Source organism: Etheostoma spectabile, chromosome 10, assembly GCF_008692095.1.
Source record: "Etheostoma spectabile isolate EspeVRDwgs_2016 chromosome 10, UIUC_Espe_1.0, whole genome shotgun sequence".
Lineage (NCBI taxonomy): Eukaryota > Metazoa > Chordata > Actinopteri > Perciformes > Percidae > Etheostoma > Etheostoma spectabile.
The window spans coordinates 27,202,833-27,274,921 of record NC_045742.1 but is presented as its reverse complement, the minus strand read 5'-3'; the positions used below and the strand labels follow the sequence as shown (position 1 = coordinate 27,274,921).

The following is a 72,089-nucleotide window of genomic DNA, read 5'->3' as shown; positions in this document are numbered from 1 at the left end:
ATTACCAGTACAAACTGTCAAAAAATTGGACACGTTATGTAAAAAGTCACGTTAAGCTTTTTCCTTACAATATCCCTTAATGAAGCAGACACGCTTAATGTCAGCTACCGTCCATAATAATAGAACTTTGGGGTCCGATTTTTTGACAGTTTGTACTGGTTATGAGGAGTAATATGTGAGAGAAATACGGTGATGATTGATCGTTGTTTAGGTACATTAAACCACGTTAAGCCTTTTCCTCGCCATAGACACCAATGAAGAAGAAAACGTTACCGTGAGATAACTTCTATAATCGTTGGATTTCAGTTTAGGTTTTTTGACAGGTTTAAGTGTTTATGACAAGATAAGGCCATGGTAAATATGGTGATGATTGATCGTTGTTTAGGTTCATTAAACCATGTTAAGCTTTTTCACGTTAGGCGTTTTAGAACGTCCCTTCATCTGTCTTCAGTTTCACTGCCTACTGTAAGTTATAACCTGCATCAATACATATTTCAATCCAAACGGCAAGATTCATGAAACACCTGCAAAGGAATTGTTGAGTAAGGTCTGGAAACTGACAGTTGGCCAACTTGCCCTGGTAGGCTAACGCTAACGGTACACCATCCTAAAGTAGCCTAACGTTACATTAACGTTACATCCGTTTACTTACTTGAAGGTTGCGCGTGAGCGTCGCCACCGTCTTCCTGCAGCCTTTTCCCACATTCACTGCAGAAGTTAGGCTTCTCTTTGAACTCTTTTCCACAATGTTTGCAATACATGATAGCGGATACCTCTGTGCTCCCGCTTGTCTAGAGCACAGCAGAGTTCTCCGCGCGTAAGTCTGGCGGTGATGTATTTCCGGTTCAAAGGATGGACCAGTTCTTTTGTCCAATCAGCGACGATTCCTGTCGCCCGAGGGTACCTACCTTTTCCGTTTTGGTTAATGTCGTTGTGTTTTCTCTTTTTGTGTTGTGTTTTCTCTTTTTGTGTTGTGTTTTCTCTTTTTGTGTTGTGTTTTCTGATTTGCCGTTGTGTTTTCTCTTTTTGTGTTGTGTTTTCTCTTTTTGTGTTGTGTTTTCTGATTTGCTGTTGTGTTTTCTCTTTTTGTGTTGTGTTTTCTCTTTTTGTGTTGTGTTTTCTGATTTGCCGTTGTGTTTTGCACCTCAGGGCCACCGTACTAACCAGTTTGTGTCAGTGTCTGAAACTTTCTTGCTGTGTTTCATAAACAAAATAAAAGGCAATTGCAGTATAAATGAATAATATTACAAATTAGGATACACACACAAACACATCCCCCCCCCCCCCCCCCCCCCCTCTCTCTCTCTCTCTCTATATATATATATATATCTTACTCACTCACAGGCACAGACACTCACACATACCGGGTGGGAAAATAAAAAAGAACCAATAAAAAAAAAAATTGATCACACTGATAATAGAAAAATTAAAAGTTAAAAAAATAAAGTTATATTATTGAGTATGAAAACTCTTGTTCATTACATTTTACTTAATAATTGCAACCACATTGCTGTATTTATTGTTGCAAAACTTGTTATATACTGTAGGCCTATATGGTTTGTTACCATGACAACACCATTGATCTGAAGCTTGATGCTGTCATGTAAATAGTTTTCTAATCAGCAATAAATATAACAATTTCTGATCAATTCATATCAATTGCATGCTTAAAATAACATACCGGTTAAAGCCCCGCACATTTCAAGAGAACCCGACACACTTCCGGGTTAAATATGACCACTTCCGGTTTAGGCCCCGCCCACTCCGAGTATGGATCCGGATACAGATAATACAAGTGGTAAACAGATACAGATAATGCTGTACTCGCTCATCCCTACTTTCCAATGTTATTTATTTTTTTGCAGAACCACACTCAAACACAGCCGTAGCAGAGCTGCCCGTGTTTGTACTGTTGCTTGATTGTAATAAAGCACCAAAAGAGAGAAGTTGTCTCCGTCCGAGTTCTAACAGACACACCTGGGGCGAAGTTGGAAACCAGAATCAGCTTTTAATACAGTCCTAATCTAGTCTTCATAACATCAAGTAATTTAAAATTACCTTTATTATTGTTCGTGTCATTAAATACTGAATTCAATCTAATTGGATGGAAATATACAGTACTGTACATGGTGCCCACATTGAATTATATAGCTAGTACCTGAGTTGTTTACATACTTGCAAAAACAATTGAGACACAACCACTAAAGTGATTCCGACTGGTCCTTGCGTACGCCGCCATGCTAACCTTGCTAACTGCTAACGTTACCGCAGGACCACACAAGTAGGCCACGACTGTCGCAGACAGCAGTGAGTCATTTTAATCCAAGAGAGGAGGCTGTAAATTGGGAAGAGAGGACCGTGAGTTAGCAGTGTGTTGAGCGATTGTTGTCTTAATTCTAAATCTAAGTGTGTATTTCAGAATAGGAAAAGGATGAAGAGGTTAGGGTTAGATGTTTTTATGGTTCTATTCTACATGTATTTGCGAAATCTTGTGCGTCCTCGAGACTTGTGGTGTCAGTCCTGGCCGCAGCTGTTCCACAACAAATCTGGACCTGGTGGGTATTGATGGATAGCGGAGCAGGGAGCCATCACGCAGCGGAGCCAATCTGCAGCCGTTACGCATCCTGTGGAAATTGGGGGTTAGCCTCCTTGAGCTTATCACTTTTATGCATGATAAGGATCTATCACCTGTTTATACCTATATCTTTCATTTACCTATCTATCTACCCCTACTTTTGGACTGCTCTCAGGATTGCACTTACTTACTTGGCTTGAGCAGAGAGGAGCTTTTTAAACCTAGAGTTGATCAAGTCAAACGTGAGGTCAACCATGTCCCAGAATTGGCTCACTGGTCTTACTGTCATCAGTATCAATCACTCAATAGGGGAGCAGATTTCATACAATAACATCATTGACTATTTTGCATCAAGGTTTTAATTTTAGTTTGTTTTCTGTTCTTAGTACAATAGCATAATAATTAGATTCTCTTTAGTGTGTTATCACATTTGTACGATTAAGGATTTGTGCTATTTAGAATTTTTATTCTATATTTTATTTGTATACTATTCTTAATATTTCATTTTATTGTTGTTCTCTGCTGTTGTTATTTTTTAAATATCTGACTGTATATATTTTTGGTACATATATATATTTATTATAACAACATAACTAAAAGAGAAAATTACATTTCTCAATTGCACAAATATTTCATTAAAACATTAAAATTTGAATAACACACAAACACACCTAAGAGAATCCAGTTATTTAACTATTGCAATTACAACAGAAAACAAACTTTAAGGTGCACAGTCTTCACCTCCAACATTTTTTGTGCAGAATTGTGTTCATTGTCTTTGTTGGACAATGAACACAATTCTGCACAAAATATGACAGTATATATATTAGGGGTGATCCGAGTATCCGGCTGAAACGAGTATCCGGTACGGATAAAGCACTTTTGCCGAGTACAAGTATTATATGAGTAATATGAGTCAATATCCGTGCTCGGATTGAATACAACTCCTTAACTGGCCGCGCAGCGTTCTGTGATATTTACAGCACCCCCCCCCGCCTACAAACCCGCTCGGATCAATCACACACACACAGAACATGGAGAAATGCGCTCCCTCGGCCTCTCTCTCTCTCTCTCTTTCTCTCTCTCTCTCTCTTTCTCTCTCTCTCTCTCTCTCTCTCTCTCGCTCCCGCTCCCACTCCGTCAGGCAGGCAGTCGGGTCTGCGGATCTGTTCCATTAACGTTTAGGGTTTCTTCAGCTTCAGGTTTGTTTTTAACTTCAGTTTGTAGTCCTTACATAGTAACCAGTAGATTTCTGGTGAACGTGGGGTTTGTAGTCCTTACATAGTAACCAGTAGATTTCTGGTGAACGTGGGGTTTGTAGTCCTTACATAGTAACCAGTAGATTTCTGGTGAACGTGGGGTTTGTAGTCCTTCCAGTGCTCATTCTTTCTGCATGATATTTCTGAATTTTGTCTGGTTGTTTGGGTCTTTTGACTGCACTCCCAGCAGTCTTCTTTATGCTGTTAGGATTCATTTAGGACACATCATCCAACAAACAGCCCCAAAATAACAATTTGTTGCAACAAACTTCTTAGATGGATTTATGACTGAAATGAGAGACAGACTTGAAAAAACATTCATTCATTCATCCATATTTATTATACAGGAAAGTAAAAGTAACATTACATTACAATATTACAATATAACTCAGTTTAAAAACTGGTGGAGTGTCTCAACATTTACCGAATACACCTCACCATCAGACCATCCATAATTCAAGATGATTTGAGTACACGTTGCAGAGATGCTGTTTTCATGGTCATAAATCCAATATGCAAACTCCAGCTTCCCAAGCTTTTGATGCCTTCAGAATTACTCTTGGGCTTAACTTTTTAGATGTACACTAATGTTAAGGAACCCTATATGACTTAAGTAATTTTAAAACTGTGATTTTAGAAATCAAATTCTGAAAAGACAATCGTCTTGTTTTAAAAAAAAATGTATTTGATCAATGTTTTACTCTGAAACATATGGAATGCCTGTTTGGTATAACCCCAAACTGACCGGGAGGTAATATTGCATATACTTTTGTATATGCAATATACAAAATATACAATATACAATATACAAAATATACATAAATATGTCTTATTTGTCTGTGATAAAACTGTCAGAGGTGACAGTTTTAGCTGCCACAAGTAGTGGCAGTAGTAGTCACTTCTGTCCTGTTCCTCAGTCACAGTAGAGAGAGGTCTCTTCTGGGACTGAGGAGCAGGACAGAAGTGAACAGCTAGTGTTGCCAAAGAGTTGAGAGAGGATGCCAAGGTCATGTTTTACCGGTTGTTGCAGTAATTTTAAGCAGAGATAGGGTGGTTGTCAGTTGGCTACAAAGCTTCATGAAACAAATTTTTATTTAGTACTTCATTTAGACATTACTTGTAATAATAACTGATGTCAAAACCTTCAGTTGTGGCAAATGTATTGTGGTTTGATCCGTGTTTCTTTATCCACATTTTTGTAATCATTGGTGGATGTAAAATGAAGCTATTTGTGATTCTGCCTAAAAAATTATAAATAAATAAATAGTATAAATAGTACTGGCTTTACTCTTGATAAATCCAGTAACAAGATTTGTGTCAGCTGGACAGGCATTACTGGGCTTATTAATGTAATAAACTGTCCACTATGTGTCCAAGCACAAAAACATAATTTTCTACCAAACGGGATTTAAAAAAACACGTGTGGACTGTTTCTGTTGCCTTTATTGAACAATGCGTCTTCTTTCTGATCTGAAACCTGGTTTCATTGCCCATATAGAGGCTCTCATTTCCAGGCTTGTCTTGTGATCATGGCACAGCACATCAACTCTAAGCATCTAAGTAATAAAAAGGGCAAAAAAAGCGTGAGGTTACAATTTTCATGACATAATTCATTTATGTCAGTTCCTAGTCATTTATTTAAGCAGGAGGGCCCTCTTGATAGACTTCACCTCTGCATGATTTGTGTTGACGCCAAGGTTGGGGGTCTTTCAGCCCTTCTTGCAAAGCAGAACATACTGCAATTGTACAATCGTTGATAAACAAAGAAATTGTATTCTGAAGGATATTACAACATAGGACATGTATAAACATTCAGATTGACGCTCAACGCGCCCAAAACGCAATGCCAACAGATTTTCTGCACCTTGCAGCTGAGAGAAGCCAACTTCCATTGAAAATTAATGACTTCCAGTAACTTTAGAAGCTCAAATCGGTGGCAATGTGAACACACGATAAAGGGGAATCCAAACACATCAGAAATCATTAGAGCAGATTGTTGCTGGAGCATGACACTCCGGAGAAGTGTGCGTTTTCTTCTCAAAATTGATGGTGGTGAAAGTGGTGAAAATGATAGTTTCAGTATAGTCTATTACATTTAGACAGTTTGGACTAGTTAGGAGAGGGGAAATTAGAATGTCAGATCAAGTGGTTTATTGGTAAACAAGAATGACATTCAAATAAGAGAGTGAGTTCTGAACTCTGTGTTGTGTGCAGCCCATTAAACTCATAATAAGCAAATAATTGTGCTTCTTTATTGGTGATTGCAGATGATTGTAACACTCAACTAGGGGCCTTTATATAACTAAATTGTATTAGCTGTCCTCTCCAGTCCACAAGAATGAATATAATGGAATTTGCCTTTCAATAAAAGTAAATCTCATAAAGTAAAACTGTCTGGGTTTAAAGGGGCAAAAAGCCACACAACCCATGTTTTTGTCTACACTGCCCCTAACTTAGTAGTAAATGACCTAGTCATTTAACATTTGGTGCAAGGCCTGGTTTTATTTAGCAGTGTAAAGAACCATACACATCATTTAATTCTGCTTCAATACAGCAAGATGGGATGTTCCTCTGAAGAACGCTGTCTGAAGAAAGTTTTCTGATTGAAAGAGTTACGATTAAAGAGGAGGACTCAAATGCTGGACTAGGAAACAGAGATTTATTGGGAAGGAAGCAAGCGGAAGAATGGAAAAAACAGGTACGGACGGGACAGGGGCTGACAGAGAGACGCAGACTGGGCAGGCGAGGAGACCGGGGTTGGAGCCGGGAGGGAGGCACTGGCGCTTGGGAGAGGGTTGTAGGCTGGATGTAGCGGGGCGCCGGAGGAGGAGGACTGGGGGGGAGCCGGCTGACCGGAGGCAGGAGGCAGGAGTGAAGATGACACTGTGAAGGAAGAAGACAAAAGGGTGAGTACATGAAAGAACGCAGGAAGACAAATTATTCAGGGTAGCTTGCTTAGCGACTTTCACCAATGTGAACATGGCAACGATCAAGCGGAGAGTGGATGGTGAGCCGGGGTAGCTATACTGGAGGTGATGACTGATGAGGAGCAGGTGCGGGGAGCGGGAGCGGTTGATTGTAGATGATTGTCTGGTGTGTGTAGTCAGCTGGCTTTGGCAGGGGAGAGAGAGAACCAAACAGCAGAAACAGGGCAAGATGACAGAAAGGGAGGGAAAAGAAGAAAACAGACTAGGCTACTCACGGCCAGCGGGGCCCCGATCGTGACAGAAAGATCAAGAGTCTACAGACATGCAGATAAGAGGTGGAACGCATTTGCCGCAATGCAATCTCATAACCAATTGGCTATTGTTGGATGACAATTTAGCTTTATGTTGGCTTATTCTTAATAGATGTATCTGCATTCATAATTATTCCTAATGGATTACAACATCCGGTTCAGCCGAGGTCTGAGGAGTAATCAAATAAAGGGGATGAGATTCAGCCCAGGAACCCCCAAAATTGTTGCCAGACCGATAGCCGACAAGTTTCAAGAAAACAAGGAGACACAAAGATTTCAGACACGCCAGCTGCTCTGTGGCTGTACTGACGCACAGTTGTGCAACTAAATGCTAATGCTACCATGGCAACAAACTCACAAAGGTAATTCTAACCTGCAGGTGTTTAGCAGGTTTAATGTCTTCCATGTTCACCATCGTAGCTTGACATGCTAACGTTTTCTAACAAACCTTACCACAAAGTACAGCCGAGGGTGATGAGATTGTCATTTGTTCTGGAAGTATGTGGTAAGGAATTATTGGACAGATATAATTTGTTTTTTTTTTTTACCTGATTGCACTCAAGCAAAAAAAGGTAAGGGATCATTAAAAATTTTAATGTTAATTTTAAGTTTCTATCAAGTCTATCTACTACTTGTTGAGACATTTTACAATTTGGTAAGAATGAAGAGGCCCACTTCAGATTTACACAAAATCATCTGACCTTACATTTTCAATTACTCAAAAGGCTACAGAAACAATGATACAAATTTGCTTGGCTTTCAAAGTGAGATTAATTTGGCTGTTGCCGCTGTTTTAATAGCATGTTAGTTAATTGATTTTGCTGCATATACTCATCTGAGTGACATATCTGGCAAACATTACAACGTAGCGTTCATGAGTTGAACACCGGTGCTGCTCATTGTTATCTGTCTCAGGTTTCCAGCTATCACCTTCCACCTATTGATGGATGGGAAGCTGACAGCATACAGGAGGTTCACTGGGTAGTTAATGGCTAAATATAGCTTCAAGGCTACAAATGAAATGGAAATCCAAATACTATTCCAGTGTAACTCTATGCCACCATATATTATCTAACTGACCAGTTTGTTAGGAGGTTTGGGTAGCTTTTTTGCAGCTTCCTGTCATTTGAACATAATGATAAAAACAGAGTATCATTGTGCATAAAGGCTCTTAAGCTTTGCAGCACTTTAACTTGGAGAGTGCAGATTTATCACATATCTGTTCAGCTGCCTTCAGAGGGGTTCAGGGATTTAATTAACTGATTAACTTTAATTAGCCTGCCTAGGAATCATGCCCAGTATTTAAATCCCAAATCTACTCACCATCCTCGCAGGATCGTTGCTTCAGCTTTCTCGCCATTACCTTCACTGTTTCCCTGCCTCCAGTCAGCTGGCTTCACCATCCAGTCCCCTCCTCATGGCTCTCAGCTCCATCCTGCTTCTGCTCACTTTTCCATCCTTCCCCACTTCGACCTCTATGCTTCCCGTGCTTCAGTGCCTCCTCCTCGGACATCTCAGCCCCGGTCTCCCCGTACTCCCGGAGCTCACTCTCCTTTTCCCGGTTCCATTCCCGTGCTCTCGCTTTGATCCCCGGTGTCCACCTCCCCATTAACACAATAATTCTCCTCAACCCTCGTTATCCCAATAAACCATTTTTCACCGAGCTTTTGCGTATGGGTCCTTTCTCTCTTAGCCATAACAGGATAATAAAGCCATCATAGACCCCCACCCCACTCCAGCTCTCACAATTCTCCGACCCATGACTCACTTTTTGCCGTGTCCTCCAAAGGGAGCGTTGCTCGGCCAGAATTCTACAACTATTCTCTCCATGACTGATTCGCTGCGCTCCCTGATTGAGGAGGTCCGGCGCCTCGTGTTCAGCTCTGTCACCGGGAATCCCTTTTTTTCCCCAGTGATCCCTCTTGGGCGCTTCCATGTTTGTGTCAACTCCCTCTGTTTCCACTCCGATAACGGTATAGTGTGCTTCGTTGCCGGTTTACTCTGCAATCGGGCTCTCGTCTTGTTCACCTTAGTGAGCGAGGGGCAGCCCCATCTCCTCTCTTCATACTCCTTGTTTGTGATGATTTCTGATTTAACTCTTGTCTCCTCCGAGTACCATGACCTGACCACGGCCTTTAGTAAGGATCAGGCCCTGTCCTTACCCCCCCGCCCCACCGTCTCTACGACTGCTCCATAGCCCTTCTACCGTATGCTCTGCACCCATCTAGCCACCTGTTTAACCTGTCACGTCCGGAGAGAGAGGCAATGGAGCAGTACATTACAGACTGCCTGGCTGCCGGTATTATTCGTTCCTCCTCATCCCCTTTTGGTGCCAACATCTCTTTTGTCTCGAAGAAAGAGAAATCCCTCTGTTCTTGTATTGATTATTAGGGGCCCAAGGACGAATGGAAAACTGAGCTTAACACTCTGGTTATTACGAGTATTTCAAGCTTTCATCAACGACTTTCTCCTTGACTTTTTGCATCGGTTTGTATTTGTTTATCTGGATGACATCTTGATCTCCTCCAGTGACCTCGTTCAACACAACCAACACATCCGTTTTGTGCTGCAGTGGCTTCTACCCAGCCAAAATCCAAACTGTTGTTGACTGGCCCACTCCCACCTCTTTTAAACAACTCCAGCGTTTTTTGGGCTTTGACAATTTATATCATTGATTTATTCGCAACTACAGTTCGCTTGCTGCTCTCACTCATCTCACCTCCGCCTCTGTTCCCTTTGTCTGGTCTCCAGAGGCCGCTGCAGCCTTCTCCCATCTCAAAACCCTTTCACCTGCGCCCCCGTCCTCACTAACCTTGACCTACCCCTTCAGTTTGTGGTGGAGGTGGATGCCTCAGACGTGGGTGTTGGCGCCACTTTGCCTCTGACCACAAGCTCCATCCCTGCGCCTTTTTCTCCCACCACCTGACCCCCACTGAGCACAATTATAGAGTGGGAGACTAAGAACTGCTGGCGGCTAAATTAACCCTGGAGGAGTGGAGGCATTTGGTAGAATGTTCTGAACACCCCTTATTGGTCTGGACGGACCACAAGAACCTATCCTACATCCAGAACGCCCAGAGACTCAATTTCCGCCAGGCTAAGAGGACCCTGTTCTTTACCCGGTTCAACGTTCTGTCTTACCGCCCTGGATCCCCAACTCTAATGGCAACATGCTCATTCTCACCATCGTTGACCATTTTTCCAAGTCCGTCCACTTCATCCCTCTGCCCAAGCTGCCCACGTCCTTGGAGATGGCCCGCCAGCTAGTCTTCCAAGTCTTCCGCCTCCATGGCATTCCTTTGGACATCGTCTTCGACCGGGGTCTGCAGTTCTCTTCCCAAGTGTGGAAGTCCTTCTGCCAAGCTCTCGGTGCCACCGCCAACTTGTCCTCTGGGTACCATCCCAGACCAATGGGCAGACCGAGCGGGCAAACCAGGACCTGGGGGCGCCCCTCAGGTGTGTGGCAAACAGCAACCCCATCTCGTGGAGTTTCCACCTCCCTTTGGTCGAGTACGCCCACAACTCCTACCACTGTTCTCGTCATTGGAGGAGGAGTTGGCAGTTCCATCGGTCCAAACTCATCTCCAGCTGTGTCAACGTCAAAAATCTCCCTCTCCAGTCCACCTCCAAGAAACTTGATTTTGGAAAGTCCCTATCCCATTGAGACCGTCCTGAACCCTACCGCTGTCAGACTCAAACTCTCGTCCACATGAAGATCCAGCCGGTCTTCCATGTCTCCCAGCTCAAACTGGTCTCCACCAGCCTTCTCTCCGCCCCAGTGGAAGCCCCTCCCCCACCGCATATCATCTACGGCTATCCAGCCTATATGGTGCGACATAGAGGTCAGGGATACCGGTACTTGGTGGACTGGACCGGTTATGGTTCCAAAGAACGTACCTGGATTCCCGCCAGCCAGATCCTTGACAAGACCCTCCTTGATGAATTCTACAGGGCCCACCCGTATAAGCCTGGCGGCCCACCAGGTGGCATCCATTGAGGATGGGGTACTGTGATGGTTGGGTTCAGCTGGCTGTTTCTGTTTTGCTACTTTCCCATTTTTGCTCTCCTATTAGTTTCTCTGTTGGCTCTGCCTGTTTGTGTCTCCTTGTTTATCCCCTACCCCACCTGCCTGCGCCAGCCAGCTACACACACCTGCTCATCATCCCATCATCACCTCCCCCGCCGAGCATTCGTAGCCTGAGCCAGGTCCCTAGTGGCCTTTGCTTTTGACCGATAAATATTTGGATCCCACACAGCATTGAAATCTACACCAAAAATAAATGAACTGTCTGCTAACTCCAGCATTTGATTGGTGAGCGTATTATAGAAATTGCCATAAAAAACATTAGGTGCATAGGCTGACAAAAGTACAATTTTCCTAGCACCAAACTCTGTTGTGGAAATCACATTCCTGCCTGTATCATCTGACCAAAAGGACAACACTTTGAGTGGGAGGTTCTGGCTACTCCTCTTGTTTTGGAAGTTGCAAATGAGGATGCAATTGTGTGATAGAATCTATTAGCTAAATGGCCGGTATGGCCTGCAGCCAATGTGTCTCCTGTATTAATGCAATGTCAACATTTCTCTTTTTTTGTAAGCCCAGACTGCTGGTATGTTTATGAGGAGCATTCAGTCCGCCACAATTCCAAACCAAAAATGAAAGATCACCCATTATCAATTAAGCTGCATTTTAAATAAGAGCATATGTGGAAATTGCTACTGCCTTTCATTTCATTAAATCCTAACAATAGTGCAGCCAAAACTAAGTCCCTCCTTACAGAAAACTTGTTAAACAGAACAAGAACATACAAGACAGTGATCCCAAAGGGAAAGTGAGAGAAATGGGGGAAACATAGCCAGACAGTTAACACTCAAAGTAGGTCTGTGGATTAGATACGGGGCAGCCAAAAATGGAACACTAGCCAATAATTACCTGATTGTCACAGTATGGTTCCATATTAGATTAACATTAAGAGAAATGCATTTATCGTCAACAGTAACAAGAAACAAAAAGGTCAAAATACTAAGCACATTGTACGGGAAACTAGCCTGGGAGTGTCCCAGCTAATGTGTGGTTATTAGGCCATATTAAACTAGGTCAACATAAAATTCAGAAACACAGTGCCTGTAATCATTTCAGACAACGCAATAAAATCAGGACACATTAAAAGAACAAGACAAACCAACAATCTATGTTCATCAGGCAGTTGTTCCAGTCCTGATTCTCCTCCAATAACACCCTCCGTGACAGAATCTGCAGAATTCCTCAGGTGAAAGCTCTGTACTGGACGCCATCCCTGATCTTCAGCATTGGTGGATAAAGCAAAAACAAATCCAGAACCTTGACCTGTTGAATCCATGGCTTTATAAAAAACTTGGCGTTATTCATCATGTAGTTACTGAAATCCCGGGAGAAGCAAATTTTCTTACCCTCAATGACGTGCAGTGATTTCCGCGCAGCTTGTAGAATCATCTGCCTGGTTGTGTAACGAAACACGTTGAAAATCTGTCTGTGGACTTCCAGCTTACCAATGTAAGAGGGCGGGACAGCTCCAGCATATTTCACAATTTAAGTGCACCATTTTGGCGTTTGCCCTATTTGACTTTTCTTTCTTTTTTTTAAGTAAACTTGCCTACATTTTTAAATGACTCAACTGGCTTACAATGTCGAGACAAAAGCGACAAGGGAAGGAATTCTGCTGCAACTCAAGCAGCATCGGCAGCTAAGATGGCGGACTTGCTAACCGTTACTAGCCTAGTGCAGGAACTTGAAACACACAAGGAAAGCTTGTCCGCAGAACTCAAAACGTTCCTCTCAACATCAATAGAGCCCTCCCTTACACCTATGCGGACAACTCTCGAAAACATAAAGATAACAACCATTGACCACCCATAGCAATGAACTAACCGAGCTAACAACCAGACTTGACCAGCTAGAGAAAGCCAACACGGCATTAGCATCCAAAACGGAGAACCTTGAAAATTATTCCAGACGACAAAATTTAAGAAACTGTGGCTTACCTGAAAGTGTGGAAGGACATTCATTGCTGGAGTTCATTTCAGAGCTTTTCCAAACAAATTATTGGAAATAATGTTTTCCCCACATTTCCAGAAATGAACAGAGCGCACCGTATGCTAGCTCCAAAGCCTGCCTTGCATCAATGTCTGCAAGCCATCATCGTTAGATTCCATCGCTATCAGGATAAGGAGCGTGTGCTCCAATGGGCAAGGTTGCAGAAGAAATACATTAAGTTTGAGGGCAAAGGTTTTTAATCTTAAACTACACAGGGCAGACATTGTCATACTCCAGGAGACCCATCTCAAGATAAATGATTATACAAGGCTTAGGCGTCCATGGGTAGGACAAGTATTTTACTCATTATTTGATTCAAAAGCCAGAGGGGCTGCCATTTTAATCTCCAACAAAACTCAGTTTATATCAGAAAGCAGAGCGGCGGATCGTAAAGGGTGCTTCATCATTGTTTTAGGCAGATGATTACACTTACCTGTAACATTAATCTGTGTGTACGCTCCTAACTTTGATGATGTTGATGATTTGCCTGAAAGCCTTTGACAGGGTAGAATGGTAGTACTTCTTTAAGATGTTGGAAAAATTTAGGTTTAGGAAACAATTCATGGCATGGATACACCTTCTTCATTCATCAGCACTTGCCCGTGTTAACATAAACAGACAGTACTCAACATACTTTCCTCTGTCTCGCAGAACCCGCCAAGGGTATCCATTGCTGCCTCCGCTGTTCGCCCTGGCTATCAGGTTATCCATCCTGCTGATAACATCAATATATCTGCAGGGTATCAGACGGGGAAATATTGATCATTGTGTCTCCATTTATGCAGATGATCCACTAATTTATGTAACAGATCCCATTGCCTGTGCTAATAAAATCATACAGCTACATTTTCAGGTTACAAAATCAATCTTCAAAAAGAATCGGCAACGGGGGAAACTCAGGGGCTTACCCAAGGACACTTCAACAGGGGAATGCAAGACCAGGGATCAAACCACTAACCTTCCACTTAGCAGGTGACCTGCTCAACCACTGAGCTACAGCCGCAACAAATCCCTTTCAGTCTTTCACCAGAAAGCATTCAATAGCTAGGGATTAACATTACCAATTCATTTCAGGGGTTACATAAAAATAACATTGGCAATCTAATGGGGGTGCCAATAGCTCAGTCCGTAGGGAGTTGGGTTGGGAACTGCAGGGTTGCTGATCCAGAGTCTACATACTGACCTAAGTATGGTGGTAGACTGGTAATGCACCTCACCCCCAACTGCTCGGGGTGCCTTTCCATGGGCAGCCCCCTCACTCTGAAATCTCTCCATTAAGTGCATGTATTGGTACTGAGCATAAAAATGTCCCCTTGTGGGACTAATAATGGATACATTATTGTTAAATGAAAGCTGATGTCCAATGTCAAGCCAAGGTCATTTGCAGGCAGAGTACAAATGAAATTATAAAAATGTATGTCTTTGTGTTCTTCAATGTCTACCTCTCTTCCTGAAAAAAACATTTTTCAAGATGCTTGACCAAATCATCCTTCTATTCTTGTGGGCAGGCAGGGTTGCCAGTATTAACGGAAACGCCCTGCAGGCAGCAAGACAAGAGGGTGGCCTGGGCATACCTATTGTTCATGTTTTACAACTACTAGGATCTGTTTTTAAATGGGACATTTGTTGACTTTAAAAGTTTGTCCCATGATCACGAATTACCTCAAAGCAACTTCTTCCGTTATCTTCAGGTACGCAGTTTTATTAAAGACCATTGCCGCACATTCCCATCTCAGCCTGCAGATTTACCAAATATTCTTCACAGACCTGAAAGCCTGACAAGGAAATTGTCTAAATTATACACATGTATCCTTCAATCCAACCCCTCCCTGTTGGTCAAAGTTAAACAGCAGTGGGAAAACAAGCTCCTGGTAGGACAGGGCCAAATTACAAGTTACTCTTCATCCTGCGCCCGTCTTGATACAATAACTTTAAACAATACAAAGTACCACACAGAATGCATTTCAGCAAAGCCAAATTAGCATTTAAGTTTTTCCCTGGCAGCAGTGAGGACTGTAATAGATGTGCCTTTGTCCCATCCAACCCAGCCCATACCTTATGGTTATGCTCGAAGCCAACAAGATTCTGGAAGGACTTTTTCAAGATTATATCTGAAGTTCTGGATACAGGTATCACTCCCTGTCCACTTATTGCCATATTTGGAGTTCCACTGAACCACTCTGAACTTAGTTAACAGAAATTCAATGTTTTAGCATTTGTCTCTGTTGTTCTGTTGTTGTGTCCCACCGCTGTGCTCACACACTCAGGACACGGAGAAGTGAACGGCTCTCTCCCCTTCAGGTCCGCGGGGCTTTTCCGATAACATTTAGGGTTTCTTCAAGCTTCAGGTTTGTTTTATACTTCGGTTTGAACTAGTACCTAGTAACCAGGAGACTTCTGGTAACGTGGGGTTTGTTCAGACATAGTGCTAGGTAGAATGTGACTCGCGTTGCATCTCTGCCGTCTGAGTTTTTTTTTTTTTAAACTGCCTGCTGGCTCTAACCAGTTTTTTTGAGTGTCTGAAACTTTCTTGCTGTGTTTTATAAAAAAAATAAAAGGCAGTTGCGGTATAAATAAATAATATTGGAAAATTAAGATACACACACAAACTCTCCAACTCTCTCTCTGTATCTCTTACTCACTCACAGACACACACACACACACATTCCAACCCCCCGCCCCTCTCACTCTCTCTGTATCTCTTACTCACTCACAGACACACACACTCACACAGACCTGGTGTGAAAATAAAAAAAGAACCAAAAAAAAAAAAATGATCACACTGATCATAGAAAAATTAAAAGTTAAAAAAAGAAAGTTATATTATTGAGTATGAAAACTCCTGTTCATTAAAATTTACTTAATAATTGCAACCACATTGTTGTATTTATTGTTGCAAAACTTGTTATACACTGTAGGCAGTCATCATGTAGGCGCTGTGGAAGACGGCTGCCTCTCCAGTAGCTCTCCGGTTTTCTAGCTCTTTTTTACATACTCGAGTGCAGTCTCTCTCCTACTCTCCCCTACTATCTCCTATTTTTGTCTACTTTGTTGTGTGGAGACTTTCTTTCTCTCTCCCACCTGCCTGCTGTTTTCCTGGGAAACTTTCGAAATGGAATTGATCATGCGGTCACTCAGCGCTATTGGAAAGTTTTTCTCACCCAAGTGCGCTTCACCGGGTGGAACATACGCTGCGGGCTACGCTCGCGATTCTTGGGAGAATTGGCGAGCGGTCTGCTTGGATGTTCTGAACGTGGGAGCTGTAGAAGATTTGTGGATAATTGGAATTCTGCTGGGAGGTTTTTTTATGGGACTTGGAATCTTCCTGAATCATCGTGAAATTGGTAGGGCAGCAGCCACTAAATTTGCCTCAATGCTGTCTGGGGAATTAAAAAAGGGTTTGAATGTATTGGACGAGGAGCTGAAGGTTTTACATCAGAGGGCTGATCAGACCGGTGAACTGTCTCATAACATCTCAGACCGGGCTGTGGAAGCGCAGAGATGGATGGATGCCATCGGGGCTCAGTCAGTGGACCTGCTTTGTGCAACCACCGGACTGACAATGAAGATAGGGGAACTGTCATAAACAATACATAAATTGGATGCATGGATGACGCTGAGGATGAGAGAATTTGATGGACACAGATTCGGACAAACACCACCGAATCGACCTAAATTGGATTTAAACTAACTGTCCTTTTTTGCACCCCCCCACCCCCCACCCCTTCACCCGTTCGGGAAAACAACCTGCAGCTGGCCTCTCCTCCTGTGCTGTCTTTTCTCCCAAGGACAAGGCCAAACTGAACTGAACTCTCTGTAACAACAACACAGACAGTCTGCCGCCTCACACCTTATCACACACACACACACACACACACACACACCACACACACACACATACACATACACACCCCGTCCCTATCCTTACCCCCCTCCAAACTGACTGCCTCGGGGACCTTCTTTTTGTGTTTCTTCACCCCCCACCCCAGTCACCTCAAATAATCCCTTCATGTAACCACATGTACTGTGTGTTGTCCTGTGCATCATTGTATTACTTTGTGTTTATTGTATTCTTATTTTTTCTCCTTCATATGCTGTATCGGATGCTGGTAACTTTAATTTCCTTGCGGGAGTCATCCCAAAGGGATTAATAAAGCTAAGTCTAAGTCTAGGCCTATATAGTTTGTTTGTTACCATGACAACACCACTGATCTGAAGCTCAAAGCTGATGCTGTCATGGAAATAGTTTTCTAATCAGCAATAAATATAACAATTTCTGATCAACCCATATCAATTGCATGCTTAAAATAACATACCGGTTAAAGCCCCGCCCATTTCAAGACAACCAGACCCACTTCCGGGTTAAATCTGACCACTTCCGGGTTAGGCCCCGCCCAGTCCGAGTACAGATACGGATACAGATAATTCATGTGGTAAACAGATACAGATAATGCTGTACTCGCTCATCCCTAGTAAAAACCATATCGCTTTTTCCAAAGCGGCCGCTGGAATCAACACAAACTAAAAGTTAAACATCGCCACTTCGAGAACACTTAACTCTGACACGGGCAATAGCGATGAAATAAAAATGAAAGAAATATTAAACAAAAGCTTTTAAAGTTGTTTTTATGAATCCACACTTTTAGGTGTTCTTTATAGTCTTCTATCACAGTGGTTTTCAAACTTAGGACACAAGATAAATTTGGGGAGTAGAGAAATAAAACAGGCTAGAAAAGCAGAAAACATTTCTGCTACATCAAATTATAATAATTTTTTCACACTTTGCCCTCTTTAATTTCTTTAAATACATCTAAGGAATTTTTGGATAATTCAAAATAAAAATATTTGTATAAAAGAAGGAGTAAACAATCACTGTGGTTAAACTGGTGGACACAAACAAAACAACGTCTCCCAGCTAACAATTTTTGGTTCCCAGAACGTTCTGGGAACGTTCGTTTTTGGTTGTGGGAACGTTCCCTGAAGGTTTGTTTTGGTTGTAGTTTGGTTGTCTGCTGGTTAATTGGAAGGTTTTCTTAACGTTCCGGGAACGTTCGTTTTTGGTTACAGGGAACGTTCTCGGAATGTTCTCCTAACGTTCTCTAAAAGTTACAACCTTAAGCGAACGTTAGGAGAACGTTCCCTTAACGTTGCAACCCTCAGCGAACGTTACGCAACGGTCTCTTAACGTTAGGGGAACGTTCGCTGTAACCACAAACGAACGTTCCCAGAACGTTAAGAAAACCTTCCAATTAACCAGCAGACAACCAAACTACAACCAAAACAAACCTTCAGGGAACGTTCCCACAACCAAAATTGAACGTTCCCAGAACGTTAAGAAAAGCTTAGATTCCCCTAACCTTTAAACTAACACCCATACCATTTGTGTGTATGTATGTACTGTAAATACACACGTACATACATACAAAAGTTAAATTAGTAGGAAGGAATGAACAGGCAAACTTGATGGCATTTCAAAACTTTAATATTCAAACAACTGAAAAAAATACAACAAAGATAAGGATGTAGTGAAAATGTAGTGCAAGATGCATAAAGATGTGTGTGCAAAATAAGTCACTAAAAAAATATAATAAAAAAGTTAAAAAGGGGCTCCATGGCTTAGTCCTTCTCAGCTGGCCTATAAAGAAATAAACAAAAGTTAGACACGTAATACTAAGAATGAACACATTAACAAAATATTTTTTTTGATGAACTTTATTATGAACATAACGCAGAAGAACTTAAATTTACCGTCTGTGTGGGGCAAACTTCAGAACTTGCCCAATCAAATCCTCCGCTTCTGCAGCAGTCAGCGCAGGGAAGTTTTTCCGGCAGGCCGCTAGAGTAGAAGTCCAAATGAAGCAAAGTTATAAGTCAAATTAAAACCTCTTGTCAGCCAAGCTAAGCAGAATACTAATGTGAACAGTAAAATAACACCTGCCTGTTATAACCATGCATACAGCCAGGTCCTGGAAGGCTCTCTTTGTTTTTCTTCAGTGCAAGCTGCACTGTCTCAGGACATCATTTGTTGCATCTTGCCGCAGCATGCGGCGGACGGCATCACCTCCAGTACAACCACCGAGGGTTGACAGGAAAAGTTGCTGTAAAACATATAGTAACAGATTATGCATACAGTGTAGAGCTTGTACAATCTCATTTTGTAAGAGAAGTCAGTTCAGTTAAGATATTAGATTTTATGCAATTATATAGTGTTTGTCTTAGGGCAGAACTATGGCCACTTAATTTCCATATTGTTCCTCCTCTCCATACACACATACAAACATGTGAGCAACTTGAGTCTTACCTCTCATTTTGATCTCCATGTCTGAGCCACCTCCCTCTGTGTGAGTTCTTCTGTTTAAAACAACAAAAACGTTATGTTACTCTAGTGATCCTTGCCATTTAATTGTACTTCATTGCAAATGCAAAAATCAAAGCAACTGTACATTCAACTGGGTCCCAAGATGAAGTGGTAGTCCGTGGTAGGGTCACTAAAGACTCATCCTGCTCTGGGCAACCAGCTGGTTTCCTGCATGGCGTTGATACATATAAAAATAAATTAGATATGATTTTTATATAAGATGAAGTTGATAGGTTGCCTGCACATGAATCTATGAACCTATTCTTTTATATTAGACAAAATATATATTAAAAAAACTTACATGCAGGTGGTGGAGGAAGTATTATCTGCTGAGCTGAAAAAAGACAGGAAGAGACAAACATCACAACAATCACATGATATGCACCATGTTGACTGTCAGTGGTTCCATGTGAAGAAATATGACTGGTTTCTTATATGCATGCATACATACATTTTAACTTACAGACAGGGCTTCCAGACGCACGCTCCATCCTGGACAGTTTATCTGGTCGTGCAACAGATTCATCTGTAATACAGAGACCATATAGTGTGTACCCATTGCAAAATCTGTGATTTGAAATATGTGAAAAAATGTAGTCTATAATAAAGTTCTTACCATTGCTTGAAGAATCTGTCATGAACCTCCTTGCATCTTCTGTCTGGATGCTGGAAGTGTCCCTCAGCCGCCGACACCGGTCCACAGCTTTGGGGGAGGAATCTATGTTAAGTGAACATTTGTGATCCAGTAGTGCAAAAAAAGAAGAAAGAAAAGCAGTTCCATACAGAGAAAATTATTTATTTACATATAGTATAGCAGCAATAGGTTACCTGTACACAGCCATATTTTTTTAAACTGGATATTTGGCCCAGCTGCTGTTGGGCAAATGGCACGCTGTGATTTGGAGCAGAGGGAGGTGCCATGGAGCTCCTTTAGAGCATGAGCAGCTAATCCATCTTCTCCTCAAATGTCTCCATCCGGATTCATCTGAAATAACAGATCATACAATTTGTACTGATTGCAAAAATATTTAAATGTATACAGTCAGTGTAAACATTGTACGTGACAAGATTTCTGCATTGTAGCCCAGATACTTTGTAATGGGGAGACACAGCATCCACAGAAATGCATAGTGTTAGTTTGTAAAGCTGTGTAGCAACACATTACGTCCCTTGCTGTATCCTTCACTCAGCTTGCCGATAACTGGCTAAAGTGCGTTGCAAGATGGCTGCCGATCTACCTGGACTAAGGATTTTGATTATCTTGGCTTTATTTATGTACTGTACTACACTAATTAAAAAAAAGACCGAAAACGGATATCTTATTTGTAACAAACGAAAGCATTTTAACATGATTACACAAAACATACAATGCAACAAAGCAGAAACGTCGTGCACAGCAGCAAACAAAGTGCAAGATTTATGCAATCCATCTAAAGCCCAACTCTGGCCTCGCCCTTTTGAATTGGAGTGCTAGTGGCCTTCTATGATAGCATCAAAATCAACATTTTTAAAACACTAAGAAGGCTCGACACAACATGAAACTTTACTCCAAGTCTCACCTGGGGCTCAACACATAAACTCAGCATTGAGAACATGGTTTGTGCACAAATAGTTTACTAAACAGAAAAGACTTGGAGCAGCTCACTGCATGACTAGCATAGCACAATGGCGGACGACGTTGAAAAACTAACTAAAGTTAGTTCTTGACTTCAGCCAAACTTTTATTTTTGGTCAACCTGACTAGAACCGGAATATAACAAAGCCATACGAGGGAAAGAGTTTAATGTTAAACCACAAACCCTCCCATTACACCCACAACATAATTTAACTGCAAAGTATTTCGCTTACCTCTCCGTGAGCTGAGCCGCGTGGTCCTGGTCCCGTCGCTTTTTCTTCTCCTAACGGGAAAATCGGTCTGCTCAGAGCAGCGGCCCCCTACTGGTGTGGGGTTGTAACGGTTAGGTTTTCAAACTGAATAAAGAAGTGAATTATCTTAGTTGTGAAAATCGTCCCATTGATACATTCCTCTTTTAAGTTGTTTCACTAAGACAGTTAAAAAAACGAAGTCAAGCAAAAGTACTGTTTTAAGCTAAATTGATATCAGCCTTAAAATAAATGCTATGCTGTTTATCTTTCTTAAATTTTATAAGTCGAATCATTTTTGAGTGAATAAATCAAGTGTTCTTAACCATGCTTCTAACTCAGAACAACCAAAAACAACCAAACGGGAACGTTGTTTGAAGGTACGGCGCAACCACAGGGGAACGTTACAGTAGGTTGGTTCTCTTAACGTTTAGAGAACGTTATAACCAGGTGGGAACGTTCCCTAAACGTTAGCTTTTGGTTTGGTTCGAACGAACCTTTAGAGAACCAAAAACTAACGTTCCCTAAACGTTCTGTGTTAGTGGGGCTGCATCTTGCGTTGGAGATGCAGAAGGTCACAATTCTGCAAGGTCATGATAAATATACCTAGGCTGCACAGTGTAGTGTGGTTTGGTAGGGCTACTTCACATGATCGTAATCTTCTGACAAAGTTGGTCAAAACTGCATCTGAAATCATCGGCGTTCCACTTGAACCATTGCAACATACTTATTGGAAACGTAGTACTGAGAAGGCATGTAGTATTATGTAAATGTGCTGTATTTATATAGCGCTTTTCCAGTCTTAACAACTGCTCAAAGCGCTTTCACATCATACAGGAAACATTCACCATCACACACATTCATACACTGTGGCCGGGGCTGCCATACAAGGTGCCACCTGCTCATCAGATTAACACTCACACACATTCACAGCACCAGGGGCAACTCGGAGTTCAGTGTCTTGCCCAAGGACACTTCAACAATGACTGCAGGGGCAGGGATCAAACCACCACCCTTCCGATTGGCAAGCAACCGCTCTACCACTGAGCCACAGCCGCCGGGTTCTAGTCATCCTGCACACAACCTCTTCTCCCACCTTCCAGGGAGACGTTTGCAGAGTATCCCAACGCGTACATCACGTTATAGGGATAGTTTTTATCCTCAGGTAATAAGGTTACTGAATGATGGCACAGCAGGAAGAAGGGCTGGGGTCTGTATTTAGTCACTTAGTCACTGTTTATTGTGGTGGTTTAATAGTTTTATGTTTTATATTATTATTGTTATTATAACTGTTATTGTTGACTGGTGCTGAGAGAGTGCAATAAGGCATATTGTATTTCATTGCTGTGGTACTCTGTACTAAGGTGCATATGACAATAAACTTGAATTTGAACTGGAACTTGTAACTCATTATTTTCTTGTTGCTGTATTTCTAAGTGATCATCTTTGTGATTCAGTAACAGTGTAGCTTATCCTAAAAAGGTAAAAACACGAACTGTGCTACTGTTTTCAAGTCCACCAAGCTTAAATCTGTCAAGAGGGTCAAATTGCATTTCACCCACTAAAGAGGATTTTATGTTATTAAAGCAGTGGATATTAGAAGATACAATGAGGAGGTAACAGCTGCTACAACACACCTTCATCCAAATTTCAATCACAAGAGGAATCTTGGCAGCATGTGGGCATTAACAGATTAGCTTTTTATCCAGTTGTCTTTTCTATGTGAATCAGATCTTGTGTGATCATCTTTATGATTCATTAACCCCGGTGGATCCTGAACCACTGTTCTAGGCTTCTGATTAGAGCATGGGCTGTGTCTGGGTAATGGTGCATCCAGGGGAGCTGACATTTCTCCATCTCTCCCACACACTCTCTCTCCTACACATTTTTTCTCTTCAGTGTAATGGGCTACTGACACATAGACAGACAGACAGACACACACACACACACACACACACACACATTGGTATTCCCCTAACCCATATGCTGTCCCTTATCTGTCCCTTATCTTTGATGATCCTCTGACCTCATACCAATTTGTTCATTGCTTTAATTAATGACCAAGTGGCCACTTCCAGGTCTGAAAATTGAAGCCAATGTTGAAGTGCTTGAAAACCTGCATACTATCTCATTTCCAGCAGGGGGTGACTCCACTGGCTTCAAAAGAAGTCTGACTGCATAGAAGTCCATGCTAAAATTACCCTTTTTTTGCACTTAATTTATTCCCTAAGTAAACATTTTCTTATTGAGTTTATGTTCTCAATCGCTAATTTCAAGTCTTTAATACAGCATGATCATTTTGGAAATTATAGTCCTATTACTTTTCAAATAGTATGTAATTAAATTACAATTCTAAATCAAGAGAACACTTTTCCCACCATGTAATTTAGACTCATAGAAGACCCTATTAACATTAAGATATTAACAAAAAAGTAAGTGTTACCTGTGTTGGAATTTAAAATGTTATATGTGTTTAAACATTGTGTGTGATTTGCATTATACATTATACATTTAAGCCAAAAGAAAAAAGCATTATTTCAACATAAATGAAGACATGTTGTTCATGCATTAAGTTTGTTGTTCATGCATTAAGTTGTTTTGAAATTCTCCTTTTCTCTAAGATAAGGTGTTCTGGTTCATTCTGTTATAACCCAGCTCTACTAAATGTATCAGAAGCAGGATTGATGGTTAGGAATGCTTCCTGTGTCTGGTTGCAGGTCCCTCTTTACAGCCCAACTAAAAGTGGAGCAGGTCATGTTATCTTTTCTCTGCAGGTCCTGAAAAGGTCATAAACTTTCAATCACATACCAACAGAAAGATAACAAATAAGCACACAAACATATCACATCACTGTGACCAAGAGACCCCACCCTTAGTGAATAAGACCACGGGTGCAAGAGTAAAAGTGACAGACAAATTTGGAGGAGAGCTGTGTTAGCTTGATCTCTGTATTTTGTCTCTAGAATATATTCTACATAATAAAAAGGATTCACACATCAACATCTGAGATTCTGACTATTAATTGACTGACCCGTGAGACCGGAGCAGGATTTAGCTCCAACACCTTTTAAGGTTTAATTATCAAAACTTTTTTTTAGCTCCCACTCTTCACTTGCTCCAGCAAGCGGGTATGCTTTAGGTTGTGGCTACATACCAGCCTGTCAATCATGATAGAGGCTTAGCAATGTGTATCCATGGCACTGTGTACTTCAAAATAGCCATGAACTTGTTTTTGGGAGTTATTGTTATGCAGATGATACTCAATTATATCTATCAATCAAGCCGGATGAAACTAATCAGTTAGCTAAACTTCAAATGTGCCTTCAGGATATTAAAACCTGGATGACCTGTAATTTTATAATGTTAAACTCAGATAAAACTGAAGTTATTGCTCTGGGACCCAAGCAACTCCGTGACGCATTATCCAAAGAGATAGTTACTCTGGATGGCATCCCCCGTGCCTCCAGCACCACTGTGAGGAATCTTGGAGTTATCTTTGTTCAGGACCTTTAATTCCCTATTCTTAACTAGGGATGAGCAAGTACAGCATTATCTGTATCTGTATCTGTTTACCACATGAATTATCTGTATCCGGATCCGTACTCGGACTGGGTGGGGCCTAAACCGGAAGTGGTCAGATTTAACCCGGAAGTGGGTCAGGTTCTCTTGAAATGGGCGGGGCTTTAACCGGTATGTTTTTTAAGCATGCAATTGATATGAGTTGATCAAAAATTGTTATATTTATTGCTGATTTGAAAACTATTTACATGACAGCATCAAGCTTCAGATCAATGGTGTTGTCATGGTAACAAACAAACTATATACAGAACGTTTTGCAACAATGAATACAACACATGCGGTTGCAATTATGAAGTAAAATGTAATGAACAAGAGTTTTCATACTCAATATAACTTTCTTTTTTTAACTTTTTATTTTTTATGATCAGTGTGATTTTTTTTGTTTTTGGTTCTTTTTTAATTTCTTTTATTTCCACACAAGGGGTGTGTGTGTGTGTGTGTGTGTGTGTTTGTGTGTGTGTGTGTGTGTGTGTGTGAGTGAGTAAGAGAGAGACACAGCGAGAGAGGGGGCGGGGGGCGGCAGCTGACAGAAAAAAAAAAAAAAGAGACGCAACGGGAGTTGCATTTAAACCAAGCAGCACGTCTGAACCCCACGTTCACCAGAAATCTACTGGTTACTATGTAAGGACTACAAACCCCACGTTCACCAGAAATCTACTGGTTACTATGTAAGGACTACAAACCGAAGTTAAAAACAAACCTGAAGCTGAAGAAACCCTAAACGTTAACGGAACAGATCTGCAGACCGAATTGACTGAAGGAGCGGGAGCGAGCGAGCGAGCGAGCGAGAGAGAGAGAGAGAGAGAGAAAGAGAGAGAGAGAGAGAGAGAGAGAGAGAGAGAGAGCGCATTTCTCCTTGTTCTGTGTGTGTGTGATTGATCCGAGCGGGTTTGTAGGCGGGGGGGGGGTGCTGTGATTATCACAGAACGCTGCGCGGCCAGTTAAGGAGTTTTATTCAATCCAAGCACGGATATTGACTCATATTACTCGTATAATACTTGTACTCGGCAAAAGTGCTTTATCCGTACCGGATTCTTGCCACTGATAACTCCATCTCAATTACGTCTATGTAAGTGTTAATCCATTGAGGCTTAGTAATTGCATGTGGAGGTTTCCAGCGTAGAGCTAGCATTTTCTTGGCCGCAGTGATGCCTGTTAAGAGCATACGCTTTTTCCAACAAGTCATCTTTAGTGAGGAAGTATCATTCAAGAGCAGCACAGCAGGAGAACACGGTACAATATCATCCACAACATTAGATAAAGTGGCACAAACCTCCCCCAAAAAAAACTTCACATCCTTACATTCCCAGTACATACTGTATGCATGTATGAACCTATACAACCATCTGAACAGAGGGTACAGATTGGAGAAGTTAAGCATTTCATAAGAAAGCTTTTCCTTGGAGTGAGGTAGGTCCTATAGATATAGTTGAAATGGATCTGTTGATGATTTGGGTTCTTAGAAGCAAGGCCAATCAAGGACCAAATGGTATCCCAGTCCAGTGAGTAACTTTCATTGTAACGCTGTAGGTCATTGGCCCACACACGTAAAATAGGGAGAGTTCTATAAGAGGCATCCCGAACAAAAGAATATATTCGGGAGACCACCCCTCTGTTTTGACTACTACTGTATAAAAGGGAGTGCAAAGGGTGGATAGTAGGAAGAGAACCCCATGGTACTCCATATGCTTTCATAGATGAACGTAGTTGAAAATACAGAAATAAAGATGTTCCAGGCAATTGGTAAGACCGTCTCAGATCATTAAAACCACGGAGCCCATTTTCATTACATACATCGACTAGAACATGTATACCTCTAGAGCTCCATACCGGGGATGCAAAAGAAACCCCCCCCCGTGAGCAGAGAGTAGTTGTTAAAGAGCGGGCTATTCCGGTGCCATTTACATGAGATCTTATTTTCTTTCTCAACAGTGAGCCATGTTGATAAGAGAAAACTCATTATGGGTCCAAGCCGCAGCTTAGCCCGTTTTAAAGGGACAGCGGAGTAAATCAGATCCTCCAGTCTATGTGGGGATGCCAGGTCCTGTTCTATCGGTTTCCAACAGGGGTCAGAGTTGCTGTTAAGCCAATCTGTGAGTGGTCTTAGTATAAATGACCAAAAATAGTGTTTAAATTAATTAGGCACAGATAGGCCACCCTCTGTTTTATGTCGTTGAATTGTTGTTAGTTTCACCCGTGGCCGTTTCCCACCCCAGATAAATTTAGAAACCAAGGAGTGGATCCTCTTCCAGTAATCAGTTGGGGGTGGTAAGGGCAACATTGAAGAAAAGAAATGTATGCGTGGTAGAATATCCATCTTGACTATTGACACCCTTGCTTGTAATGAATTTGGCAAGTGAGACCATCTATTGAGATCCACTTCAATTCTATTGTAAATACCCTGAAAGTTTGAGTTGGCAATATTAACTAACGACGGAAAAATGTAACTAGATCATTTTATTAGTGGACCACTTGTAGTTTAATGCTACTCGTCCCCAGACATCATCTGAATAGCTCCTTTTAGGTTGCACTACATTAAAGTGCTCATATTATGTTTTTTGGCTCCTCCCTTTCCCTTTTTGTGTTATATATCTTTTTTTGTGTATGTAATAGGTTTACAAAGTGAAAAAATGTACTTCTGTGATGAAAGTATGGCACTTTGTGACACACATTATAAAGCTTGCCAAGCTGCTAGCGTGGCACGCCTTCATACTTTGCTTCTGACTAGCTTGTAGTAGTTGAAAGTACTTGACTATCTGTAGTTGGCAGCCTTATTAGCCACATACAATGTTAATTTCTGGTGTTTTTCACTAATTATGTCATTGTGGATACTGTGTTTCACAGCAGTTTCATGAGGCTGCATTCATTAAAAATGCAACATGGTAAGAAACAAAACAAAGAAAATGTGAATGTCATAACTGTAAATTGGTTTATTGTCTTCAGCCCTCAATCTGTTCCCAAAACTCTATGAAATACCTATTTTGGTTGTGATAGTGTATGTTGCTAGGTGTGTCTATGTGCTGTCACTTTGTTATGAATATAAAATCCAACTGCTCGGAGATTTGTCACATACTGGTGAGATTCTGTCCTGTCGCTCAAGCAGATATCAGTGTCTGTCATAAGCTGTTTCTCCTTTTTTTATTTACACACGACTTTGCTGTGACAGCTCAACAATGGCTGCAATAAAAGCTGGACAGCTCTGTCTGCAGCCATTACCCAAGTGCAAAGGTTTGTCTAATATTTATTTTATCCGTCTCCCTCTCTCTCTTTGTTATAGCTATACCTGTAATTCAGCTCTAAGACCATTGAATGCTCCCCCTTCTTTCCTGCAAGTCCACACTATCTAATTAGCTTAGCAAAGAGTGGGTTTTACCTTGCTGGAATGCATAATAGCACCTAATATGATGTTTGTGTATGCCTGTGTAAAAGCAAAGAGAGAGAGAGAGAGGGTAAATGGGAGATGGCAATAGTTGGCTGAATTGGCTAAATTAGACAATTACCCAATAAAGACAATGCAGGGAGAGTGCAGCCATGCAATGGACTTTCAGTGAGAAGCGGTTTCTCAGTGAAACTGTAAAATTAAAGTTTTGACTGATAAAGTTGTAATACTTGTCTCCCTGCTTGTATTCCTCTGCCAATTAAACAGATATCAGCATATGAATGCAGAAGCTGTAGGTACGTGACAAGATTGTGGTATTGGAAACATTCTGGTTTTTGTTTGTAGTTGTTTGTAGTGAGTGTGAGTCGTATTGACCAATCACGTGTCGAGGTAGAGATCAAAAGAGGCGGAATGCATTGGCCAAAATGCAATCTTGAAACCCATCGTGTACAAACAACAATCACTACATCACATACTGACATCACATACTATTGACAATGAGTTTTCATTGCCATTTTGGATTCACAGAAAAGACATCAACACAAATTGTATTGATTTCTGTCCCTGAGTGTCTTTTGTTGCCTTACTGGCGTCATCTGTCCACTGGCATCTGCCGAGGTGGTGGCAGGTGGCGTTTTCTTCATAAAAATCTATAATTAAGTATTAATGATGTGGGCTAGTACAAACTGCTTTTATCTCCCAGTCCAGTCCATACAACATAAATCTGTCAGGATGCTTTGTTTCTTTCCAAGCAAATCTGCCATTCCACCTACTCAAGTGGATTTTATGTAGGTTTTTATGACAATTGGAGTGGAGAGACGGGGAAATGAGTTGAGGCAAAAACTTCATTCAAATTGTAATCACAAGAGGTGCCCTGAGAGTTTCTATTGCACGACTACAAGTTCATTCTCAAGGCTATTTTGCAACGGCTCTGTGCAAAGCTTAGCGCACCCCAATGACGATTGTGATTGTGAAATGCCAATTAACCAGAGCAAGCAATGGGACTTTGCGGGGGGGCTTCTAGCTGATAGCTTTGCTTCACATAGCCTTCTTTTGATCGTAACAGTACTCACAGGAAACTTTAAGTCTTCTTTGACTTTCCTGGCGTTGATGATTGGTTGAGCCTTTGCCATTTTGGCTATTCTTCGATCCATTCAAATGGTAGTTGACCATTTTTTTCAACGTTGTTCAGGCTTTGGATGCCATTTCAAGGCATTTGAAATCATTTGAGTAGCCTATAATTTGCACTGCACTTCTTTATATGTTTTCCCCTCTCCAATCAACTTTTTAATCAAAGTCCACTGTTCCTCAGAGCAATGTCTGGAACGACCCATATTGCTATAGTATTTCTGTGTGAAATGCACTATAACCAGTATGCACAACATTTACTTCCTTCCTTAAATCTGGGCCATAATTGACACCTGTTCTTCACAGAATCAATCACCTGACTAATTGAACACACAACACTGCGTCATGACTGTTGGGTCTTTTGGTTTTCTATGACTCCACAACACTTACTAGTAAATTATTTGCCATGTAGAAATCTACAAAAAAATATGATTTATGAGGTTATTGATGTTGGACTGCTATTATTTTGAACACAACTGTAAGTCATACTAAATCACATCAATATGTGTATCATGTGTGTTCAGATGCGAAACTAGTGAATGAGTACACTTCTTGACTCAAATTCACCTTAGACCGTATTAAATTGGGTTTACATTAAGGTCAGAAGCGCCGCAATATCCAGAGACACACAAGAAGATGCCTGGCTGTTCTCATGAGAAGCAGGAGCATTCTTCCACGCTGGTCAACAAGCAATTAACAATCTTCAAGCTTCTTTTCTGCATGGTATAGTTGAGTTTTAAAAAGTTGAAAACAATGTTTTATAAACATTGTATTTCTGTATGCTGCAGCCAGGTTAGGAAAATATGCATTCTATTTCTCATTCTTTGTCTCTGGGAAGAGGTTAAGACGGCCCTATTGACTCTCACCTTCCCCCTCTTGCTCTGTCTCTAAAGAATTGATTAGGCCATATCTAGTCAGTCATAGCAGTAGCTGGAGAGCTGCCACTTCACCTCCTAGGCACTGCCAGGTGCCCTTGAGCAAGGCGCAGCAGAAGATCTTAAAGCCAACCAATCTGGGGTGAACAAGGTAGCTCCCACATATGGACAGAGCTCTTCAGAACCTCATAAAGGACTACACTGTAGTGTTGGCACATATGTAGAACACCATTGAAACCAGGCAAGTCATTATTGTGTAGCAAGATGTATCTATTTTTCAATTTGTATCTCCATTACTGGGTTATATTCTCATTATTGAACTTGTTTGTGCTTATTCCAGATCTACCATTGCCCACATGATCAGGAGAGCTAAACAGTGTGTCCAGAACCTTGAAGGACTACAAACTAGGAAAAGTAGATTTGGTGCCCTAACGCACCTGCGCCATGCGTTTCACGCTGTGCGCTTAGATTGTTAAATTAGGGCCCTTTGTGTCCTCCAAGGTCTCAAAGAATTAGGTTTTACTAGTCTTGCATTGCCAGACCTTTCTCCACAGCGGTGTGGAGAAGGGTCTGGCCTGTCCACACAACATTCCAATCGTCACACATGATACACAGTGTTTAAGTGTTGCAGGACGCCTCACTTCAAAGCAAGACACACGCTCACAGTCCTTCATCTCTGCATGTGTTATGAACCTGTGTTTTGGGTCATTGTCCTGTTGAAAGAACCATTTCAAAAGTATTTCCTCTTTAGCATAAGGCGACATAATCTCTTCAAGTATTTTGATGTATTGAAACTGATCCATGATCCCTGGAATGTGATAAATAGGCCCAACAACACAGTATGAGAAACATCCCCCTAACATGATTTTTGCACCACCGTGCTTTACTGTCTTCACAGTGTAATCTGGCTTGAATTCAGTGCATGGGGGTTGTCTGACAAACTGTCTGCAGCCCATAGACCCAAAAGGAACAATTTTGATCTCATCAGTCCTCAGAATGTTGTGTCATTCTCCTTTGGCCAGTCAAAGTGTCCTTTGGCAAATTTCAACCTGTTCAGTACATGTCTTTTTTCAGCAATGGGACTTTGCGGGGGGGCTTCTAGCTGATAGCTTTGCTTCACATAGCCTTCTTTTGATCGTAACAGTACTCACAGGTAACTTTAAGTCTTCTTTGACTTTCCTGGTGCTGATGATTGGTTGAGCCTTTGCCATTTTGGCTATTCTTCGATCCATTCGAATGGTAGTTGACCATTTTTTTCAATGCCGTTCAGGCTTTGGATGCCATTTCAAGGCATTTGAAATAATTTGAGTAGCCTATAATTTGCACTGCACTTCTTTATATGTTTTCCCCTCTCCAATCAACTTTTTAATCAAAGTCCACTGTTCCTCAGAGCAATGTCTGGAACGACCCATATTGCTATAGTATTTCTGTGTGAAATGCACTATAACCCGTTTGCACAACTTTTACTTCCTTCCTTAAAGGGGTGACAGAATGCAAAACCGATTTTACCTTGTCATAGGTGAATAACGACAGTTCAGTGGGTAAATAGGACATACATAAAAGCTTTAAATCCCATTGACATGCCTTTCCTCTGAAAATCCCACATTTTGAAACTGCCGCTGAAAACGGGCGAATCCCAACAAAGCCAAAAGATGACGTCAGGATCTCAGAACCTGTAGCTTTGTCACGCCCATGGACATATAAGGAGAACGGTCCAGCCCCAACATTTACACAGAGGCCACTGACCTGAGACCAGCTCCTAATATTGCTGGCGTTAGGTCAGTTAGATGTCCGACAGAGAACGCTGCTCCTGTACTCTGACGGGATTTACTAAGAAGAAAGTTTGGAATATTTTCCAGGATATTGACAATGAACCAGGGTCGTAAATGCAGAGTTCCAGGCTGTACAGGGAACGGAGACACTTCTCATAGCCTTCCCAAGGAAGCAACCACTCGACGGGCATGGCTGCTGTTTATAAGGAGATCCCAGGGAACTTTTCCCCCAAAGACAGTTTTCAAAACTTCGGACAATTTAAAGCTGGATTTGCTAAGCTGCGGTTGCTGTTCCGACTGTCTGGTCATCCCAACCACAAGCTGTAAGTATGATTTCGTCGCTAACAGTAACATTAGCAATGCTAACGTATCCTGTAGCTAGCATAGGCTGAATGTGTGTTGATCAACTGTAATGGCAAAGGGGCTAACGTTTCATTTTCCTAACTGTTCCCTTCGAATAAATACCCTGTGTTGTCATGTAGCTCCATCTATAGTTCACGATGCATGTTTGTCCACTTTGGCAGGCTAATTTTTATTGAATTTCAGCAAGAAAGCTAACTGCAGCTGAGTAGAATCCTGATAGTTTGGTTGCGAGCTAGCGTTAAGCTGTAACGTTACTCAGCTAGCTAGCTAGCTAGCTATAGCATCCCGTTTGCTTTGACAACAGAACTAGAAACGTTATCATTTCATATGATATCGAGTCATCTCGTGAAAACAGTGTGTATATAGACTGTAATGTATTGATTTGCAGTTTTTTTTTTATTTCAGAGCACATCACAAGAAAGTCAAGACACAAAAGATGCAGCTTGCTAAACAAATGCTCCGAGTGTGGCATCTCGGGGGACACAACTGTCTCATAAGACATTAAGACCTCACATATCATACAAGGTAACCTTTCTAATTATTCTTACAAAACCAGACGTCTTATGGTGTTTGTGTAGCATTGTGACTGAGTAGGATTTAACAGAGCAGTGTTATCTAACAATGCTACCATGATGAGTGAGTGACTTTTATCAAATATGGGAGCCATTTCCAACACATTAGTGAACTATTTCTAGTAGGAATAGAACTATTTATCTGTATTATCGCTGATTGGTCTGATCTCAATCAATTGCATTTCCTTTTGTGGGGGAGGCTGGTGAAAATAATTTGGACAATGGGTAGGAATGTGTTTGTATACAACAGGGCTGTGTCTCAAATCGCGCACTTCCCTTAGTGCACTTACAGAAGTACACTTCGTGCACTACGTACTGTCTTGCATAGTGCGTAAATTTTGACAGAGGAGTGTTGTCTCAAATCGTGCACTTACCGGAAATGACGATCACATTTCATCCCTTCTTCTTCTGTACAATTGGGAATTTCACCAGGGAGAGCATTCCAGTCTGCTGCTGTGTTTCGCGAAAAATAATTCCTGCTTTGTTTTTGATATTTTAACAAAAATAAATGTGATATATTTATTAGCTCCGTGTCACGCCAGGATGACGATTGCGACCCGGCCGTCATGTCACCCCCCCCCCATTAGCTAAAAAACAGTACACACAACTGTATCGTAATATTCGTTCTTGTTACTGCACTCTTAATTCATTAATTATACCCATTCTTTGCAGTCCACTCTTTTAAGTATATACTTATGTTTCTGCTCTAAAAATAAGTAAAGTAAATATTCATTCATTACGTTACTGTTCATTTTAATGCTCAACGGTTTCATGAGGACATTGTTGCCCATAGATAAGACTGTTGTTATGAAGCATTACCCCTTACAACTTACCTAATAGACAAACCATCATTACATCTTTTATATAAGTTGTATTTTTGTTCTAAATGGTCTTCATACAGTGACAATACAATAGTGAAAGCAAAGGTAACAGAATTGACATTTAAATAGACCCATTCCTTTATATTCATTATATGTTTGCTACAGTCATGCAACGTGTAATACAAAAGATAACAAAGTTAAATACTTTTAATATAATTTTATTTAAAAATGTGCTTGTAGTTCTGCAGGCTCCCCCCAGGCCGTAGCTAGTCTGATGGGGATAGGGACCTGAGGGGGGAGCAGATTCTCCAGGGGATCCTTCTACGGTCTGATGGCCATCGTCACCCCTAAATGACGGACCTTTATTCCTCGTTTGTCCCTGAAGAGACGGGTTATGCAGGATAATCATCAGGGGGAGGCAGGATATACAGGATATACATCAGGTGGAGGCAGAAACAGTGGATACGTTTTAACATTACGCTACTGTTAACGTTACTGGCAATCAGCTGATCGCTATTTCGCTGAGCTAACGCTCACGTCAGATTATGTACAACTCGTCTACAATGGGACAAAAGTTTAACACAAACAACAGTATACTACAACACATGTAACGTTAGCTTATAACTTATTTGCCAACATGGTTAAACTGCCGCTGTTAGCTAAGGTTGGCTTGCTAGCACGTCAAATTACGGTACTAATAAACGTTATAATTCGTGGTACAAAAATGATTATCAACTGTAAAATTAACCAAATATATATTTACAAGTGGCTTATATGTATAGCAAAAAGACTCACGTTCAACTTTGTATTGCTCCGTCGGTCTCGCTATCGCGTCTTCGGCCGCCGCTGTCAAAAGTTTTTCAACTCTTGTTAGCTCCGCCCCTTCCGCTACGTAGACAAGATGGCGACCGTTGAGTGTGGAAAGTGTCCATCCATATACACTTAACTTTGTGACCGGTTTGAGTGCACCATCCGGGTATTTTAAGTACACTTCATTTGACCGCACTTCGACAATGTGAACGCACTATGTACTCAAATAGTTAGTATTTAGTACAGAAGTGCGCGATTTGAGACACAGCCCAGGTAGGACTGAATGCTAGACTGTGTGTTGAAGATGCCTTTTGCAGGTATGTACATGCCCTATGAACTTTGTCATTCAACAATACAAGTCTTTAGAAAAGGCAAATGTGAATGGGGGACAAATTGTCTGCAGAAACTGGTTTTGTTCAGTGAAGGAGTGAGACATGAGCAATGTTCTAGACATCAGGCCTAATTGCCGGCCGTCTAAATGTAAATCATTTCAGTTTTAAGCTGGTCTAACTGTAAGGCACTTGTAACAACACTGGTTAGAGTACAGCTTTGGCACAGCTTAGAGGTTTAGCAACTGCTTTTGCTGTGAGTTAACTGGAGTATTTTGCTTGTTGTGTGTAAAAGGTAATACAGTTATGTTACAAAATTTATGTTTTTTGTTTCAGGTTGTATCTTGCAGCCACAATGGAAGACAGCCAAGGGGAAACTAATGTCCAGACGTCTGTTCCCAAAGGCCAAAAGGGGAGGTTACAACGTCAAAGAAGTGAAGACAGAGCCAATAAATTGTAAGTTTAAATATTTTTTTTATTACAAACAAAAAATAAAAATGTGTATCATATAGGCACTAAACATAACTTTTCACACACTTCAAACAACAAATCTGAATGTGCAATGGTATAGGTGCTAAAAATGACTTTTCACACACAACAGGCTAGTCTTAGACCTGATGAGACTGGTGTTCGAGGAGATCATCCATCCCCCTTCCTTATCTGGAAGCAGTCCGGCAGATTCCTGGGCCCCAGGACCTTTGTGCTCAGCTCGACAGCCACCCAACCCGACATACTGCCCTGAAGCCTCCAGAAACTCCCTCCGTATACGCAGCACGACACAAGAGGGGATCACGACACGGACACTTCTACCAAGAAAACCCAGCACCAGCTCACCAAGTCCTATAGGCCCTGGGTCTGCATGGCCTGCAAAGAGAACAGGGTGTAGTGGACAACCACATTTTTTAACTTTTAGATTTCAAAGTGATGATGATTGTTTTTAAACTAAATAAAGTTTTTTCATTTTGTTGTCTTAATACTGTGTTTTTGTAATAATGCTGAACCAATAATCAATGGGTATTGTTATAGAACTGCTAACAGTGGTATCAAATTGGCCTCACCTTTCCATCCCTCTGATTCTCAACTGGCCATGGTCAACTCTGTAAATAGTCATTGCATTTTGCAAAGAATATTTATTGAGGCACACCGGATGAAGGCCAGGATGGTGAGTCATACAGGTTATCTCCTCAGGAACCTGGGTCATTCTTTTCATGACCTGTAAAAACAAACAATGAGCTTGTTGTTATTTCATAATGTTGAATGAGCAGAAAGCATAAAGTAGCTTGAGTTAATGTATCTAGTATTAGTTACCTGAGGTATTTATTGGCAACATATTTTCTCTCTCCTGGGGCATTTGTGCACAGTTTCCACAAGAACACCTGCCAAGGTAAGATGGATGCACCGTAGTTGTAATTTTACATATTGCTACATGTTAAGAAGGTAATAATCTCAAAGTCAGATGATCTAATCAGCAGAATAGTAGTTCCAAGATAACATTTGACCTACTGACACAGGCGAGAGTAGTAATAATGCTTTAGACGTAGCATACAAACAGAAATAGAAGTCTCCTGTCCAGCTAAATGGACGTCCTGTTGTAAGATTACATATCACTACTACGTGTTAAATAATTTACGTAACTCATAATCACAATCAGAGAGACTTGTTGTAAGAAAGCTCTATGAACTAGACATCTTGACTGAAACTGCGAGGGTACAAGTAGTAAAATATTTGTCCGTGTGTCATGGGTCCGCTGCTGTCTGTGTCTGTCTTCCCTTTCCTTTGTGTGTCTGTCTGTACGTCTGTCGTCCACAAGAGGTCACCATAGAGGAATCTGGTCCGGAGGCGTGACCACACTTTGCCATCCGCCTTCCACACAGCTGTAACCCATCCTCATTACTCCAGCTCCACAGCTGCACTCTATCTCCATCATCCCATCTCCACAGTATATTAACCCGGGCTGACCACCTCTTCAGCGCCAGTTTGTTGCTAACCCCTAAGTGGTAACTTGGCCAGTCTTTAGTGCACGTTGCTCACCTGCTATGCTATCGAATAACTTTGTTTTTGTTCTCGTCACAGTGTTTGTATTCCGCCGTTTATGTTGCAGTTTCCTCCAGACCCTCTCCTTGGAACCCTCATCCATACCTCTACCACCTGTACCTGTACCACGTGTTTTTAGTTGGATTAAACCTTTTTCTTTACCGTCATCCTCTAGCCTGTGTTGTTTCTGTGTCTGGGTCCAACCCAACCCACTACACCGTGTGCACATTAACTTATGTTGCTTACGATACTAAAAACAAGCCTAATACAAAGTTATTCTTAGGCTACAACACTGACGTGTGAGTAATACACTAGTGTAACAACGGACGGCAAATGTTGGGCTATGTGTTGAAAATGCAAGTAAATGCTAAATGACCAAACTTACCAGTCTGAAGAGTCATTTCCAATCTACTGGCAAGTGGCTCCTCTACATCAGATCCTTCCTCTGATCAGGCTCAAACAGATACCGTTCAACAGCTAAAGTCTCCATCTTCTTCTTCTGTTGCTCTGTCAGGCAGCAAAGCTCGTTGCACAACAACCAATCAGCGCGCAGCTTATTTAAATATGCATGAGCAGACCATATAAGGCAGAACACCTCTCGTTTCAAGCCAGGTCAATTTAACAGGGTGGTGTGAGGGCCAAAAGAACAGCAAAAGCAAAATTTTCAGCCCAACAAATGTTACATACCCTATCAGAAGACCTCAAGGAACAGCGTAATATACTCTATACAACCATTCTATCACCCTTTTAAATATGGGCCATAATTGACACCTGTTCTTCACAGAATCAATCACCTGACTAATTGAACACACAACACTGCTTCATGACTGTTGGGTCTTTTGGTTTTCTATGACTCCACAACACTTACTAGTAAATTATTTGCCATGTAGAAATATCACATCTACCAAAAAATGTGATTTATGAGGTTATTGATGTTGGACTGCTATTATTTTGAACACAACTGTAAGTCATACTAAATCACATCAATATGTGTATCATGTGTGTTCGGATGCGAAACTAGAGAATGAGTACACTTCTTGACTCAAATTCACCTTAGACCGTATTAAATTGGCACAGACACACGCTCACAGTCCTTCATCTCTGCATGTGTTATGAACCTGTCACAGGATCTGTTGATGGATTGAGTTCCTCATGGGTTTAAAATGTGGATTGGGGAGCTCACCTCTCTCTAACGCATCAGCACTTCAATCAGATCCATATTAGTCTTGTGTGTGTGTGTGTGTGTGTGTGTGTGTGTGTGTGGAAAGAGATGTCTTTCATGATTTTTGCACATGTGACTGTGTATGTGAGTGAGTGGGGGGAGATATAGGAAAATGTGTGTGTAACGAGGTGGAAATAATTTTCTTTCAACTAGTTCCCTCAGTGTGAACTCCCATACATCTTGTTAACTGACAAAGCTTTGAAGACGAGTCTTTTTAACTTAACACAGCAAGGATGAGATCGCACTAGTGCTTGCTTTCATGTACACACACACACACACACACACACACACACACACACACACACACACACTTTTGATAGCCCTAGTGATGGTGAATGTAAACTCCCATGCTGCACCGAAACATGAACATATCAATGCACAACCCCAATGCATAAAAAAAGAAATCAGAGCCTGCTGCTCCATAATGAAAATAAAATAACGGTTGATATGATCTTCTTAAGTAGCCACACTTACTGTACCTTTAGCTACGCTCCCTCCTGCAGCATTGCCTCCATCTCTGTTGCTTCCACATTCAGACCCACAGCAGGCTTGTTGTTCTTTGTTGGTTAGTTCCATTGATTTGTTATTCATGTCTATCTCTTCATCCTCCTCTTACACGTTTTGATGTTTCTCCCCCCGGGTCACTTGATGCTTCAATTTATTTATTTTTTCTCAAAATTACAGCATCCAACTCCTGTCTTGAAATTCCAAGAAGGCATTGCTTCATTTTAACTTTTGCAAACAAATAGTGGAATAAAAGAAATGCAGATAGTAGGTTTTATTTCAAACCATGCAGGTTTTTGAACATCTGATCTGAATAAGTAATTTTGCTATAAAACAATGCAGGCTGATGTAAAAGTGTAACTGTACACCTGTGATATTGTACACCTGTGATATTGAGATACTCATATGTGATATTGAGATACTCATATGTGGTATGAATACTGATCAGATTACTGTACTGGTAAATGTGAAGGAATCAGTGGGACAAAGAAAATTATTATTTACGCTTGAAAGGGGGCTGAGAGAAATTATATGGGCTGCCATTTACAAGTAAGGGACCGCATGGCTGTGAAAATAATGCTGCTCTCTGATTGGCCGGCCAGCCCCAACGTACCAGAGCCCCTCTAGCATCTGCCCAAATTCCGGATTACCAGTCCGTCACTGGCTTTATGTTATAAATGCATGAGGTTATTACTTGCATACTGTTAGAAAAAACTAATGACATTAGTCATTTCATGAGATGGATGCACATTATACAAAGAGTGTAGGCTAAACTGATGATGTGCCTCCATTGGAATCAACTGGAAAAAATGCAAGAACACTCATACTTTTCACTCTAAAATACATAAATGTTTTGTGAGATTGGTTTGAAGAAATAGACAAAAAATAAAGTTTTATGTTTTAAGGTAATAAGTAAGACTTCTATTTTAGAATTAGTATTATTAGGACCCAAGCATGAAAGTGTTATGAACTTAATGTTTTTGTTAGGATTATTATTTTTCTGCTGCACGATCATATTTTTTAGGGGTTTAAATGATTGAAAACTCACCAAGATTGGCACACATGTCAGACCTGGCAAAAATTATCAAAGTTCTGTATTGATTGCGCTAGGGCGTGGCCAGCGGGCTCCATAGCGCCCTCTAACGCATGCCACCAATCAGCTAGAGGTTCTTTGATCTTGAAATTTGGAGGGAACGTTGTTCTCATCCTAAGGAATATATATCATTTTTAGAAAGAAATTTGGCCGACAGGATGTCAGTCATATTGGATTTTGTGTGTTAATTTTAAGGGGGTAAGCCAGCCTCCTCTAAGCGTAGCTCCTATGGCACCATTTTTATTTCTAAAGAAACAAGACAATGTATAAAAGGCTCCATTACCATAACCATATCTTACATAATGGCTCTGTAGCAGTCTTTTTTGTAAAAATAGGTGATTGTGTCATAACCACGCATCTTACTGTTGCATAGTAGAGGAAGTACCGTATTGTACATGAGAAGCTTGCAGGCAGTTTCAACTTACATCAGCTGTTTATGTTTAATTACTAATGTTAACTAGCATTTTAGTTACCAGTAATTGGCCTGTGCCTATGTTATCTCCTTACCTACGCTGTCCGTCTCTGCAAGATTCAGAAGGATTGCAATTTCTCTTGGCACAGCTACCAAAAGACTTACAACTTTCCAACAGGTTGCTCACGTCACATGTACATCTTCAAGCTCAGTTGGAGGCAGCGCAGTAACGCTCAGCATCACCTGAAAAGTGCTTCTAATATCCTTCACTGGTCTCTGTCTAGAGCAACAGGGTATGTTGGTCCATTTATTTATGTCTATGGTTAATTTTCATTTTAAAATAATTGTTTAAGTACTTAGGAATACACAAAATCTCTAAGATTTGCTGCCATGTTCAAAATAGTTTATAGTACTTTTATCTGATATAAAATTTTGGCTTAGACGTGGAATGGTGGCTCTATAAAGTGCCCATTAATTACATTAAGTATTAAGTATATTATGGAAGCTTTATAAGCTTACCCAAAAACTCACAACATTTGGCGCAGACATCAAAATATGTGAGCGTTGTGAATTTATACCATAATTTGGTTACGCGTGTTAAACCATAAGTCCTTAGCACCCCATTATGCATGGTATTATTAATTTGAACATAGTTGCACACAAATTTGGCACACACATTGCTTTCATTAGGCCCGCCCAACAGGAAGTGGGCCATTTTAAATTGTATCCCCCCAAAAAAGGAAGTCGGACATTTTGAATTGTAAGCGTTTTTTCATGTATTTCACACACATTTTTTTGAAACTTTAAACTTTATCGGATTTGTCTAATTTTGATAATGATCACATTGTGACTATAGGAAAATAGTGTAATAATTGCTTCAGGTAATAAAGAATATAAAGTTAGCATGGGGAATTACATCTTACATCTAAACCTAATCAATTACATCTAAAGACTTATCATTATAAATATTATCAAAGTGCCAATATGTTGGTGCACATAGATTTGATTCAAATTGTTCTTTAAACATGTAACTTTATTAAGGAGGCTACAGTGTTTGCTATAGATTTAGATTCTATTTGTGGTGGTATTTATCTGATCGGATTGAGAGCAACCTGCGTCAGCCTTTGTAGTAGCTCTGATTCAGCAACAACACACTCTGACAGCTCTGAACTGTCTGACTTATTCATTAATTAAAATAAGAAGGATGGCTGAAAAGAGGGAATGAATGAATGAGATACAATCAGAGACACCTTTGTGTCATATGTAATATGTACAGTGGTGTGAAAAAGTGTTTTCCCCCTTCCTCATTTCCTGTTCCTTTGCATGTTTGTCATACTAAAGTGTTTTGGAACATCAAACCAATTTAAACAATAGTCAAGGACAACACAAGTAAACACAAAATGCAATTTGTAAATGAAGGTGTTTATTATTAAAGGTGAAAAAAAATCCAAACCATCATGGCCCTGTGTGAAAAAGTGATTGCCCCCCTTGTTAAAACATACTTTAACTGTGGTTGTCCACACCTGAGTTCAATTTATCTAGCCACACCCAGGCCTGGTTATTGCCACACCTGTTCACAATCAAGGCATCACTTAAATAGGAGCTGCTTGACACAGTAAGGTCCACCAGAAGATCCTTAAAAGCTACACATCATGCCGAGACCCAAAGAAATTCAGGAACAATTGAGAAAGAAAGTAATTGAGATCTATCAGTCTGGAAAGGGTTATAAAGCCATTTCCAAAGCTTTGGGAATCCAGCGAACCACAGTGAGAGCCATTATCCACAAATGGCGAAGACATGGAACAGTGGTGAACCTTCCCAGGAGTGGCCGGCCGCCCAAAATTACCCCAAGAGCGCAGCAACGACTCATCCAAGAGGTCACAAAAGTCCCCACAACAACGTCCAAAGAACTGCAGACCTCACTTGCCTCAGTTAAGGTCAGCGTTCATGCCTCCACCATCACGAAAAGACTGGGCAAAAATGGCCTGCATGGCAGTGTTCCAAGGAGAAAACCACTGCTGAGCAAAAAGAACATCAAAGCATGTCTCAATTTCTCCACAACACATCTTAATGATCCCCAAGACTTTTGGGACAACATTCTGTGGACCGATGAGACAAAAGTAGAACTCTTTGGAAGGTGTGTGTCCAAGTATATCTGGCGTAGAAGGAACACTGCATTTCATAAAAAGAACATTATCTATCCATCCATCCATCTTCATCCGCTTATCCGGTATCGGGTTGCGGGGGCAGCAGCTCCAGTAGGGAACCCCAAACTTCCCTTTCCCGAGCCACATCAACCAGCTCCGACTGGGAGATTCCGAGGCGCTTCCAGGCCAGGTTGGAGATATAATCTCTCCACCTAGTCCTGGGTCTTCCCCGAGGTCTCCTCCCAGTTGGACGTGCCTTGAACACCTCCCTAGGGAGGCGCCCAGGAGGCATCCTTACCAGATGCCCGAACCACCTCAACTGGCTCCTTTCAACGCAAAGGAGCAGCGGCTCTACTCCGAGCTCCTCTCGGATGACTGAGCTTCTCACCCTATCTCTAAGGGAGATGCCAGCCACCTTCCTGAGGAAACCCATTTCGGCCGCTTGTACCCTTGATCTCGTTCTTTCGGTCATGACCCAGCCTTCATGACCATAGGTGAGGGTAGGAACGAAAATTGCCCGGTAGATCGAGAGCTTTGCCTTCTGGCTCAGCTCTCTTTTCGTCACAACGGTGCGATAAACGGAATGTAATACCGCACCGGCTGCTCCGATTCTCCGACCAATCTCACGCTCCATGGTCCCCTCACTCGCGAACAAGACCCCAAGGTACTTAAACTCCTTCACTTGAGGTAAGGACTCAATCCCTACCCGGAGAAAGCACTCCATCGGTTTCCTGCTGAGAACCATGGCCTCAGATTTAGAGGTGCTGATCCTCATCCCAGCCGCTTCACACTCGGCTGCGAACCGATCCAGTGAGTGCTGAAGGTCACAGACCGATGATGCCATCAGGACCACATCATCTGCAAAAAGCAGCGATGAGATCCCGAGCCCACCGAACTGCAACCCCTCCCCGCCCCGACTACGCCTCGATATCCTGTCCATATATATTACAAACAGGATTGGTGACAAAGCGCAGCCCTGGCGGAGGCCAACCCTCACCTGGAACGAGTCCGACTTACTGCCGAGAACCCGGACACAGCTCTCGCTTTGGTCATACAGAGATTGGATGGCCCTGAGAAGGGACCCCCTCACCCCATATTCCCGCAGCACCTCCCACAATTTCTCCCGGGGGACCCGGTCATACGCCTTCTCCAGATCCACAAAACACATGTAGACTGGTTGGGCATACTCCCAGGCCCCCTCCAGGATCCTTGCGAGAGTAAAGATCTGATCCGTTGTTCCACGGCCAGGACGGAATCCGCATTGTTCCTCTTCAATCTGAGGTTCGACTATCGGCCGAACCCTCCTTTCCAGCACCTTGGAGTAGACTTTACCAGGGAGGCTGAGAAGTGTGATACCCCTGTAGTTGGCACACACCCTCTGGTCCCCCTTTTTGAAGAGGGGAACCACCACCCCGGTCTGCCACTCCTTAGGCACCGTCCCAGACTTCCATGCAAATATTGATGAGGCATGTCAACCCAGACATCCCCTCCACACCCAGAGCTTTCAGCATTTCTGGACGGATCTCATCAATCCCTGGGGCTTTGCCGCTGTGGAGTTGTTTGACTACCTCAGCGACTTCCACCAGGGATGATGGGGGACGACAATCCCCCATCATCCTCCTGCTCTGCCTCCACCACAGAGGGCGTGTCAGCTGGATTTAGGAGTTCTTCAAAGTGCTCCTTCCACCGCTCTATTACCTCCCCACTTGAGGTCAACAACGTCCCATCCTTACTGTATACAGCTTGGATGATCCCTCGCTTCCCCCTCCTGAGGTGGCGAACGGTTTTCCAGAAGCACCTTGGTGCCGACCGAAAGTCCTTCTCCATGTCTTCTCCGAATTTCTCCCACACCCGCTGCTTTGCCTCTGTCACGGCAGAGGCTGCAGCCCTTCGGGCCCGTCGGTACCCTACAACTGCCTCCGGAGTCCTCCGGGATAACATATCCCGGAAAGACTCCTTCTTCAGTCAGACGGCTTCCCTGACCACCGGTGTCCACCAGGGTGTTCGTGGGTTACCGCCCCTTGAGGCACCTAAGACCCTAAGACCACAGCTCGCTGCCGCAGCTTTAGCAATGGAAACTTTGAACATTGTCCACTCAGGTTCAATGCCCCCAGCCTCCACAGGGATGCACGAAAAGCTCCGCCGGAGGTGCGAGTTGAAAGTTCGTCGGACAGGGGCCTCTTCCAGACATTCCCAGTTTACCCGCACTACCCGTTTGGGCTTACCAGGTCTGTCCAGAGTCCTCCCCCACCCCCTGACCCAACTCACCACCAGATGGTGATCAGTTGACAGCTCTGCCCCTCTCGTCACCCGAGTGTCCAAAACATACGGCCTCAGATCAGATGAAACGATTATAAAATCGATCATTGACCTTTGGCCTAGGGTGCTCTGGTACCACGTACACTTATGAACATCCCTATGTTCGAACATGGTGTTTGTGATGGACAATCCATGACTAGCACAGAAGTCCAACAACAAACAACCGCTCTGGTTTAGATCAGGGAGGCCGTTCCTCCCAATCACGCCTCTCCAAGTATCTCCATCATTGCCCACGTGTGCGTTGAAGTCCCCCAGGAGAACAATGGAGTCCCCTACTGGAGCCCCATACAGGACTCCATTCAAGGTCTCCAAGAAGGCCGAATACTCCGAACTCTTGTTTGGTGCATACGCACAAACAACAGTCAGAGTTTTCCCCCCAGCACCCGCAGGCGTAGGGACGCAGCGGCGCTCAGCCGGGGGCTTGTGAGTATCCCCACACCCGCCCGGCGCCTCACACCCTGGGCAACTCCAGAGTAGGACAGAGTCCAACCCCTATCCAGGAGTACGGTTCCAGAACCGAGACTGTGCGTAGAGGTAAGCCCCACCAGATCTAACTGATAACGCTCCACCTCCCGCACAAGTTCCGGCTCCTTCCCCCACAGAGAGGTGACATTCCACGTCCCCAGAACCAGCCTCTGCCGCCCGGGTCTGGTCCGTCGAAGCCCCTGACCTTCGCCGCCACCCATGTGGCAGCGCACCCAACCCCTTTGGATCCTCCCACAGGTGGTGGGCCCATGGGCTGGAGGGAGAAGTGCCACGTTGCTTCTTCGGGCTGTGCCCGACCGGGCTCCCTGGCAAACCCAGCCACCAGGCGCTCGCTCACAAGCCCACCGTCTGGGCCTGGCTCCAGACGGGGGCCCCGGGCTTCCACCGGGCAGGGTCCCTCTATCCCTTCCTTGATATTCCATTAGAGTTTTTGAAAAAGAACATTATACCAACAGTAAAATATGGTGGTGGTAGTGTGATGGTCTGGGGCTGTTTTGCTGCTTCAGGACCTGGAAGACTTGCCGTGATAAAAGGAACTATGAATTCTGCTGTCTACCAAGAGATCCTGAAGGAGAACGTCCTACCATCTGTTCGTGTACTCAAGCTGAAACGAACTTGGGTTCTGCAGCAGGACAATGATCCTAAACACACCAGCAAGTCCACCACCGAATGGCTAAAGAAAAACAAAATGAAGACTTTGGAGTGGCCTAGCCAAAGTCCTGACCTGAATCCTATTGAGATGTTGTGGTATGAACTTAAAAAGGCCGTTCATGCTCGAAAACCCTCTAATGTAACTGAATTAGGACAATTATGCAAAGATGAGTGGGCCAAAATTCCTCCAGGACGCTGTAAAAGCCTAATTGCACGTTATCGCAAACGCTTGGTGGCAGTTGTTGCTGCTAAGGGTGGCCCAACCAGTTATTAGGTTTAGGGGGCAATCACTTTTTCACACAGGGCCATGATGGTTTGGATTTTATTTCACCTTTAATAATAAACACCTTCATTTACAAATTGCATTTTGTGTTTACTTGTGTTGTCCTTGACTATTGTTTAAATTGGTTTGATGTTCCGAAACACTTAAGTGTGACAAACATGCAAAGGAACAGGAAATGAGGAAGGGGGAAAACACTTTTTCACACCACTGTATATACAATCTCCAGATCCATCAGTAGAGAGATTGATGTATATTTTGCTTCCAAGAGCTAAGATCTGCAGCCTTTCAGTGAGGTCTGTCTTGCAATTGTTGGCCCTGCGGAATCTGTAATCCAACTGGAACTGCAGTGTCTTTTCAGAGCATTTGTACACAATAATAACAATAAGACCTTGATGATGAAATAATAGATCATATTATGTGAAAGAGATATCTCTGCATCACTTCAAGGTAGCCTCTTTATTTTGCCTAAAAGATGAAAGTTTACCGTTCTAAAGAGTTCTCCCTTAAGACCGTAGGCATTTCAGAAGCTTTGTAATCCAACCTGGAACTGCAATGTCTTTTATAAAGCTTTGTAAAATAATTAATAAAAAACAAAACAGTTATTTATCCATTTTTCAGCATGAAATAGTATGATTTTATTATTCATCGTCATTTTGTATCCCAAAATGCAGTAGAATGAGTGTGTCAACCAATCAGTGGCTGTTTCTGACTATAGATCCTTAAATGCACTAGCAGTGATAGTCTATGTGATCCAGCGCCATTGCTGATGTAATCGGAATTCCTGTCAAATCTGTAGGCTACTAATTATATAGGTTAGCATCCAAAATGTGTTACTTTGCTACTGCGCATTCTTACAGTTTTTTACAATTGCTATGACAGATTTTTCAATACATTTAACAAGTTTCCTAAACTCTTAACACACCAACACACCCAAAACACACAATTGGCAAAACAGTTAATTTCATGCTCAAAATTACACATTGTAAACTAAACTCCAAAACTAATTTTCAAACTACAATAATACACTAACACAACACACTATGTCTAACAAAACCCTGCAAACATGTTTCAAAATCAAATAATATTTCCAAACACTAACACATGTCCTCCAACAGGAACATTTAGGCAATCATAACACAATGACGAAAAAAACACTATCATCAGCTGAAATCACAAAAACTTCATTATTTTAAATGTGTCAGGCATGCCCTTATACAATAGACAGTATATTGCATTGATCAGAGATTGTGTTTCGCACATGCATTTTATTTCTTTTGTTGAAAAAATTTAATACAAAAAATGAATGACCATCTCAGAGTAGCTTTATAGAATGTACAGTTTATGAAAAAAAGACAGAGACAGAATTGCTGCAGTAAAGACTTTATTTGCACATGGTGATGTTAGCTCCTCTCTGGCCCGGCACGGTAACTGTGGCCCTTTTTCCAATTATGTTTCTCTCACGGCGACGCCTTTTCACCAAGTTGAAGCCAGCCTCGTCAACATAGATAATTTCATGTGGGACTTGATTGGCCTCCAACTCCATCACTCTCTGAAAGTAATTAGACATTGTATGTAACTGCTGTGCTGTACTGTATTTCTACTGTATGTCCTAATGTACTCCAGGTTTATAGAGTAGTTTACAGTAATGACTGTATTGCATAACCTTACCTGGACGTATTGGTGACGGAGTTCTTTGATGCATTCACTGTTCATTTTAAAAGGCACTTTGTACAGTTGTTTCATTCATAACATCCATTTCTCGGACTCTAGCTAAACACAGAGTCCGAGAAAAGGATGTTATGCTGATTGCTGCAATGTTACCAAAGACAAGGTTGTCCTCTACAACTCTGGACTGAATGTCCAGGCATAAAGTCACTCTAATACTGTAAATGGTAATTTTACAGTATTTACACTTTGTTGTAGGAGAAGCAATATCCTACCTGTTGGTTTCTCTGAAAATACGGACAGTAGATGCCACTGTGTCCCGGCTGATTTTTGACTTTCCTCGTTCACCGGCCTCTCTGTATGATAGCCTGTGATTTATGACATGGCCAATGATTGTAGCTCTTTTTTGATCAGTTACCCTAGCTCCATCCTTCTTTGAGTGCCAGCACGCATTCTATCTCCTCTTCCTTGTCGTGGAATTCGTCTTCCTCGCCCTCGTGCAGGCATTTCTTTCCTTCTTTCTTTGTGTTGCTTTAAATTGTTCCTTTTCCAGCCAGGACCAGCCCAAAGAGTCCTCTTTTAGAACATATGATCATCTGATTGAAAGAACCTCAACACAGTGTGCTTTCTAGATAGGAATCAGCTGTGATTTCATCAATTGCATAGCTTCAATAAGCTGTTTCTCATTAGCAATGGAATAAAAGACAGGGAATATATTTGTTTTTCAATTCACAATATGAATAGTTGTTCACTTTGACTTTAATCTGTAAGGTTAGGTTTAGAACATGCTGTTATCTGTTCTGACATACAGTGTTAAAGCATTGGTAAATTTGGCTGTAAAAATCTATTGTTTTGGTCTTGTTTGAGCTTGTGTGCAAAAGGAGTTTAAGCATTTTAAATTTGTGTTAATTGTATGCATTATGTGTTAAAGCAACAAGAAATGTGTTAATAGTATAGCTTACACATGCGGATGTAGTGCTAACTGTGTTAAGAGTTTTGGAAAATTGTTAAAAGTATTGAAAAATCTGTCATAGCAATTGTAAAAAACTGTAAAGTGAGGCGAGTCAAAATAATGATATAACAGCGTAAATCTAATAAATAATGCATAGATTCTCATTTTTGCATTTGAATAGTACTGAGAGGCGTGCACGTGGATGTTTAGTTTTTACTGTTTTTTTTCATATTTCATCTGACTTGACAGGAAAATGGACAGGAAGTGATGTCAAGAGAAAAGCAGCTCAGCCAATATATAACACTAAACTTAGCAGTATCTGTAGGAGCCATTTCTATCCACCTTTTTAGTTAGGTTAATATAGTTATTTATTTTAGCCACTTGGGGGAGTATTGCACTGGGTGTGGTACGTCACTGGGAATAAGGTATATTTACAGGTGCGGTAATTAATGAGGAAAGGTGTGGATGGCGGGGAACACACGGTTCTTACCGTAGTCGTGAACACGCCGCAACCTTTTATTAATTAGCACTAAGTGAAGTACTGTTTTATGTGAAATTACCCTTTTTCTACTTTTATAATAAACGGGAACACCACCCAAAGACAATCAATGTTTGGACTTAATATCTTTTTGCTACGCGTTGATAACACCATGCCATCCATACCGAGGCTTATAGGATAGCCTCCACAACGTAAGAACCTATTCCTCTTCGTCTGGATACGCTTCTGAACTGAACTGTAGCGTCCGGATCTTTTGGATATGGAAAGGATTGCCTGTTTTGTTTGATTGTTTACCTTTGTCGTGGAGCCTGGATGCCTTGATTGGTAAACACCTGTAAGTCCTCATTTCATCCATCACAGACCGCAACCACGGAAATCTGTTGGGTACACTTTCATGTATCATTGCAGATGGAATTGGAAAAGGAAAAACGTGGACTCTCGAAATTGAAATAAAAGACTGTTTCAACGCTGTTGCTTCATATTATTAGCCCATTTAAATGCTGTTAATTGAAAGAAATTCTGCTTTCTGTTGGCGGCATCCGTATAGGTAAAGCAATTGTGCCGTTTCGTTGAGCACTTTGAACTGACGCGCTTAACCCTCTGAGACCGAGACACTCGCCCACGAGTAAAAAAGTACCTCTGATTCATAGTTTAATAACTTTTGAACCATACAAGTGATTTACTCACTTTCGGTTTCGTGACGCTTTCGGTTTTGAGACGCTTTGCTGCTTGCTCCTGCCTCTGCTTGCATATTTTTGCTGATAATCTTGCTTTTCCTCTGAGAGAAACTATGAGCAGCGGCTCTTGGATACTTATAAATCACTGGACTTTACTTTTTTTTGTAGACACAGTAGGCTATTGCCATATTTTAACATTTTTCTGCGTGAGTGTGGCCTACCAATAGCTCAAGCCTGTCCTACAGTGACTGTAGCTAAAGCTATTTAGCAGCAAGATGCCTCCTTTCTCCGTGGAAGATTACTACAAACTCCTTCAGAAGATTGCACTTCTGGAAACCAAGGTTCACCGACTAGAAGTGAATGTGGAAGTGAACGGATCTTCTGGAAATGACACCACTTTACCATGGATCCATAACAATGGACAAAAGCATGCTAACACACGGCTAATTAGCACCAACAAAGCTACAAAGAAACAGGAGGGCTGTAGAACGGGTAACAAATCAACAAGTGGCAGTCCTCCCTGGAACTCGTCTGGTGCGAAGCCTAAGAGTAAATCATTTTCCTGGGAAATGGGAGGACGACTAACGGGCAGGGCACAGTGCCCTGAGATTTGTGATATGACCGGCTGGCCTGCATTATCATCCGTGCAGAGCGCCTCTTCAACCCCTGTACCTAGTAGGACACAGCCGTGGACAGCTGCAAAAGGGAAAATAAGCAACAAAATGCCCCCCCAACAACCTGGTGTGCAACTGGATAACAGATTTGCTCCTCTGCTGCAAGACGCTGGACAGACATCTGATGACCGGGACTGCGTCTCATCACCACACAGCAGGGTAAGGACTGAGAGCAATTCAAAAAGTAAAAAGCTAACAACTGGGCCTCAAACCCTGATTGTGGGTGACTCTGCTGTAAAAGATTTAAAAAACAGTAAAAACACCAAAATACTTTGTTTTCCCAAAGACATGGTGTCTGACTTTACCCAAAAAATCCCAGCTATCATGGCAGAACACCCAACTGTGAAGAACATTATTCTGCATATAGGGTCACATGATGTTGTAAAGCAACAGTCTGAATTGCTGAAACTGGACTTTAAGGAACTGCTGGACACTGTCTGATCTCTAGACGCAGATGTGTTTATAAGTGGTCCTATACCGTCAGTCAGAAGAGGAGATGAGAGATTCAGCCGACTGTTGGCACTAAACAAATGGCTTTCAACTGAATGTACCGTCCACTCTCTGCAGTTCATTGACAACCTTAACATTTTCTGGGAGCGCAGACATCTTTTTAAAGCAGATAGACTTTCCCTTAACAACCCAGGAGTAAAGCTGTTCACCACTAATCTGCTTTACTTTCTGCGCTACACATCTGCTCCCTCTGCCAAGGTCACAAAACAAGAGGAAGACATAACAAAGTGTGTTAGTGATTCACCACAGCCCCCACCTGAGGAAAGACTTGACCCTGGGACACCACAGAGCACAGATACAAAACCTCAACTCCTCTTTTCACCCATCCAGCACCCCTCTAACCCTCTTACCAACCCCGAATCCTTTGAGGAGCCATCGCTGTCTCCACTCACCCTTTCCCCTACCCCCATGTTGGAGTTCACTGACCACATGAATCACCTGGTAGATGCTGGAACCAAATATACACCCCTTCCTTCCCCCATCACTCAACCTCTGGCAAAAGTAAAACGCCGGGCTCCTCTGCCAGGAGGTAAACAAACTTTTTCCACTCAGACTGATAAGGACGCTTGTATGCAAAATCCAGTAAGCATGACCTGATATGTGCCGGGCCTTGGCTCCAGGCCTAGAGACACTCATGACTTTTTCAAAGACAAGCCCTATGTATTCAATTCTTCCTCAATTTATGTTGTGATAGGTAATAGGAAAAGAATGGTGAATAAACACTTAACTGCAAACTTAGCAAATTTAGGATCCATTCCTCGTCAGCTACATCCTGTCCCAAAAAATGAAAACACACTAACACTAGCCTTACTAAACGTCAGGTCTTGGCAGGAAAATCCTTTTTAATCAATGATTTTATTATCAAACACAATCTAGATTTTATGTTTTTAACTGAAACTTGGTTAGACCATAATAACCGTGCTGCTGTTCTCATCGAGTCAGCTACCCCTAATTTCAGTTTTATGAGCGAGAATAGAGTGAATAAGAAAGGAGGTGGAGTCACCATTTTGTTTAATGACTCATTCCACTGTACGCAAATATGCTATGGAAGTTTTGCTTCTTTTGAATATGTTGCTCTTCAATTAAGATCTTCCCCTCAAGCGATGTTTCTAAATATCTACAGGCCACCTAAATATTGTGCAACCTTCATTGATGACTTCACTGAACTGCTGTCTATAATCTGTATTAACTTTGATTGTGTAATCATTGCGGGTGATTTTAACATTCATGTTGACAACCCCCAGGACAGGGGGACCAAAGAACTGTGTTGTGTTTTTGAGAACTATGGACTGACTCAGCATGTAACAGAGCCCACGCACAATAAGGGGCACACTCTGGACTTGATTGTCTCAAAGGGTCTGAACATTTCCAAGGTTGTGGTGACTGACGTTGCTCTCTCTGATCATTCCTGTGTTTTCTTTAATGGCACTATCTCTGTGCCCAAAAGTGTCCAAACAAAGATAATCAGAAAACGGTATATCACTGAAAACACCAGTGAAACATTTATTCAGCTTTTCTCCTCCACACCCGCCCTCTCTGGGCTCTCAGTCACTGAGCTTGTAGATAATTTCAACTGTAAAATTACAAATGTTATTGATGCCATTGCTCCCACTAAGGTCAAAGTTGTCTCTGGTAAGAAAAGATCTCCATGGAGAAATGTCCTACTGGTGAGAACAGAAAAAAGAGAGTGTAGGAAAGCTGAACGAAGGTGGCGAAAAACAATTCTCCTGGTCCATTATAACACCTATAAAGAGAGACTTCGCATTTATAATTTGGAACTGAGGAATGCAAGAAGGTCCTTCTTCTCTGATATTATCTCTAGAAACAATAATAATTCACGTGCTTTGTTTGCTACTGTTGATAGGTTAACAAACCCTCCAGTACCAGTAGCATCTGAACTTTTATCTACCAAGGCCTGCAATGACTTTGCCTCCTTCTTCAGAGACAAAATTCAAAAGATTAAACAGTCAGTGCCTCCATATCAAGTTCAGGATATGTTTTGTCACAGTGTTAGAGCAAAAATAGTTCCAATATGACAGAATTTCACACGATCAACCATACAAACCTGGAGGACATTATTCAACATCTGAAAACCTCGACCTGTTGCCTTGATATTCTACCAACGGGACTTTTCAAAAATGTTTCCAATTGTTTGACTTCTGATCTTCTACAGATTGTGAACACATCTCTTCTTTCAGGAATCTTTCCACAGGCCCTGAAAACTGCAGTAATCAAGCCACTCTTAAAAAAGAACAACCTAGACAAGTCACTAACACCTGCTCTACCTGATAGTGTTGTAGTTTCTGTTCCTGTTTTTCTCCCATCTACATCACACACTTTCTGTTTATCTTTAATATTGGTATTTATATTATTTTATTACAAGTACTTACTTTTCAATATTTATGGTCTCAGGTTAATATAATTTAAATTATGCTACCGACTCTTGCTTCTTTGCTCTAATTACACATTCAACTTAACTTAATTTTTAACGTCACTTACACCGCAATATTGTTTCTCTTATCATGGCAACCGCACTTTAAAATTCCTTTTGTTTGACGGCATTTTACTTACTCAGTCTACCATATTTTCATTGTCTATTTCTTGCCTGTATTTCTTGCCTTGTATTTCTTGCCTTGTATTTCTTTCGTGCTTACTTGTTTGTGTGTTATTGTTTTGTTTTTCTGTTTTTTGCTGTTGCTGCTATGCTGCTACTTGTAACGACAGAATTTCCCCGTCGTGGGATAAATAAAGTATAATCTAATCTAATCTAATCTAATCTAATGAGCAACTATGGGCCAATATCAAACCTTCCGTTTTTAAGTAAAATCATTGAAAAAGTAGTCTTTCAACAACTCAACCATTTCTTGTCACTAAGCAACAGTTTTGATACCTTTCAGTCGGGTTTCCGACCACACCACAGCACTGAAACGGCTCTTGTCAAAGTCTTTAATGACATCCACCTTAACACAGATAATGGCAAAATTTCAATCTTAGTATTACTTGATCTCAGTGCTGCATTTGACACGGTCGACCACGACATACTACTAGACCTATTGGAAAACTGCGTTGGCCTTTCTGGCTTAGTACTAAACTGGTTTGAATCCTACCTAAAGAATTGGGATTACTTTGTGTCTATAGGTAATTATGCATCTGAGCGTACAAATATGACGTGCGGAGTTCTGCAAGGCTCCATTCTGGGGCCTCTTCTGTTTAACATCTACATGCTTCCACTGGCTCAGATTATGGAGAAAAACAAAATAAGTTACCATAGTTATGCGGACGAAACACAAATTTACATAACCTTATCGCCAGGGGACTATAGTCCAATACAAAAACTGACTAAGTGCATCGAACAAATTAACGACTGGATGTGCCAGAACTTTCTGAAATTAAATGAAGGAAAAACTGAGGTGGTTGTTTTTGGAAAAAAAGAGGAACGATTAAAAGTCGGCGCTCAGCTTCAAACAACAATTTTAAAAACAACAGACAAAGCCAGAAATCTGGGTGTAGTCATGGACTCAGACCTGAATTTTAACAGCCACATTAAGACAAAACCCTGACCCTAACCCTAACAAAGTCAGCCTACTATCACCTTAAGAATATATCAGGGGTTAAAGGACTTATGTGTAAACAAGACTTGGAAAAACTGGTCCATGCTTTCATCTTCAGTAGACTTGACTACTGTAACGGGGTCTTTACAGGTCTCCCTAAAAAATCAATCAGACAGCTACAGCTGATTCAGAACGCTGCTGCTCGAGTCCTCACTAAGACCAAGAGACTGGATCACATCACTCCAGTTCTGAAGTCTTTACACTGGCTTCCTGTGTCTCAAAGAATTGATTTCAAAGTACTCTTGCTAGTTTATAAATCCCTTAACGGTTTAGGTCCAAAATACATTTCTGATCTGCTACTACACTATGACCCCCCCAGACCTCTCAGGTCATCTGGGACAGGTCTACTTTCTGTCCCCAGAGTCAGAACTAAACAGGGTGAAGCAGCTTTCAGTTTCTATGCTCCTCATATCTGGAACAAACTCCCAGAAACCTGCAGATCCGCTGCTACTCTCAGTTCTTTTAAATCAAGGCTGAAGACCTTTCTTTTTGATGCTGCCTTTCTTTAAATGAATGCTCATTTCTTTAAATTTCTTATACTGCACTGTAACTTTTATTTTTGTGTTTTATGTGTCCTAATGTTTCTATTTTGTTTTTAACTGTCTATTCATGTGTTTTATAAATTTTTAATGTTTATGATTTTTAACTGTTTGTACTTGTGTTTTATCTGTTTAACTGATTTTGTGTAAAGCACTTTGAATTGCCCTGTTGCTGAAATGTGCTATACAAATAAAGCTGCCTTGCCTTGCCTTGCCTTTGAATCCTGACGTTTTCGGCTTTACGGCGGTCTTTTCCGGGTCTTTCTAGCCTCTACAGGGGATTTTCTATCCAGCCTGGAACTTCAGCCTCTTTGGGCTTTAAATCCATACTGTTATATCCAAGATTGGTCCACTTTATATCCATAATTCACCGCGTTTTGGCTCAATTTAGCCGCTGAATCGTTCGTCTAATCTCTGGTCTCTCTCTCTCCGTCTGTCCTGTCTATTTTTCAGGAAATATATGCCCATATATGGGAGATAAAGTCACCCCTCTTGAATGGAAGGCCAGAGGGGACAAAAATGCCTATATACTCTATTAAAGGACAAATGTTGCAATATTTAGACAAATATTTGCTTGTATAACATTGCTGTGGGTGTAATATCAATAAATATGACATTATTATGTTGTTATTATTGGCATAAATAAATGTCATAAGAGCAAAACGTCTTGACTTTTTTGGAAAAAATGAATGTATTTTGTCAACTGTATAAGTTATAATGATTATTTCTTAACAGTGTGACTCCCAAGACATATGAGAAGTGTTTTAGAATGGGAAATGGCTTAGGTTTTACTTATATGTCTGTGATATCAATACATATCTGGAAGATTCATTTATTTATTTATTTATTTATTTACCTTAAAGGCCCTACAACCATTTTTAACATGCAAGTGACCTCACTGCAACCCAAATATTCTAATAGCCCAGTTTGTCCTAAAAAAAATGATGTTCATATCTTGACTGTGGACAACAGGGTTGATGTTTTACAAGCTTTTATATAAAATAAATCCAGACGGAAATTAAACTGTAAAAATGGCCTCAGGGCCCAGAGGGTTAACGCACAAAGATGAGTGCAGAGGAAGAAAACTTGTCCGACAATACCAGGACTGCTTCTGTGGCTGCAGGGGAAAATTATATTCCTGATAAGTCCAGTCCTCTTGTTAATGATTTGGGGAAGCGCACAAGAAAGTTAACAGCTAAGGGATGTGCAATTCTGTTGGAAAATCTGCAGAAAAATCGGAAATCCCAATTTACGCAAGGATTAAAGAGGTCCTTTTTGGAAAAATAACCTTTCAAACTTCGTCTGATGTGAAAAAATGTCTAAGCAAATATACCACACTGTGCAATGAGGCTTAAGAAACTCAAACTGCTTTGCTGGAAATGCCTATGCCAGACTCTGAATGCGACAAGCAACAATACTGGCTCGTGCAGAAAACAATGAAGAAAAATATATTTGAGAATGATGTAAAGCAATGGTTGGCTGATGCAAAAAAGGACAATGAGAATATTGATGTGCTGTCTATAATAAATAATGTCATAAAGCCTGACAATAGTGTTTTCAATGTTTCAAGTAAAGGGTCAACAAATAGAGATCATTCTTCCGTCTGTTCAAAGACTTCCAGTGTTATTTCTGCACGTTTAAAGGCAAAGGCTGAAAGGGCTGCACTTTTACAGTCTGCAGCTGCTTTGAAAAAAATGCATGACATCGACGCTGAAGAAGAAGCCCTTCAAATTGAAAAGGCAAAGCTGAAAAGGAAAAGGGAACAGCTAGAGGTTGACACCAAGTTGGCTGTGGCTACAGCTAAATTGTCTGCGTTTGAAAATGCATGCGGTGGGGAAGATGATGAGTATGAAGAGGATAATGGAGAAGATGCCATGAATGCCTATCTTCATGCTCACTTGAAATCACAAACATTAAGTTATTTGAACACAGATCCTGTTTTGCAACTTCTTAAAACTGTCTCCTTCCACCAGAACAATTCACTGCCACTGGCTGTACGGCCTAAAGAGAGGCCGCACAGTCTACAAGCCCAGTCGTCAGTAAGGTCTAGTAACCCTTTGTCTTCAGTGTCATACGTACCATCTTCTCACAGGTCGGAAGGGGGGGACGTCCTTGGACCCAGACCCCCCAAAGCTGTACCAGCAGGATTTCAGCCATCGATCTCCCAAGGGAGTCAACCTACTCGAATGCGTGAGTCTGAAGTGCAGGGAAACGGACTCACTAACTCTTCAACAGCAGGATTTCAGCCACTGATCTCACAAGGGAGTACACGTATGCAATCCCAGTCTCATCATCATTCCTCTCTTGACAATGGTGACCACGCTATTCTGTACGACCTTATGCAACAGCAAACTAACATTACTGCACAGGTGGCCCAAAACCAAGCCTTATCCTCTCTTCCTCCACGAGCTATCCCAGAGTTTGATGGCGATCCACTTAAATACGCTGCCTTTACTAGAGCTTTTGAGCAAGCTATTGAAAAGAAGACTACAGATAAACAAGAATGTCTGTATTACCTTGAACAATACACTAAAGGGCAGCCAAGAGAACTGGTTCGGAGTTGCTATAACATGGCTCCTGGTCACGGCTATGAGAGAGCAAAGAATCTTTTGAAAGAATATTTTTGAAATTAAATGAAAATTGCTGTAGCTTATATGGAGAAGGCTATGGAGTGGCCAATGATGAAGGCAGATGATGTCAATGCTCTGCAGTCTTTTTCAATCTTTTTAAGGGACTGTTGCAATGTCATGGAAGACTTGCAGCATATGGAGGAGATGAATGTGCCATCCAATCTTCGCTGATGATGAAATTGCCATATAAACTGAGGGAAAAATGGAGATCTGTCGCCTGGGAGCTACAGGAGCGACGTGGTTACAGAGCTATGTTCCCAGATTTTGTGGCCTTCATTGAACGTCGGGTAAAGATTCTGTCTGATCCTCTCTTTGGTGACCTACAGGGTATGCAACCAGACCCTTCCTCTAAACTCAAGAGCAGATATACTGGAAGAGTCCAAGCTACTGTTGCTGCCAATAAAACTGCTGTAGGACCAACTACATCATCAGCTTGGCACCAACAGCACAAGGGGCCACCTTCACAGAGGAACAACGAAGAGTTGTGCTGTGTGTGTAGGAGCCAACATTCAGTGGAGAAATTTTCACAGCTTGATGAGATGACACACAAGGAGAAAATGGATGCTTTGAAAGTAGGCAGAGTGTGTGTCAGCTGTCTGAGGAGAATAAGCAGGGAATGTGACAAGCCTTTGACATGTGATATATGTAAACACAAACATCCAACTGTCCTACATATTGGCTCTAAAACACAGGAAGTGTCAGTCAATAATGCACTTGTGTCATTGGAGACATGTGGCCATACTGGGGCCGGAAGTGATGACTATGTTCTCTCTATTGTGCCTGTACAGGTGAAGGCCAAGTCCGGGAGTATGATTGTGAACACCTATGCCTTTCTAGACCCTGGAAGTTCAAGTTCATTCTGTAGCCAACATCTCATGAGAAAACTGAATCTTTCAGGAGTCAAGACTAGCATTCTTCTTCGTACCCTTGGCCAAGAGAGGCCTGTAGACACATTCTTGCTTAGTGATCTTGAGGTTTCTGGCTTGGATGAAGAACACTCTCAGAGGACAATGCCTGTGAGCAGAAATAACATTCCCACTCAACAGGACTTGGAGGGATGGAAATACCTTGACAGCATTAAAATTCCCAGTCTTGAGGCAGAGGTGGAATTGCTGTTTGGCACTAATGTGCCAAAGCTTATGGAACCATGGGAAATAATAAATAGTCAAGGTGAAGGACCATATGCTGTCAGGACTTTACTGGGGTGGGTTGTGAATGGTCCGCTGAGAGGTGGCAAACCGTGTAAAAGTAATTTTGGCCATCTTGCTGTCACTGCTAATAGGATCTCAGTCACCAAGTTACAGGATTTAATGGTTGCCAAGTACAATTAGGATTTCAATGGGAAATCAGATGTGGGCCTTTCCAGAGAGGATCAAAGGTTCATACAAATAATGGAGTCTTCAATTCAGACTGACGGACACTACTGCTTTGACTACTGCTTTGACTTGCCTTTTAAGGCTGAAGATGCCAAACAACCACAGCATCGCAGAGCAGCGTCTTCTAAGCCTTCACAGGAAGTTTAAGAGGAACAAAGATTATCATCAGGAATTTCATCCGGGTCACGCAGGAAGGTTATCTCTGAGTATGAGTGTGTCGCCGCCTCCAAGATAAGACAGGAGAGACAGAAGTAGATGAGACCGAAAAGAAGCTTTTCCATTGGAGACATAGTGGTCATAATGGATCCTGTCGCTCCTCGAGGGTCCTGGCTAATGGGAGAAATTACACAGACGTACCCAGACAAGAAGGGCTTTGTCCGCTTAGTTCAGCTGAAGACAAAAATGGGGCAGCTGGAGCGGCCTGTAACCGCTCTGTCTTTTGATGGAAGTTGGAAGCGGTATAGATGACCTGATAATAGATTTTCTTGGCTCAAGAAAAGATGTAATTAAGATTAGCTCTGCACAAATGGCTCATTTAGTTTAACCTAGGTAATTTGGGTAATTGTGGTTTTAGTACTGTTTTATGTGAAATTACCCTTTTTCTACTTTTATAATAAACGGGAACACCACCCAAAGACAATCAATGTTTGGACTTAATATCTTTTTGCTACGCGTTGAGAACACCATGCCATCCATAACGAGGCTTATAGGATAGCCTCCACAGTATCAATACTTTTATGTAGTAGTAATGTGTGTGTGTTGCAGGCAGAGCTGCAGGTCATTCAGGCAGACCTGAATGTTTAAATAAGTGTGATTTGACCTCATAGCCGACAGTAAATGCATTGGAGAATGGCACGTGTAATTTTTTGGGACAAAAGCTTACCAAGTTTTCTGATAAAATTACTTGTTTATTATTTATTATTTGTGTAAGACAAATTTTTTAGCTTCTTCCCAGTGGCCTTAGGAGGAGACTCTTTAGCATCACTTTCCCCTGGTCCATATGCTGTTAATTCCTGTTGTTTCTCGCCTTCTGCCTTGATGTACACTGAAACGAGAGGGTGCAGGAGGTTTTGTTTGTAAATATGTTATTGACTAGGCTTACATGGCTGATTATGATTATTACTAATTGGTATTTATGGTTTGTTTTGTTGCACAAATTGAAGTAGGTTGCAGGATTACATTTCACTCTGATTATACGTGACAAAGATTGCTCTCTTGTGCTTTATACCACCTTCAATTATCACACCAATGAAAAAAAAAGGTGAACGGAAAAGACTGAGCCTCTGTACATGGGGCACACGCTCTACCAGGTAAGCTAACCAGGCGTCCCGTCAGTTGTGTATTTTTTGTTAAAATAAGTGTTTAATAGCTCTACATTCCAAGAGTATTTAGTGTTACAGAGTGTTTGGTCAGTAACCAATGTTGCCCTGCTCGTGCAGTAAAAGAGATAAAAATAATTCTGGTATCCTACCACACTTAATCCAATCAGGACAGAGGACTCCGTAAAAAGCCAGTCTTGTCAGCTTGGCTTGACAGCAGGATCCTAAAAGTAAGTTTTTCCTTGCCACTGTCGCACTAAATGCTTGCTCTTGGGGTAATAACTAGAATTGTTGGGTCCTTAAATAAATTATAGAGTGTGGTCTAGACCTACTCTATCTGTAAAGTATCTTGAGATATCTCTTGTTATGAACTGAGACTAAAAATACAATTTAATTGAATTTTAGACATCCATATCAAGAACACCTAGCATTGAGGTAGAAACCCACTTGCCTGCATAATAAACATTTTACTTTAACTTGACTCTTTAGTTCCTCTTTAATGTGACTGTCCAGCTGTACATCCTGTTCAAGCCACTGGAAATCAAATGCTGGGTCCAACACAGATATTGCAAAGTTGGCACTGGTGAAAGTATATTCAGCGGGACCGCTTCCTTTTTTTTCAAATATTTTTATTGAAGGAATTGTTTATACAGGGGTTATACAGGATAACGATACTAGAGTCTTCCCTCAGAGCTTTCTGAAAGTTTAAGCAACAACACAACAATAACCTACAAAGCCAATGCCACCCCAACCCCCACTCCACAGTAAAAAATAAATGAATAAAAAATAACAATAAAAAGTAAAACTGCTAGCAGCTTTGGACAGGCCCTCGCACCTCTGCGCATGTTGGGGTTTTCTGGCGGATGCCACTACTTGCGGCCGTGCATTTGCGCAGCACTCAGACACTGCAAATCGTCACCAATGAAAAGGTAACTCCCTGCTGAGTTCAGTGATACCTCACACAAGACTCCGGGCCCTATTTTAACAATCTGAAACGCAAGTAGCTTTGGGGCGCTGTTGCTATTATATTGGCGGGATAAATGACTCCTGCGCCCGACGCAAATCTGAAATGGATTTGTCTCAAGTAGCTACATTATTCATAGGTTTTGCAATGTAGTCTAACATTAGAAAGAGATTAGCATGGCTCCAGTGAGGTTTTTTTGGACGTCTTGACATGATACATACGTTTACAAAGTTCGTTCGTCTACGTTAAATTTACTACAGGGGCTGAATTATTTTATCTTGTAGGAAGCGCTGGTAAGCCATTTTTGTGCACCAATTCCCAAAACCCTTAAAATACGTAAATTCTCACCAGAATTGATGCAACCGCCATGTTGGGTGAGTTTTTGAGTATCTTAAGTTCCTCAAAAAGGCAATTAATATGCAGAAAAGAAGGAATAATTATTCCTTTCGTTTCAATAGGCCTTTTGCTGCTAATAAATAAAAAAGTAAATTAATAGAATGAAATAATGACAGTCAACATAGTGCACAGGAAGGGACGAAGGGAAAAAAGAAAGAAAAGCAGCATACTCAACTGCTAGGTTTTGTTCCGTTATTTGTTTTACACGCTTTTGACAATTTCACTAGCAGAGGATGCCATATTTACGGAAAACACTGCAAAAATAATGCACCAGGCCAACAAAGTACATGTGGACATGGCTTGCCCTTCATTGTTTGTGATGTTGGGGTTAAACACCACTGAACCAAAGATGGCAGGGATTGGGACAGGGGAAATAGTTTTGTGAAAGGCCTTTGAAAGGTAGTCGAATATAAGAGACTAGAAAAGAGTTAATTTAGAACAAGACAAAAACTTATGTGTAAGGGTCCCTGAGTGTTGTTTAAATTTATCACATAAAGGAGAGATGTTAAGGTATATGGCATGGAGTCTGGCTTTAGAGTAATGAAGCCTGTGGACTACTTTAAATTGTATTAACAAAATGTCTTGAGTTTATAGAGCTGCTATGAATTCTATCCAGAATTACCTCCGAAAGCGATGCTGAGATTTCCAAGTTCCTGCTTCCAATTATTCTTCAACTTTACAGTGGATAGCCCTCTCTCCGGCATCATCACTGCACTGGAACCTTTGTCTTGGTGAACCTTGCTTTAATGGAGTTCTCCAGAGCTCTCACCAGGGGCCCACAATATCTGACTTTTCCTCTTATTTCCTGCAGATGAATGTGCCGAGTGATGACACAGGGCACAACCACGCTGTTTTTTCTCCCTGAGTCAGGTTAGTTGCCTCTAAATGGACAAAGAACTTCTAACAGTTATTTAAACTGAGCATGTTCTTGCTGTGACAAAAAATATAATTTTGTGCACAAGTGAGTGCAACATATAGGCTGTGTCTCAAATCGCGCACTTCCCTTAGTGCACTTACAGAAGTACACTTCGTACACTACGTACTGTCTTGCATAGTGCGTAAATTTTGACAGAGGAGTGTTGTCTCAAATCGCGCACTACCATGTGCACTTACCGGAAATGACGATCACATTTCATCCCTTCTTCTTCTGTACAATTGGGAATTTCACCAGGGAGAGCATTCCAGTCTGCTATTGTGTTTCGCGAAAAATAATTCCTGCTTTGTTTTTGAAATTTTAACAAAAATAAATGTGATATATTTGCTCCGTGTCACGCCGGGATGACGATTGCGACACCGCCGTCATGTCACCCCCCCATTAGCTGAAAACAGTACACACAACTGTATCGTAATATTCGTTCTTGTTACTGCACTCTTAATTCATTAATTATACCTATTCTTTGCAGTCCACTCTTTTATGTATATGCTTATGTTTCTGCTCTAAAAATAAGTAACATTAATATTCATTCATTACGTTACTGTTCATTTTAATGCTCAACGGTTTCATGAGGACATCCTTGTTGCCCATAGATAAGACTGTTGTTATGAAGCATTACCCCTTACAACTTACCTAATAGACAAACCATCATTACATCTTTTAATTTAGTTGTATTTTTGTTCTAAATGGTCTTCATACAGTGACATTACAATAGTGAAAGCAGAGGTAACAGAATTGACATTTAAATAGACCCATTCCTTTATATTCATTATGTTTGCAACAGTCATGCAACGTGTAATACAAAAGATAACAAAGTTAAATACTTTTAATATAATTTTATTTTATGAATGTGCTTGTAGTTCTGCAGGCTCCCCCCCCCCAGGCCGTAGCTAGTCTGATGGGGATAGGGACCTGATGGGGGACTTCAGACTCTCCAGGGGATCCTTCTACGGTCTGATGGCCATCGTCACCCCTAAATGACGGCCCTCTATTCCTCGTTTGTCCCTGAAGAGACGGGTTATACAGGATAATCATCAGGGGGAGGCAGTATAAACAGGATATACATCAGGTGGAGGCAGAAACAGTGGATACGTTTTAACATTACGCTACTGTTAACGTTCCCAGCAGACAATCAGCTGATTGCTATTTTGCTGAGCTAACGCTCACATTGGATTATGTTACGTTATGTTATTATATATTAAGTTGTTAAGATCATACATCTAATACTAAAATCGTCTACAATGGGACGAAAGTTTAACACAAACAACAGTATACTACAACACATGTAACGTTAGCTTATAACTTATTTGCCAATATGGTTAAACTGCCGCTGTTAGCTAGCTAAGGTTAGCTTGCTAGCATGTCTAATTACGGTATTAATAAACGTTATAATTCGTGGTACAAAAATTATCGACTGTAAAATTAACCAAATATACATTTACAAGTGGCTTATATGTATAGCAAAAAGACTCACAACTTTGTATTGCTCCGTCAGTCTCGCTATCGCGTCTTCGGCCGCCGCTATCAAAAGTTTTTCAACGGTTGTTAGCTCCGCCCCTTCCGCTACGTAGCCAAGATGGCGACCGTTGAGTGTGGAAAGTGTCCATCTATCTACACTTAACTTTGTGACCGGTTTGAGTGCACCATCCGGGTATTTTAAGTGCACTGCATTTGACCGCACTTCGACAATGTGAACGCACTATGTACTCAAATAGTTAGTATTTAGTACAGAAGTGCGCGATTTGAGACACAGCCATAGGCTAGCTTTGGCATGTTAAAATTCACATTCACAAGTTTTCACCTGCTTCAAAGTGGAATTCCATCCCGTAGCATTTGCAGTTAGAATTGTTGCATCACTAAATTATGATTCAAAGCAGTCTTTAATTAGATGCCACAATGGAGGAGGTTGCTGCCCAGGACAGCTGGCATCTTTCATGACCAATCTTCAGGGAACGGGTGAAGTATGATAGTCTCTGCATCTTACCGCTCTCATTTAAAGTGGCAATGACTGCCTCTTGATCTTCTGAAACCTGAAGGATTCTGGGATTCACTATATCCCATGACTTAAAGTGGGAGCCCAACACTGACACCTTCATCAAACAGGCCCAGCAGAGGCTGTACTTCCTGCGCCAGCTCAGGAAGTTTAACCTGCCTAAGGAGCTGCTGATCCACTTCTACACATCTATCGTCCAGTCAGTCCTCTGCACGTCCATCACTTTCTGGTTTGGATCTGCCACCAAAAAGGACAGGAGCAGACTACAACGGACAGTTAGGACTGCAGAATAGATCATCGGTGCCAACCTGCCCTCCATTCATGATGGACAGGAAACATCCCTGCAGACCCATCTCACCCCAGACACCACCTGTTCCAGCTTCTCCCCTCTGGTAGGCGCTCTAGAGCACTGTACGCCAAAACCAACAGACTCAGGAACAGTTTCTTTCCGCAAGCCATCGCTCTGATGAACAGCTGACTTCTGACTTACAGGAATTGAACTCATGGTTCAATTCCTGTGTACCCAGCAACACTGTCTCTAAGCAGTCTGTTCACTGGTTCCACTTATTTATTCATCATTCTCATTCTCTGTTTTAGAGCTGTTTACACCGTTTATATTGTAATATAATACTTGTGTAATAACATAATACTATTTATTCCAGCACCCTTTGCACTATGCTCCATAATAACTATCATAATTATAATTTTTTATAATTATAACAACATATTTTGCTCTCTTCATTGCATTATTTTCTCAACCTGTCTATATTATTTCTGTTTATAGTGTGTATACAGTATATTGTTTGTTTTGTTTGTTTGTTTATATGAGTAAGCGCATTGTAAGCAATATGATCCAAAGAAAAATTCCTTTTATGTGTACTCATACCTGGCAAATAAAGCTGATTCTGATTGTGATTTAGTCCTCCTTAAATTTGCTGGGATCATGAACTTCTCCAGCATTACACAGAGCCTCATTATCCTCTGGTGGAAAGCTGGCCTGGAATTCTCACGTTGGACGCATTGTCAGTTATGACAAAGTTGATCTAATGTTTAATCAGATACTCTCCAGCACAGCATTCAAACATCATTGCAATATGTGTGTTTACCTTGCACCCTTTTGCAGGTAAGAAGATATGACTGAAGGCTGAGTACATGGTTTACTTCAGTCACTGTGTGTGCTGTCACTCCAAGGAATGACATTATATTTTGATCACTCCAAATGTCTGTGGTAATAGCAACTGTGAATGCTTCTGTCAGCTGGGCTTTCAGCACTTCTGGAATTGTCATGGAAATACTGGATCTTGCTAAGGACCAAAGCTATCAATGTCAAGAATGGAGAGAGGCAAGCATCAACTATACTGCTCTCATTTGACATGAAACAGCAAGCTAAACTCGTTCCTTCAAAAGGTTTTCCTCCAATGAACAGGCGTGGTGTTGTACTTGGCAGGTCATTTTAATGAAGAAAAGGTCAAACTGAAATGACAAACATACAACAAATACAAGTAAGTATTTTCTGTAGTACCATTAATTAATAAATAAGGTCTTACAGATTGCACCTTCAAAATGTCCTAATTAAGATACAAGCAAGCAAACGAAAAATAAATTCAGCACAAAACAAATACTGTATACCTAAATTAGGTCTTAAGTTATTAAATTAGATATACTCACTAGGCTCGTTTGAGATGAATTGCGCCTCGCCTGTAAAGTGTACGAGAGCAGGTGGCAGCAGCTGGGGGCGGGGACAAAAAGCTGCGGTAAAGTCGGACAGTTTCCAGCCGTTTTCAGCCGCCTTCAGGCTGAACAGGAAGTGACAAAAACACTGTGGTGCGATTCCGATTTAATAAAATATAATCAGACCCACATATCAACTTGTACACAGTTTCTGGTTGTAATAATTATGACAGAGCTGCTCTCGAAATATTCTACATGCAATCTGTTGCTGATTTTAATTAACAACAGACTGTAGATGATCAGTGATCTGAACGGATTTAGTCTCTCTGACTTTTAAACATCACTATCAGCCACACAACATGTGTTCTGTACAGAATAAATCTTTAAATCAGACAAATAGCAATTAAAATCCCTCCGATTCAAAAACAATAAAAAGTTTATATAAAACATCATCATGTTCAGTTGATTGTGAACCAATCAGCTGTTAAATCAGTTGAGGAGCCGGCGTTTCCCAGCACGCCTGGGTCCGCCTGGGTCCGCCTGGGTCCGCCTGGCTCTTGCAGTTGGTCAAAAGCAACTGCGCCGCCTGCGTCTCAGAACTGCGGCCGCCTTGCTCTCGTGAGATTATTGTTGCCCACGTGTGCATGACGTCAGAGCAAGTTGGGATCAAGTCGGACACAAATCTAACCGGCATGCAACGGGCGCCGATCGCCGGTGACCGATTCTGCGCAGACCTGGCTCATCTCGAAAGAGCCTACTGGCAATGCCCCATGAACAAACAAAAGATGGATGGGTAACGATTGCATTAACTACATGTGCTTTTTCCAAATGACAGCAAGTGCAGCACAACAGGAAAGGCCCACAAACAAATTACAAAATAAAACACCCACCTTCAAAATAAAGGCATACGAGATCAAACAGTCTCTTGTAACTTTCTTAATTACACCACAGCAACTAATGATGACATCTTTTACATGGGCACAGAATGAGGAGGAGGGAGGGGCAAGCTAGTCTCCCAACCCAGTCACCCAACATTGCTTAGAGCACCTTTAAGCTTGTCATTCACTTCAAGTTTCAACTTCACTTCAAGTTTCAAGCAATTTTTCTTACAGCTAGTAATGTGTATGGATAATTCTAGGACTGTCATTGACCTTAGTTCAAACCAGACAACTAGTTGTGGTATGTTTATGACAATCATTTAATTGTTTAAATACATTTTTGGAACATCAGAAAAGGGTTTGAGTTTCAGGGCTGAGAAACAATGTTATGAGGAACGTTAACACTGTGATACGTTAGAAAAATCTAAAATCATATTAGCCCACATGAAGCAATCCACCGTGTTGTGCACTATGATTAGACGTTAACATTTTGTCATTACATTATTTTAAACACAGTATAACAGCACACAACTTATGAACTTGTAACACCATCACAATGTAAAAAAAACAAACTGATTTCACCGGAGATGGTTGGCCGCTATTTGTAATATACCGAGATGTGTTTAGGGTTTAGTTTATATCAATAACAAGCACGTCACGGTAGACTGAAGAGACTGAATCGTGGATATTTTGGTCATAACTTTCTATAATTCTATCTGCATAGTCTTTTTTTGTGATCAAATTTACTTTAATTTTTTTTTTATGTTTTTACAAACAATTACAAACAATACACTGACACATGGGACGTTTTCCAGAGCCAAAAAACACTGAGGAAAGCTGGGAGGGAGGGAGGAAGAAAAAACACCCAAACACATACATGACCAGACACACACAGACAGACACAAAAAAAGGGACCAATCACATGAGCAGGTTGAGGTAACTCAAAGAGTCAGTGATGTTGCACAAAGTGTCCAGGGTCTTTTCTGGTTCTCCATGGATGCGTAACAGGTACAGTAACATTAATCAAGGCAGAACTTTTGGATGCAATACTCTTCCAGAATTGACCAACAGGAGATTTCTCCCAGAATATGTGAAAATATGTACCTTGAACATTAATTGGGCAGAAAGTGCATAAAGAACTGTTATTATTTTCATGTGGTGCATTTTCATGAGGTTGAGATATGTCTTATGAATGAAATTGTAGTGAATCTGCTGATGGTCTGGATTGTGAGATACTTCTGGAATGTTAGACCATACATCACGCCAGTCAAGATCCACACTCAGTCCTGGGCAATCACATGCCCAGATCCTCTCAATAGGAAGGGCAGTGTGGCCAGATATCATTAAGAAGCCTGAATACCATACCAGTTTTTAGGTTGCACAGTAAATGGGCAAAAGCCTGCCAGGGGACGTTGTATGCCTAGAGGGAAGGTAAAAGAAAAAAGACGAACCTGGTAGACTGAATGCATTTTGTAAGTCAGAGAAGGGTAACAGACCAACCCCAACCAGTTTCAGCTAATCTCCAAGTTTTGATAAGATGAGAGACAATGGGGCCAAAGCGTGGCTGGCACTGTTTGTTAACATAAACGTAAACATTAAAATATAAACTAAATTAAAATGTAAACACTGGCAAAAAGAACGTTATGGAGTGACAAAGGCTCTGTCATGGTGCTTTCTCAGGGCCGCCAGCAAACAGATGTATCTGGATTAAACCAGGTGAGGAGGTGTGTTAAGACAAAAGACCAGAAATAATGTTTAAAGTGAACTGAAAGGCCATCATCTTCTTTCTTCCTCTGTAGAGAGTAGACATCTTGAGTCACGGCCGCTTGCCTTTCCAGAAAAATTTAGATACCGCTGATTGTAATTTACGCCAAGCAGCAGGAGGGGAGAGAGATAGCAGAGAGCTCACAAAATTGACCCAAGGTAAAACATTAATTTTAACCACTGAGGTACAGCTTGAATCGACATGGGGTGACCCATACACTTTTCCATATCTTACAAAACACTGTTCAGAGCAACAGAATAGTTATGTTTAATCTGGTTTAAGCAGGGGAAGACCTCAATGCCCAAATATTTAAACTGCTTAACATAGGGATGTCGGCAGAGATGGCTGAGTTGCGTACAGAATCATTTAAATGAAATAGTGCCGACTTTGATCAGTTAATTTTAAAGCTTGATAAGCTTCCATACTCCTCACATAAAGATAGAGGACGAGGAAGAGACTGACCGAGAAGCTTTTTAAAGTTTTATAAAAAGGTTTTCTTTTTCAGACGTAAGGAAATTAAGCCCTTGAGATTTCACCCTTTTCAATAGAGAAGTTACTAGGGGTGTGACGAGACGCTTACTCCACGAGACGAGACACATCACGAGATTGGGTTCACGAGAACGAGACGAGACGAGATTTAAAAAAAAAAAATTAAAGAAATCCTTGATGAAATATATGAATGGAAAATAGTTTTTTATTCAACTGAAAAATCACAAAATGCAAAACAATTTAGGTGCTGTATACTGTTTATTTAAAAAAAATAAACAGTATAAATAAAATAAATGTGTAAATAACAGAAAAATAACACTTTAAATGCAAACAGTAAGTGTATCAATAACCAAAGTACTGCTCTCTTAAAACTACAAGTGCAAACAGAAACAAATTTTAAAATTTTTTTTAATGTTTTCGTCGCGGGTGCAGTAGTTAGTAGAGAGCTGTGGTGGTGCTGTAAGTGTTTTTGCATAGTGCTCGTGTTAGCCGCGGTATACGGCATTTTTTTCTTACAATGTTTACATATTGTGTTCGTCTTGTCTGTCACTCTTTCGCCGTTTATCATTTCCGCAGGAAAACCAAAATGTTGCCACACAAATGATTTAAAAGTGGCGGGGGGATCTCCAATAGTAATTTCACGCTCCATCACGCTGACATCACAGCGCCTCACGAGACAACTTTTCACCTCGACGAGAAATCTCGTCACGTTTTAATCTCGCGAGATCTCGTAAAACGAGATCTCGTCACACCCTTAGAAGTTACCCATGTTCAAGAAGGAAAGAGCCCAACTGTTTCAAAAACGTTAATGGAATTCAGGGGGAAACCATCAAAGCCCGGTGATTTTCCTTTTTACATACTCTGTGCTGTCATTCTTAATTCCTCAATAGCAATCAATCTGTTAAAATTAACTGATTCCTCTGTTGAGGCAAGTCAAGCTTATTGAACCAGCTGTCACAGTGAGATTTATCCAAAGTAACCTCAGATTCATTCAGATTGGAATAAAATGCTTGAATTTATTGTGACAGGGTCAGGTCTTATTTTACCATCTGAAGATTTAATAGTGGGAATATCTGCAAAATAATCACTGGACCTAATCTCACAGTGAGAAGGTGACTAGGTCTAGCACCCTGAAAGTAATAGCACTGTCTTGCTCTGTGAATTAGAAATTTGGACTTGTTTTTCAGAATGTTGTTTATTTCTTTCTTTACTAATGATCGTTCTAAAGCTACCCGGTCAATAAAATTGTTTGTAACAGTGAGTCAAGTCTGGTAATATCTGCTTCTTGGTTTTGCAGTTTCCGTGACATAGCTTTGCGCGTATTACAGCAGAATAGTATTGTGTTGCTCCTAATAAACCCTTTTTCCGCATCCTACAATATCCTGGGGTCCTATACAGAGTCAACATTAATGTCAAATATCTGGAATTCTTCTGTAAAAACGATGAAGGATTCATTTTTCACTAAAGAAGCATTAAAACGTCATCTAGCAGCATGTTGAGAGAGACGGTCTAGGGTGGTGGTGCAAAGGACCCCTTTATGGTCAGACAATGCCATTGGGAGCAACTAGGGATGAGCGAGTACAGCATTATCTGTATCTGTATCTGTACTCGGACTGGGGGGGGCCTAACCCGGAAGTGGGCAAATTTAACCCGGAAGTGGGTCGGGTTGTCTTGAATTGGGCGGGGGTTTAACCGGTATGTTATTTTAAGCATGCAATTGATATGGGTTGATCAGAAATTGTTATATTTATTGCTGATTAGAAAACTATTTCCATGACAACATCAGCATTGAGCTTCAGATCAATGGTGTTGTCATGGTAACAAACGAACTATATACAGAACAAGTTCTGCAACAATAAAAACAACAACGTGGTTGCGATTATTAAGTAAAATGTAATGAACAAGAGTTTTCATATTCAATAATAACATCTTTCTTTTTTTAACTTTTAATTTTTCTATGATCAGTGTGATCTTTTTTTTTTTGGTTCTTTTTTATTTTCACACCAGGTATGTGTGAGTGTGTGTGTCTGTGAGTGAGTAAGAGATACAGAGAGAGAGAGAGAGAGAGAGAGAGAAACAAAGAGAGAGAGAGAGAAACAAAGAGAGAGAGGGGGGCGGGTGGAATGTGTTTGTGTGTGTATCTTAATTTGTAATATTATTTATTTATACCGCAACTGCCTTTTATTTTTTTTAATAAAACAGCAAGAAAGTTTCAGACACTCAAAACTGGTTAGAGCCAGCAGGCAGTTTAAAAAAAAACAAAAAAACTCAGACAGCAGAGATGCAACGCGAGTCACATTCTACCAACAGTATGTCTGAACAAACCCCACGTTACCAGACGTCTCCTGGTTTCTAGGTACTAGTTCAAACCGAAGTATAAAACAAACCTGAAGCTTGAAGAA

General features: G+C 41.4%; 1 protein-coding gene and 1 long non-coding RNA gene across 2 annotated transcripts in view; both read right to left on the bottom strand.

Annotated features, from left to right (window-relative positions):
* The window catches only part of LOC116696606 (G2/M phase-specific E3 ubiquitin-protein ligase), a 7,731-nt gene extending 6,970 nt beyond the window's left edge, over nucleotides 1-761 (bottom strand). Inside the window, exon 1 of the mRNA XM_032527686.1 lies at nucleotides 653-761. Within this exon, the coding sequence (XP_032383577.1) occupies nucleotides 653-761 (109 nt within the window). The remainder of the gene's footprint in view (nucleotides 1-652) is intronic.
* Nucleotides 762-48,007: 47,246 nt separating this feature from the next.
* On the bottom strand, nucleotides 48,008-66,700 carry LOC116697186 (uncharacterized). The gene is made up of 3 exons (XR_004333951.1): nucleotides 66,553-66,700; nucleotides 60,152-60,156; nucleotides 48,008-48,020 (listed from the first exon to the last, which is right to left on the bottom strand). It is a non-coding gene; the product is annotated as an uncharacterized LOC116697186 (long non-coding RNA).
* Between the last annotated feature and the right edge of the window lie 5,389 nt (nucleotides 66,701-72,089).